Source organism: Solanum stenotomum, chromosome 4, assembly GCF_019186545.1.
Source record: "Solanum stenotomum isolate F172 chromosome 4, ASM1918654v1, whole genome shotgun sequence".
Lineage (NCBI taxonomy): Eukaryota > Viridiplantae > Streptophyta > Magnoliopsida > Solanales > Solanaceae > Solanum > Solanum stenotomum.
Window position 1 is genome coordinate 2,584,524 of NC_064285.1, and position 59,452 is coordinate 2,643,975.

The 59,452-nt window shown below is 33.6% G+C and overlaps 8 protein-coding genes and 1 pseudogene across 9 annotated transcripts; 4 read left to right on the plus strand and 5 right to left on the minus strand.

The window, feature by feature from the left end:
• Nucleotides 1–2,430: 2,430 nt before the first annotated feature.
• LOC125862525 (probable serine/threonine-protein kinase PBL21) lies at nucleotides 2,431–6,191 on the minus strand. The gene is made up of 6 exons (XM_049542620.1): nucleotides 5,891–6,191; nucleotides 5,436–5,471; nucleotides 5,004–5,191; nucleotides 4,595–4,784; nucleotides 3,418–3,806; nucleotides 2,431–2,742 (listed from the first exon to the last, which is right to left on the minus strand). Exons 1-6 carry the CDS (start codon nucleotides 5,997–5,999, stop codon nucleotides 2,431–2,433), a joined length of 1,224 nt encoding a protein of 407 aa, XP_049398577.1. The 5' UTR covers nucleotides 6,000–6,191.
• Nucleotides 6,192–8,507: 2,316 nt separating this feature from the next.
• LOC125862809 (glycosyltransferase family 92 protein RCOM_0530710-like) lies at nucleotides 8,508–10,325 on the minus strand. The gene has a single exon (XM_049542930.1). It carries the CDS (start codon nucleotides 10,323–10,325, stop codon nucleotides 8,508–8,510), a length of 1,818 nt encoding a protein of 605 aa, XP_049398887.1.
• Nucleotides 10,326–11,651: 1,326 nt separating this feature from the next.
• LOC125862811 (glycosyltransferase family 92 protein At1g27200-like) lies at nucleotides 11,652–12,800 on the minus strand. Its single transcript, XM_049542932.1, has 2 exons — nucleotides 12,386–12,800; nucleotides 11,652–12,163 (listed from the first exon to the last, which is right to left on the minus strand). Exons 1-2 carry the CDS (start codon nucleotides 12,798–12,800, stop codon nucleotides 11,652–11,654), a joined length of 927 nt encoding a protein of 308 aa, XP_049398889.1.
• A 3,584-nt stretch (nucleotides 12,801–16,384) lies between these two features.
• Nucleotides 16,385–21,358, plus strand: LOC125862520 (putative inactive disease susceptibility protein LOV1). Of its 2 annotated transcripts, none has more exons than XM_049542615.1 (3): nucleotides 16,385–16,451; nucleotides 18,043–21,056; nucleotides 21,285–21,358. In XM_049542615.1, the coding sequence occupies exons 2-3, from the start codon at nucleotides 18,099–18,101 to the stop codon at nucleotides 21,330–21,332; spliced, it is 3,006 nt and encodes a 1,001-aa protein (XP_049398572.1). In that variant the 5' UTR covers nucleotides 16,385–16,451; nucleotides 18,043–18,098; the 3' UTR covers nucleotides 21,333–21,358. The 2 variants fall into 2 exon arrangements, with proteins under 2 accessions (XP_049398572.1, XP_049398571.1); XM_049542614.1 differs by lacking the exon at nucleotides 16,385–16,451 and adding an exon at nucleotides 17,508–17,629.
• Nucleotides 21,359–28,129: 6,771 nt separating this feature from the next.
• On the plus strand, nucleotides 28,130–30,461 carry LOC125862812 (uncharacterized; annotated as a pseudogene).
• Nucleotides 30,462–31,238: 777 nt separating this feature from the next.
• LOC125862813 (glyceraldehyde-3-phosphate dehydrogenase B, chloroplastic-like) lies at nucleotides 31,239–31,882 on the minus strand. Its single transcript, XM_049542933.1, has 2 exons — nucleotides 31,470–31,882; nucleotides 31,239–31,341 (listed from the first exon to the last, which is right to left on the minus strand). Exons 1-2 carry the CDS (start codon nucleotides 31,880–31,882, stop codon nucleotides 31,239–31,241), a joined length of 516 nt encoding a protein of 171 aa, XP_049398890.1.
• Nucleotides 31,883–31,897: 15 nt separating this feature from the next.
• LOC125862814 (glyceraldehyde-3-phosphate dehydrogenase B, chloroplastic-like) lies at nucleotides 31,898–34,813 on the minus strand. Its single transcript, XM_049542934.1, has 6 exons — nucleotides 34,808–34,813; nucleotides 33,739–33,903; nucleotides 33,463–33,630; nucleotides 32,460–32,620; nucleotides 32,107–32,270; nucleotides 31,898–32,013 (listed from the first exon to the last, which is right to left on the minus strand). Exons 1-6 carry the CDS (start codon nucleotides 34,811–34,813, stop codon nucleotides 31,898–31,900), a joined length of 780 nt encoding a protein of 259 aa, XP_049398891.1.
• Nucleotides 34,814–44,989: 10,176 nt separating this feature from the next.
• LOC125862533 (probable disease resistance protein RF45) lies at nucleotides 44,990–48,644 on the plus strand. The gene is made up of 2 exons (XM_049542631.1): nucleotides 44,990–46,018; nucleotides 46,202–48,644. Exons 1-2 carry the CDS (start codon nucleotides 45,435–45,437, stop codon nucleotides 48,555–48,557), a joined length of 2,940 nt encoding a protein of 979 aa, XP_049398588.1. The 5' UTR covers nucleotides 44,990–45,434; the 3' UTR covers nucleotides 48,558–48,644.
• A 3,544-nt stretch (nucleotides 48,645–52,188) lies between these two features.
• Nucleotides 52,189–55,309, plus strand: LOC125862522 (uncharacterized). Its single transcript, XM_049542617.1, has 2 exons — nucleotides 52,189–52,296; nucleotides 53,018–55,309. Exons 1-2 carry the CDS (start codon nucleotides 52,284–52,286, stop codon nucleotides 55,090–55,092), a joined length of 2,088 nt encoding a protein of 695 aa, XP_049398574.1. The 5' UTR covers nucleotides 52,189–52,283; the 3' UTR covers nucleotides 55,093–55,309.
• The last annotated feature ends 4,143 nt before the right edge of the window (nucleotides 55,310–59,452 follow it).

Genomic DNA, 59,452 nt, shown 5'->3' on the forward strand with positions numbered 1-59,452 from the left:
TACCCCCGAATGAGCCCTGCAGAGCGCAATCCGGATTTAGTCGAAGCTCCAATGTGGGCTCCGGACACTGGATGAAAAACAAAAAAAAAATGCATTATTCCATGGTTAAACGAAAAGTTTAAAGTCAAAATGTTACTAAATATGAAAAGATGTCATTCTTTGTTAATTGATCAAAAAAAGAATATTACATAAATTGTGACGAATAGATCAGAATACTAAAGATAAAACGTGATTATTTTGTTTGCAAACAGACTAAGAAAAAGACACATAAATTGAACAAAATACAAACATAATTATTGAAAAAAAAAACACATAAAATGATTATTTTAAATTTTGTTCATATTATGTACTATCATTTTTATTATTATTTGTACAACTTTTAATTAAAAATAGGAGCAAAATTTATAATGTGACCTAAAAAGAGAACAGTTCCATAAATCAGACATTATTTTTGCACTAAGTCAACTGACTATGAACAAGATACTCACTAGCTAGTCACTTCATTCAATCTTCAAAGCAAAAAGCTACATATGCACAAATGCCAACCAGTTAAAAGTCATTACCATATGGTGAGTATTTCAATATTTTTTCAAACTTTTGGGCAGCACTTGTTTCCCACCTGGTGTTCAATATCATATTAGAGCTCGACTAAATTTGGATTTGAGCTGTAAAGTCCTTCATTGAGGAGTAAAGCGCTTCTTAACAAATGTGACTCTGTACCAGAAGAACTCGAACTTGAAACATCTAGTTAAGGATGAAAGAGTACTTATTACTCCAAGCAAAACTATTTGCCTACTTTTTCTAGTGATTGCTATTTGCCACTATAATTTGAAGATATGACTTTGGTGGGAAGACTAGTCCACTAGAGAAAACCACTAATCTCATCCATTTATATTGTCAAAATTGAAGTTGTTGACTTTGTGTCTTGAATTCTGGTGGATTTGAATCGCGGTCCGACCTTTAAAAGATCGTGATGGGACCTATATGAACAAATAAAAAAAGATAGCATGATTTGAGCGCGATCATAGAAGAGCTTCTAAGGGTTAACGCGATCATAATGTGATCAGAGCACGCTAGCTCTGATCACATTGACCTAAATTCGAATCATGTTATGTTCTCATCTATGTAAAGCAAATTATTGATCATGCAAGATTGGGAAAAACACTTGGGAGTAAAGGGATTATAATTAGGGATCTAACATATGTTGTATTCTTTGTTTTATGCTTTTGACCCGAGGACGTAGGCTTGACTGAATCTCGTTAAATTTTTATTTTATTTCTTCTTCTCTATTTATTTTGTATGTGTTTGTGTGCTAGTTAATCATATGCATTCCCCAATAGAAGTTGAAAATTCAGTAAATTTCAGAAACAAAACAGTTACTCCCTCCGTTTCAATTAGTTTAATTTATCCTACTTTCCTTTTTAGTCTGTTTAAAAAAAATGTCTTACTTTCCGTTTCTTGCAACTCTTTCTCATTCTAACTTTCTATCTGACATGTTTAAGACCAGAAGATAATCGAAGAATATATCATCAACAACAACAAGTGTTCACTATTGTTCATATTTTCTTATATGATCATGTCAACAATATGCATTAAATTACAAGAAGTAAGGGTATATATACAATCTCGACGTTGATATACATCCATTTTTTGATTTTTGGTTTTTCATATACACCAAAATACAGATACGTGAAACAATATCCAATGGTTCCTCAACTGTTTACGAATTACAAGTAGTCAATGTACAGGGGAAAGAGCAGTCTACCGCGTTCCTGCAAATTGATTGAAGTTCTTGATTCAGGGAAACGTCATCTGAAACGCCAAAAACATTTGAATGAATCATGTCCTGTTCTTACTGTGATAAGAAAATAAGGAATTCAGAAGGAACTTAGGACATATGAAGGTTAAGTGAGAAAAGAAATCGACATTTTTACACTATCAGGTCAGCTAAAACATAACTACTGACTAAAACAAGTTAAATTAGAGTGATTGTTTAAAGAACGACAGGTCAAAAACACATCTAAAGCATCCTGATCTTTTGAGTTTCATACCTGAACTATTAGGTGTGCGAGTTTCCTAAACTATCACCAAATGTTTATTGAAAGATACCTCAACTATCAGTTGTTCACTTTTTCTACCTAAACGACAATTATATTTCAAGTAGGAAGGGAACAACTGATAGTTGAGGTGTGTTTTGATAAATAGTTCAAATAGGAAAAGTGAACACCTAATAGTTTAGGTGGGAAACTCGCAAAAATGTGATACTTCAGATGTGTTTTTGACTATAAACTCTTGTGTTCAAGATGGTCTTCTAACCTCATAATCAAAAGCTGAAGTGACTGATATCCTCTGCTATAACGTCGAAACAATAAAATGCACCTCCATTTTTCATTATGATGTTCCACAATCCCCATCTCTATATATCTAGTTTTAAAATGTAATAGCCATGTTGTCATAGCTTCGATTTCGTGAACTGACATTAAACTCTTCTGTTGATGGAGGCGGTATGTGCTTGCCAGATTGTGAACCACCTCTATGTGTACCTGAGTGTTGTGCTTGAAGTAGAAGATAGTCAAGCGCGGTAACAATATCAGTAATGCTGGGGCGAAAACTGGCTTGTTCTTGAAGACACATTGCAGTAACAGCAACTGCATGGTGCAAACAACGAGAAGAGAATTGACCATCCAACATCGGGTCTACCAAATGAATGTATTTCCTCCGGTCCTTGAGGAAAGGATTAGACTGCAACCAAGTCGAAGAGTTTCTCAGATAAAAAGAAATTCTAGACATAGTACATAAACAGAAACCATGTCTTGTATTCAGGATATAAGTTGCACTACTCCATATTTTTTTTTGGATAAAAAACTATTACCAAGGGTCCAGGGAAAGGCCGGACCACAAGGATCTATATTTACGTAGACTTACCCTGCATTTATGCAAGAAGGTGTTTCCACAACTCTAACCTATGGCGTCCTAGTCACATGGAAGCAACTTTATCAGTTACGTTAAGGCTTCCCACTCCCCTTCATTATCTGTTCTTTACTAGCAGCAAATAATGGGCAAAATTTTGCAATAATATGACTAGTAATAGTTTCTTTTTCAGTATGTGTTCTTATAGAATTGGTCCAAAACACCAAGTGGACTTCAGTTTCATATTGGAACCAGGTAATGATCCAATTGACTGAAAGACTATGTTGCCCGACTCTTCAAAAATATCTATGGGTGTGTGTCAGATCCTCCAAAAGCAGTGCATTTTTGGAGCATCTTGTAAATTGAATAACTCTCTAAATCCGAGGTTGCATTAGAGGTTATCGGTTGTATAATATCAGAATCGAACAGAAATGGAGAATTGAGCTGGTCCGGAAACGAGACCAGTAGTTAGTATTCAGATTTAAGATAGTATAAGTTATAACTCACCCAAACAACAAGGTTCTGTTCTCCTTGTTTTTTAGAGGTGTCATAAGCTTTTCGTCCCGTTATTAGCTCCAATAGAACAACACCGAAGCTATAGATATCAGATTTCAGAGTCAACTTCCCTGTCATGGCATACTCGGGGGCACAATATCCGTAGGTGCCCATCACTCTTGTCGAAACATGAGTGTTGTCACCTACAGGTCCCAGCTTTGCGAGTCCAAAATCCGACAGCTTTGGATTGAAATCATTGTCCAATAATATATTTGAAGATTTCAAATCACGGTATATGACGGGTGGATTTGCTTTGTGTAGATACTCGAGTCCATGAGCTGCGCCTGCAGCTATCTTTAGCCTTGTCTTCCAACTCAGTGGCATCGTTCCTGGTTCTAAATCTTTCAACATCAACGGTAACAGAAAGTTAGTATACATCCCAACAAATTGAAAATAAGGATAACCATAGTGATAGTACAAAAGCGAGTTGATTTCTCAAACGGTCACTCCAGAAAGTCACATTTCTTCTTGATTCCAATTTCTTTCTACAAAAAAGTAACTTTCCGAAATAACAACTACACTATCAGTTGAGTAACCATCAGAGAAATCAACCTTACAAAAGCTTAAGGGTGGCTAGGAGGACATCAAACAATTACTCTCACTGTTTCAATATACGTGTTCTGATTCGTAGTACGAGGGTCAAACTAACTAATTTTCAATGTGAATCTGGACATATATCTTAAAATTCTTTCTTTTTTTAAACAAAACTTCCTCATTTTGAAACTACATAGAATGTACTATTAAGTCACAATAGTTAATAATTCAAAATATTCAAAAAGTATTTGAAAAAATCCTGGCATCCTCTAACTCTCCAAATAGTAATTACGACATATAAATTAAAACAAATGAAGTATGTGTTATCCTTAACAGCGCATAATAACAGAGAAACGCTAATGAGACATGAGCTTAACTTGTCTATGCAATTACTAAAGCCATTAAAGGCAACTCAGAAGTTAGAGAACAGTCTCTTGTTTTCACTTATATTGCTCGGACTCTACAAAAATATTGTCACAGAGGTGACAGATCATTCAAAAATGCACTACTTTCAAAGGATCGACACTAGGCAAGTTTGCATATCTAACTTCAATATACGAGCAAGAAGAGTTCGAGGAGATGTAACAAAAATTACCGAAAAGATGGTTTTCCAGGCTGCCTAGTGGCATGAACTCGTAAACCAACAACCTCTGTTCTCCGTGAGTGCAGTATCCGATCAGGTTGACAAGATTGTTATGATGCATTAAACTCAACATCAGTACCTCCACAACAAATTCTTGGTTACCTTGAAGGCCTTCGAGATTAAGTTGTTTGATCGCGACTATCTGCTCGTAACATCAAAACACAACTAATCATCAACTGTCACACACACTAAAAATTAAAAGACAAGTTCTGTTCCAACATTCTCCTGTTTTCAATCATTTAGGCTAGTCGCGGAGCTACATAGACCAAAGGGTAGTCAGTTGAACACCCTTCATTAGATAATTATAATACATAATATAATGAGAATCAAACCATCAAAATTTCGAAAACAAAAAACTTGCCTGGCCTGAATCTATACGGCCTTTATAGACGCTTCCAAAGCCGCCTTCTCCAATAAGATTCGTTTCCCTAAAACTCTGAGTTGCGATGGCTAGTTCCTTGAACGCGAAACTGCGAGCTACATTGTTGTTCTTATTGTTACTTTCCCCACTTCTTTTACTTTTCAAAAAGCCTTCCTTTCTCCCATTTCCTATACATGAATAACATCAAAAATTCCACAAAAATGAAAAAAAAATCTGTCTCTCCCAAATGCAATTTGAATCTTATACATCCTCAACTTATGTTGCTCAGACTCTTCAAAAATACTGTCACGTGTGTGTCTAGTCCTTCAAAAGATAAACAATTTTGGAGGATCCGACATAGATGCAACAACATTTCAAAGGGTCAAAGCATCATACTAGTTCTTAAACAATACGATTTAATAAAATCCTTACCACTTCCAGAATCACTAGAATTCCCCCTTGCGTGCACTGCAAAAAAACTCGAAACATTTACATATTGTAACAAATACATAAGCACATTGTATATATAACATCTAACACATCATAATTTCACAATTGATAGTAATTATAACTACATTGCATCATATATTACATTCTAAGATTGCTCGAATCCTTCAAAATGTCATTGCGGGTGTACCTAATTCCTTCAAAAGTTATTCCATTTTGGAGGATCTGACATACGTGCAACAACATTTTTTCAGGACACGAGCAACATAGTGCATAAAGCATCCCGCATTCACATAGGAAACAGGGGAAGGGCCACACTCCAAGAGGTGCAACGAACATGTGATAACACGGAGACAACTATACCGTTGTTCCAAGGCTATAAAACTTAATAACATTTAAAGGAAAAAATAATGTAAAATTAAATAAAATAAAAATAAAACCTGCAGAATTGTTGGATCTTGAGATCATGTCTTCATCATAATCTTCAATATTCTTAGGACGAGAGCTCATGCAAGAAAAGCAACTCATTTTATTATTTTTTTTCAACATTGAAATCTTTGGCCAATTATTTCCAAAACAAATGCAAAATTTTCAAGAAATTAGAATAATAACACCTCAAATTTCAGCTAGAAAATCATTTGTTGATTACATAATTACAAAAAATATAAAAATAAAAATAGCACAATAATGATATATATGGGAGGAATCAATAAAAAAAACAAATGCAAGATATAAATGGAGCTAAGGAGAGAGAGAGAGATAGTTTATTATTCCCTCTCCCTTTTGAAATGTGTAGAAAAAGATTGAAACTTTCACATTCATAGATCTTCAAATACCAAAAATAAAATAAAAAATATATAAGTAAAGGACAAATGTAAATAAATAAAAAGTACAGGTAATTATTTTTTGTAATTGTGACAAAAAATTCCAAAATTAGAAAAGTGGGGAGGGGGGCGGGGGGGGGGGGGGGGGGGGGGGGGGGGGGGGGTATTGAACCAAAAATGGGTCCTAATTTTTGGGGTCTAATAGTTATAATTAGTAATGTGACAAAAATTGACCCAAAAAATAAAATAAAATACCCGAGTTAGTTGAGCAGGTGATCTTCCGAATGAGGAGTCTCAGGTTTGAGAATCCTACCATATTTTATTGGTCGAGTTTGTCGCATGAGGTTTGTCCAGTGGCGTTGACTCATGTAGTGAAGGGTGGTTAGCTGAACATAATTCATGGAAAAATTATATTATGTATATAGAAAATTGTATGAAGTAGGTTAAAAATTAGTTTTCACATGTACTACGTATAATATTAAATCTTGAATACTTTTAACAAAATTTCTTACTTTGTCACTGAGCTTGTCTAATATGATTTACTTTTCATGTGTGATTTGCGGACTATTTTAGTGAGGCGAAATTACAGAAAGTGAGGAAAAAATTGAACCAAAAATGGGTCCTATATTTTATTTTATTTTTGGTCTGATATGACCATATGAACAAAAAAAAGAAATAATACGTTGAATGTCCCATGATTTCTAAGTTTAGCAAAATTGTTCCAGCTCCTCATTTAGCGGCAGCTCTTATTTCAAGGATTTTTTTTAAAAATAAAGTTTGGTTATACATTGAATTGTTTTTTAGAAACACAAAAAAATTGAAGATAAGTTTCAAATTTGAAAAGGTAATTTGATTAATTTTTTAAAAATACTTATAATGTATTTTCTTCAAAGTTAAATTGATTTTCAGACATAATTTTAACTTCTGAATATCATTTTTAACTTTTATTAAAATATTCAATAAAACTATACGCAAGGTACTATGAGTAACAATTCTTATTATATCAAAATATATATGATAGAAAAAATATATGTTAAAAAGTTGATAAAAATTCATACAAATATTTGATTTTCGAAAAGTAAAACATGACAAGTATTTTGCCATATTTACCTTGAAATATATTCCTCTTCATTATTTATTCTCATTAATTAGTTTGCATTCAATTCTTTATTTATTAATCATTGGCAATAATTAATTTTTAAAGAATTTAACAATAGTCTAGAGAGTGTAATTTTTATCGAATCAGAAAAAAAATGAGTAATAGATCGGAGAATTAGGTGTCAAATCTCTCCTGGATCTAGTAGGAGCAAAAGTAGGTAACTTAGATAAAGAATAGTTGATAGAGATGTTAGATCTGAAAAACACATGGTCAAATATCCTATCCTCTATTCCATTTGATGGTGATGTTAATTCAATATTACCTAAAAAATTAATGTCATTTTCTTATTTTCACTTTTAATCGTATAGTATGCTTTTCTAATCACATAAATTTCATTAATTGTGCATTTTTTTAAACTATAAACTATAGAAGTATTTTTGTAAGCCACCATGCAAACTACACCAGAATAATTCCAAAAGAAATAAGATTAGCTACTTGAGTTTGGGGAGGATTAATTAGCACAAAACAAGAACTAATAATGAAACCTCAGTTTTCATTTGTTTGTCTGATTTCAATTTGATACGAAGCTTAAGAGTAAAACAAAAACTTTTGAATCTTTTTGTCTTAAACTAAAAACATAATTAATGTATCAGAATATCTTTAAATCATATGGTTTTAATCATGTCACTTGAAAAGTTGAAATCAAAGAGTTGTCAGAAAAAGGAAAGAGTCATCATTCCTTTTTAAACAAAATAAAAATGAAAGTAAGACAAACAAATTAAAACGACAGAGTAATGAACATTGAATGAACCAAAACAAAGAGTTCAATGAGGAAATCTAACTAATTATTAATAAAACAACAATCAAATGCCTATACAAAAAAAAAAAGGTTTCCTCTAAGTTTCTTAGTGATCACAATTTAGGCTGTAAATTTGCAGCTGGTGCTCAATCAATGCTAGCAAAAAATCAATGTGCCATAATATACATGAGTAATATATAACTCTTAAAGAAAAAATTCGACCTATATGTTACTCGGATCCTTCAAAATGATCTTCAAAAGTATGTATTCTTGAAGGACCTGACACGAGTGTCATACCATCTTTTAAGGGTCTGAGCAACATAGACTCTAACTAGTCATCTTTGCCATTCCATACGGTAATCATGTAACGGAGTTGGAGACTTTAGTGCAAACCATCTCCGTGTTAAATCTTTTAAACCATTATCATATACCTCGCAAAACTTCAATGGCCAACCTTTAGGCTCAACCGGACTAAATCCTAGTCCTGGGGTTCGATCCTTTGAACGTGGGTTCAATTCTTTAGTCCAATCAATAACATAAGCCGATACCCTTCTCCTAAATTTAGCCTTAAATTCAGGCCAAGCTTGAAACTTGTAGTGATTCACCGCCATATCATGAACACTCATTTTCTTTCCCCTATACCTTTTATTCAATATGAAATGATGAATCATATTGAGCAAAGAGTGATGAACCGCATCCAAGAATACAATAGACTTGTGTCTGTTCTCGAACTTTCTTCTGCAGTTGTATCCTTGTGTCACTCCTGTTATAGGATGAGTGTTCATATTCGATGGTCCAAATTCATAACATGGGATACTAATTTCCCCGACTTGTCTCTTGTCGAGCAATGGATCTTGTATATTCTTAGGATTTGGTAACAAAGAATGCAATAGAGATTCAGATGGACGCGATAGATTAGCCCATAAAGGTGAATACACAAATTCGTCCACATCAATGTACATCATCCAAGAACAAGAATCCTTAGCATAAATTGTACTATGCGAAAAACCGGCTTCTTGAGTTTTAGGCCATACCCAAAAATAAGTTTTCACATCATAGCCATCATGAACAAGCTCGTCGACAACTTTTTCTAAATCATCATCACTAGCATTGTCATATAACACGAATTTTTCAACACCTATTTTTGAATGATACAATACCCATTCTTTTAAGAATTTACCAACATTGTACACCATGGTACATGCACAAAGACGAGCTTTCTCTGACTTCTTGTTAGTTGCCAGTTTTCGTGGTGCATTGTAATAAGACACAGAAGGTACAACCATTGGAACAGGAAGTAAAATTTCGAGAGAGATTGATACTCCCTCTCCTTCCATAACAGTTGGATCAGGGCGATTACATCGAAAAACTTCTTGTATTGAACTCGTTACGTTGGTTCTAATTACCTTATTACCCTCATACCCAAAAATACAGCTAAATTCATTGGGTTCTCTGTTAATTCCTTGACGATTATTCACCCCTTTAACAAACAAAACAATGTCCTCATCTGTTGTTAGAGAATCGTAAACGAGAAACGTCCACCTTAACAGCTCCGGCATTGTTGATATCATGGTAACATTTCGATTTTCCGTTGATTTCATCAATATGGGTGGTTTAAATGGCAATCTCCGGCGAGCTCTCTTTGGAAACTCGCACTTGAACATAGACCGAATCGGAAAATGGAGCTCCCCTGCCGGAAAAGCAGGGGAAATCTCCCCTGTTCCGTATAAACAAATGTAAGGATCGTGATGAGAAATTACATGAGTATAATCCGGAGAAACAATAACGAAAATTTCCCAATCAGGCATTAGAATCGATACAGATGAAATTTGACCATGTAACTGAGAAATTTGAAATGGAGTTATAGGTGAAGAGATATTTTCATGAATAACGAGGTTATCAGATTTTTTTGATGATATAGTAATGGCGATTTTCGGGGGTGGGGGTGGGGGTGGGGAGGAGATAGTAATGGTGGTGATTTTCGGTGGTGGTGGTGGTGATGGTGGAGGATCAGAAAGTCGGAGATAATTGTTATCAACGGAGGAGGAGGAGACGGAGGAGATAGAATCACGAAGGTAAAGGTGATACAGAGTAGCAAAGAAGAAAATCGAAGTGGTAATGAAAAAGAAAATCGTAAGGATTTTTCCGGCCATAATAACTCAAAAGATGAGAATTTGGAAGATGATAATACTGGAAGATCCAGTAGGAGCAAAAGTAGGTAAGTTAGGTAAAGAAAAGAGAATTTTGCTGATACAAACATAGATGAGGATAGAAGGGCGTAATAATAATAAGAGGCCTTAAATATATACACATACACATCATCATAATAGTGTAAAGTATTGTATTCTTAAAAGATATTAGAAGTTTAACTTTACATATTAATTGATATTAATAACATTTATAAAAGAAAGAAAATGCATTGTAGATAGTAAAATGTTATTCATTTGCTTACCTAGATTTAGTTTGGATGTTGTTGTAAGAATTTCATTTATTAGTACGAAGATTTGAATTATTTAATTCAGAGTTACAAAATATTTCTGATAAAAGTAGATAGATTTTTTCTTTCTTTTTCTATTTAAAATATGTTCCTTTCTTTTAATTCGTTATTAAATTTTTTTGGTGGCTCAAATTTTAGGGGCCTAAATCAAACATTTTACTAGCCTCACCCTAAGTCACACATGTTCGTAGAAAGCACATGTTCGAATATTATTTGATGTGTTACTAACCTTCCTTATTAGTCAATATATAAAAAAAATTAATGTCTTTTGTTTTTAATATCTAATAACGATTAAACTTAAAAATCAAATGTTTAGATTGTTATATATAGGAAGATGCATACGGGAGGGGGCTTGGCCTTACCACCGAATATAACACAAGGATAAAGTAATAATGAACCCTCTATTTAAATTTATTTGCTTGATTTTGATCTAACACAAAAAGTTAAAAAATAAAAAAGACTTTCGAATCATCTGATCTTAAACTAAAAACTTGTTGAAATGTACAAATATATTTTTTAATATTGTATTCTATACATCAATCAATTCTAACTCGTCATCTTTGCCATACCATACGGTAATGTATCCGATTTGGAGACTTTAGTTCGAACCATCTGCGTGTCAAATCTTTTAGACCATTATCATATACCTCGCAAAACGTCGATGGCCAATCTTTAGGCTCAATCGCACTAAATCCTAGTCCTGGGGTTTGATCGTTTGAACGTGGATTCAATTCTTTAGTCCAATCGACAACATAAGCTGATACCCTTCTCCTTAATTTAGCCTTAAATTCAGACCAAGCTTGGAACTTGTAATGATTCAATACCATATCACGAACATTCACTTTCTTTATCTTGTATCCTTGTTTCAGTATGAAATGATGAATAACATTGCGCAAAGAGTGATCAATAGCATCCAATAATACTATAGACTTGTGTCTGTTCTCTACCTTTCTTCTACAGTTATATCCTTGGGTCACTCCCATTATAGGATGAGACTTCTTATTTGATGGTCCAAATTCATAACACGAGATGGTAATTTTTGTCTCTTATCAAGTGACGAATCTTGTACATTCTTGAGATTTGGTAACAGAAAAGGTAATAGAGATTTCAATGGACGCGATAATTTAGACCATAGAGGTGAATACACAAATTCATCCACATCAATGTACATCATCCAAGAACAAGAATCCTTAGCATAAATTGCACTATGAGAAAAACCAGCTTCTTGAGTTTTAGGCCATATCCAAGAATAAGTTTTAACATCATATCCATCTCGAACAAGTTCATCGACAACATTGTTTAAATCATCATCGCTAGCATTGTAGTATAATACGAATTTTTCAACACCAATTTTCGAATGATGTAATACCCATTCTTTTAAGAACTTACCAACATTATACACCATGGTACATGCACAAATACGAGCTTTCTCTGACTTCTCGTTACTTTCCAATTTCCTTGGTCTAGTGTAATACGCTACAGAAGGTACAACCACTGGAACATGTAGTATAATTTCGAGACATGTAAAATTCACTAGGTTCTCTATTATTAATCCCTTGACGATTATTCAACCCTTTAACAAACAAAACGACGTCGTCGTCAATCGTTAGTGAATCATAAACGAGAAAAGTCCACCGTAATATCTCCGGCGATGTCACTGGCGCCGGAGTAATATACCTATTTTCCGACGATTTCATCAATTTAGGTTGTTTAAACGGCAATCTCCGGCGAGCTCTCTTCGGTAGCTCACACTTGAACAAAGACCGGACCGGAAATTGAAGCTCGCCGGCGAAACTTCCTCTGTTTCAAATTCACAAATATAAGGATCGTGAGGAGAAATTAGATGAGTATAATCGGGCGAGACAATAACGAATACTTCCCAATCCGGCATTAGAATCGATACAGATGAAATTGAATCGGGTAATAGTGAATTCATCGGAGATACAGGTGAAGAGATATTTTCATGAACTGCAAAATTTTCGATATTTTTCGAAGAGATAGTAATGGTGATTTTCGGTTCATCGTTAATGGCGGAGATAAAATTATAATGGTAAAGATGATACTGAGTAGCGAAGAAGAAAATTGAAGTGATAATGAAAATTGAAGTGATAATACGAACTTTTCGAGTCATATCAAACGTTACTCAGCTTTATTTTATAATTCAGAAGTAGTTAAACTATGAGTATGCGACGGAATGATAGGTTTAAAGTATGTGTCTAATTAGAATTTAAGTTGGAAATTGAAATGGAATTGGAATTATTGTTGGTTAATAATTTGTTTTATTATTTTCTAATCATTGTTTGAGACTAATTATGATTTTGATTGGACATTTGGTGAGAAATAATACTAGTATGTAATATGTTTATCAATTTCAATTTTAAAATGAGTAGTTAATTGTGTCATTCAACTAAATGATAGACATGAAGAATTTATTTTAATTTGTTATTAAAATAAACAAATAATCAGAGACAGAGTTATGATTTTAATTTTATGAATTCTGAATTTTAAAATAATGACTTCAAGTAGTACTAAATGAGTTCTAACTTTAATATTTGTTCATATTAAGTAAATTTCTTAAAATAAATCTATGATTTAAATAAAAGCCATCAAATTCAAAACTAATATTTGGTTATAAATTTCCAAATTGAACTTGAAGGTGGATTTAAAATTTGGAGAAGTACTCAGAACTTATTTTCCAACCATCTTCATAAATAGAAAATAAAAACTGAAGGTGGATTTAAAATTTGGAAAAGTACTCAAAACTTATTTTCCAGCCAACTTTATAAATAGAAAATAAAAAACTAACTTCTATTTTTTATAAAAGGATATAATTAAACGTAACTTTATCTTCATAAATTTTAAATAAATAAAATATATCTAAAATATATGAACAAACGCATACCAAGAATAATTCTTCAAAAAAGAATTATTAATCCTAGTTTTGTTTGTATTTATAGCAGCCTTTTACGAAGGATTTGGTCAAGTATGCTGTCTGCTAGAGGCGGACTTTATGGTGGCGTTGGAAAAAAAAATATAATCTTCAAAATTCAAAAATATATATTTTGGAAAATTATTAAAAAAATAATATTTGAAAATTAACCTCATGTTTAAACCTAAATACAATTAATAAATATTTTTTTTTTTTAGAGTGGAGTGAAAATACAATTCAAACACACATTGAAGCTTTGACTAAATTTGAATTCCGCACTGTAGGACCATTTGGAGGTGACACTCTCAACATAATTTTTTTCATATTCAGGGCTCGAATCCGATAGCTCTGATTAAGGGTAAAGCAGTGTCATAACTGCACAAAAATATTAGTGAAACAAAAACTATAAAGATAAAAGTCAAAATAGATATCCTACTAAGAGAAGGAAAATCATTTTTTTTTTTATTTTTGAGAAAAATAACTTTCGTTGTTATATTTATTATTTTTATAGCTAAATGCCAAAATATCATGGAATAAAAACATTTTTCTTAAAAGTCATTTTCCTTCTTAGAACACAAACTTTTCTACGTCTCTTTTCTTGGAAAGTTGGTTGGTGGAAACTTCTTAATTTGTGGTTATTAAATTTGTTATTTTAGAAAATTAAGATATGAATTCATTTTAATAATTTTAATCTATCGTGTTTTCATATTTTATCATTCATCAATTTTTTATATTCAGGTCAATTTATGCACACTTTGATCACATTTTTAAATGTGCGCTAAATACAATATTATGTTATTAATATTATATTTTATGCATAGAAGGAAAACTAAAATCAAACATTGTATAGCTTATCACATGACTTTTAAGGAAAAAAGAAAAATTATGCGGTTAAACAAACTTATATATTATTTAATTAGTCATCATAGCTATAGTTTATAATAATTATTACGAGCGACTTACATTAACCATTAATTACGTGGGCTGACTTCGAGTTTGTATAATTAGTTATGTTTATATAATTTACCATATTTGTATAATTCGCAACTAACAATTCTTCATTTGATTTGTATTTGTATACGATGGTTTGTATTTGTATATGAAGATGATTTCCTTTAGTTTTTCAGTTTTATTACCATATACCTTCAATCTTTTTTTGTATAACTTTTTAAAGTTTATATAAACGTGTAATTTTCGAATTTTGTATAATATAACTTATATAATGTAATTTTTATAATATAATTTGTACAAATGTTTAAAGTTCATATGTTTGTGTTTGTATCAATTCGTTATTTGAGTTTTATCATATTTGTATAATTCCAAACTTTGTATTACTCAATTATACAAACACACGTGAATTATACAAATGTACCGCGAATTATATAAATTATTGTCTTCTCTCGTTCGCCTCTTTCCTCCCTCTCCCAATCTCGCTCGTCAGATATACAAATACATATGTATATCAGTTACATTTATACAATTATTTTGACAGATATACATATACAATTCGTCTCTCTCCACTTTCTGCCTCTCTCCTCCATCTCCCAATATCGCTCGTCAGATATACAAATACATATGTATATCAGTTACATATATACAATTATTTTGACAGATAATACATATACAATTCGCATCTTTGTCCTCTCTCCTCCCTCTCTCAATCTCGCTCGTCACTTTTCTCTCTATAACATGTAACTACGAATTATATTAAGCAAGCTATAACTATAAAACATAATTAATTTATTTTCGAGTGGATATATGCGAAAGTTACCCTTTACAAAAGTCATTGCTTTCTGGATCTCTTTCAATGAATCTAAAGGGCAGGTTCTTTTTTCGATAAAGCTGTCTTTCAAGTAAATCCAAAAAAAAATATTAAAGTTAAGCTTTTAACTACATTCATAAATTTTAGAAGAAATTAAAAAGATTTAATATTGTCCTCTATTATACTTTAGATTAAAGGCATCTTTGACCAAGTCAATCCAAATATCACTTTTTGAATAAGTATTACTGTCATTTCTTAGTAAGTACTAATTTAGGAGTGTGTTTAATATTCAAATTTGTCCTAATGTGAACTGGGGACCAAATATAAGTTAGGATTTTATCGAGCTTTTGAAAAGTTAAAAGTGCTTATTTAAAAAAAAATTAAAACCTTAGTATATATATATATTCAAAAATATATCAGAATAAAACATGATAAATAAAAAGTGTTATAGTTAAAATTTAAACTCAAACTCATAAATCTTGTGTATTTACACAACTACTTCATTGCAAGAGCGAAATCAGCCTTAAAGTTACAAATTCGACTCAAATCATGAATTTATATTTTAAAAATTATTTTAATATGTATAAATAATCAATCCATAATTTAACTAAAAAGTAAAATGATAATACACAAGTGATAAACTAATTAATTGTCATCTAGCTTGATGTGTCCAATACAGAGGAAATTAAATATTTTTAATTTTTTCATGTTCAACTGGATAAAAAAAATTGAAAAATTATTTTTCACCCCTACCCTACAACCTCCATCCCCACCCATGCCTCTTGTAATATTAATCTAAATTATATACAAATATTATTTAAAAAAATACTTTTTATTACTTAAAAGAACATTTTTTTAAAAAACTCAATTATTTGCATGGAATTCCAATAAAACTTGTACGGAACACTTGCACCTAATCTGCTTGACTTTTGACTTCATTTTCATGGCGAAATTACTATTACAATTTCCCATAACCTTCGTAACAAGTTCATTATTCATCGAATTTCGAATAATGTGCTACTACTAGTCTTTGTGGTTTACTTTTCATTAAGCAATTCTCAAAGAGTGTTTTTTCCAGAGCTCTTTTTCAGGTAATTTTTTTTTCTCAATAAATTATAATGTTGGTTTGTTCATAAAATTAATACTATATTGTTAGAGGTAAATTCAGAATTTAAGTTTTATGAGTTTAATTTTTAAAGGATTTTTAGTATTCAACACATTGGATTTTTAAAAGCTATCGGTTTGTATCTACTATTGAATTTATAGTACTGTGCTCATATAAAACTTTGGCTCTTTGACTGAAAATTATACTGTTTATATATGGTTAAAATTATTGTAGACGTTGATTTACACTGTTTATGGGTATTGATTCCATAATTATAGCCAATTTGTTGCTGATATGGTGAAGGGCTTAGGGTATTGACTTGTTGTCCATTCTAGTAGTCGTAGTATTACTCTTGTTTCTTCTTCTTTGATTTCTGTTTATAATATATTGTTTCGTGTAATTTGATTATAGTATTATTTTGTTGTAGTATTGTTCTGCTACTATATGTTGTTTTATTACTGTTTGTTTTCTTTATTTCCATTACTTTTTTTTTCTAGACTAATTTTGTCTTGAGCCGAGGATCTATCTGAAATAACCATTTTACCTAGAGGTCAGATCAGCGTATACTCTATCCTTTTCAGATCCCACTTTCTGGGACTATATTGGGTATGTTGTTGTTGTCGTGTGGTGAAGGGATTAGTATTGAATTCTGAGTTTCATGATGTAAATGTGACTTAATCTGTAGATGGGTTTGGTTAATGTTTTAGAGTTGCTTAGATCTCTGTCTTGGATAATTGGCATTTAGAGCAGCACGATGCGTAAAACATCCCATGTTTACAAAGGGTCCCCGGAAGGGCCACATACCAAGGGGTGTGATGTAGACCTATATGTTGCTTGGACTCTTCAAAAATATCGACGGGTTCGTGTTTGGATCCTCCAAAAGTAGTGAATTTTTTAAGGATCTGACATGGGTGCAACAACATTTTTGGAGAGTCCAAGGAACATATGTAGATGTAGACAACCTACCCTAATGCAAGCATTAGTGGCTGCTTCCATGGCTCGTACCCACGACTTATAGGCCACACGGAGACAACTCTGTTGGGATTTAAAGTTATGGATTTAGTTTCTGCTATGAGTTCAAATATGCAACTGGAAATGAACTACTAGTAGCCAAAAGAGATTTGAACTAGATTATCGTTAGCCCGTCTATAACTCCCAGCCTTGGTAAAGCGAAATTTGCTCATTGTGTCGAATATTTACACTTAGTTTTGGTGAATTCCATCCCCTTGATCTGACTTAACACATTTAACCTTCAATTAATACAATGTACTATTAAATTGTTTGATATTTGTAGGTACTAGGTAGTATTTTTTAACATTTCATCCTTGATTTGTTTATATCTGAGTGTGAGTTCAACATGACAATCCTTGTTACAATAACACGAGAAGAAGAAGAACGAAAAAAGTGTCTATTTTAGCTCACTGCTTTAATTAAACTAGTCTTAAGTGAATATCAGGTCCCTTGTCTTATAACAATTTTGACTGTTTTGCTTGAGCCGAGGGTTAGGTCTGTGTACACTCTACCTTTGCCGGTTGTTGTTGTGGTTTTTAAAAAAATTTCACCGGATCAACTTGTAGGTTTGGATCTTCGTAATATTCGCTGTTGCTCTTGCCTATTGCATCCTTGTGGACAAATGGAGCTGGCGGCAGAAGCTTTTGTGGTGATAGAGAAACTCAAGGATACACTCTCTGGCGAGATAACGAACAAAAGGGTGATAGAGAAAGCTTTAGAAGAAATGCAAGGCGTCATTGCTGACACAAACAAGGAGCAAAGAAATAGCGAAGAATTCAAGGAGTGGGCTGAAGGGTGTCTGCTTAGTCTGTACTGTGTTGAGGACACTGTTGAGTCTTTTGCCCTTGGCATCGCCCGTCAGAACAAGAAATGGAGCTTCCTTATGAATCACTCTCAGGTTCTGAAGAACTTCATGGCTTGCAAGCTGACAAAGAAGATGGAGAGAATCCCTTCAGACATAAAACAGGTGATCAATAAAAACCACAAAGGTACTGGTGAACAGAACGCGTGTAGCAGTGGGACAACCACCTATATGGGTAATCAGAATGGTGGGGAAGCTGAAGATGGAGATATTGAAGATCACAACGGTGAGGATTCTGCAAAAGTCAGACTAATAAGTCCAAATGCACAATGTAGTTATCCTACGATCCCAGAGAGAGAGGAACTAGTACTGGGGGTAAATAGAAAACCTCTGAGGTGCATCAGTGATGTGCTTTTGAGGTTAGACCATGAAAAACAAGCAAAACTCATGTCTACAAATATACCTCTGCAGTGCATCAGGGACAAGGCTTGGTGGGTAGACCATGTAACACCAGACAGACTCATGTACATAAATTCTTTTGATGACGAAGAACTGGAGATGTTTGGCATTGCACAAGAAGTGTATGACTTAGTGGAAAGACTAACCACGAGAGCTGATGATGGAAGGGCCCTGATCGTTCAAATTGATGGTAAGATGGGTTCAGGCAAGACTACTTTGGCTTGTGCCGTATACAGAAATAGGAAAATCAGAGATCATTTTGAGAATGGATGCGCATGGGTCACCATTTCAGAAGAGTTCAATAAATCAGATGTATTGCAGAACTTGCTAAAACAGGTGGGGGATTCCAAGGACTCTGTGGATCTAACTACCAATGAGCTGGAAACTAGACTTTTGGAATGCTTAAATGGAAAAAAGTACTTGATTGTGTTGGATGATGTACAGAATGATCAGATGTGGGAAGGGCTGAGATCTGTTTTCTTAGACAGTCGAAATGGAAGTACTCTACTTCTCATCACCACCAGTGTTAGTCCGATGTGGTATGTATCTCTTTCAAATTGTATCCATAAGGTGAAAAAGCTAAGTGAAACGTATAGCTGGAAGTTGTTCATGAAGAAAGCTGGTTGGGATATTTGGGAGAAAGGAAAGGAACATCAAGATTTGAAGCAGCGAGTTCTTGATGTCTGCTGTGGTCTCCCCCTGAATATTGTCCTTCTTGGCAGCATGTTGTTGTTGACCAAGGGAGATACCAATCGCTTTGATTTTCTTCAAAAGATACTGCGCAGAAACTGGGAAACGAAGGACATTGTATCCCTTTGCTATACGAATCTGCCTGACCATTTGAAGCTGTGTGTACTCTACCTGGTGCTATTCCCTAAAAAGTACGCATACGACATTCCGGTAAGGAGGCTATTTCGTTTGTGGCTTTCAGAGGGTTTTGTAAACCCCAAACCAGATAAATTCCCAGAGGATGTGGTACAAGAAAACTTTGATGATCTAGTCAAACGGAGCTTGATTCAGATATCCAAATTTAGGTCTGATGGCAGTCCCAGGAGATGTCGGTTACTAGGCGTTCTCCATGACTATCTGTTGCCTAAGGCCCAGAACATCAGGTTTTTCGATGTTCACCGCAGTACATGTAGCACAGAAGATTCATTTCCCTTGAATGTTAGAAGGCTTGTTGAGCATGCAAACAGTAAGAATATTTATAGTGGTGCTTCCCAGTTTGAACATCTTCGCTCTTACTTAGCATTCAATTTCCAGAGGAAAGACACCCCAGCCAAGGAAGTAGGCATCCTTCTTAGCCGCGTAATTACTAAGGGTTTTGGATTGCTGAGGGTGCTTGACCTGGAAGGAGTGTATAAGCCAAGTTTACCTGAGAATCTTGGTGATTTACTTCACTTGAGATACTTAGGATTAAGATGGACTTTCTTGGATGCTCTTCCCTTGTCCGTTGGTGACTTGCCATATCTTGAGACATTAGATGTGAAGCACACTAACATAAATAACTTACCCACCTCCATGTGGAAATCAAAGAAATTGCGGCATCTCAATCTCAGTCACATCCGTCTTGACATGCCAAAGCATTCAGATACCGATTCTTTGCCTACACTCCTTACACTGTGGGGACTGTCCGTAGATGATGATAGCCCAGTGAAGAATGGACTGGATCGGTTGTGTAATCTTAGAGAGGCAGGCATTACTTTCTGTTTGAGCAATTGTGACCACCTTCTCAATTGGATTTCAAAGTTAACTTCTCTTCAATCTTTGAGGTTACGATCCATAAATGATGTAGGACATCCATCACATTTTGGTAAGAACCCATTGTATCTGTCAAGTTTGAGCAATCTTTCCCACCTAAACTTGTTAGGTAAATTACCAAATCTGCCTAAAAACTTACCTCAAGGGCTTAAAGTAGTCACATTGTCTCTTTCAAAGCTGACAGAGGATCCTATGCCGATTCTTGGGAAGCTTGAACATCTTAATGTCCTCAGGCTTCTATCAGATTCCTATATGGGGAAGGAATTGGTGTGCCCTCAGGGAGGATTCAAAGAGCTTCTGGTTCTAAAGATTTGGAAACTGAAGAACTTGGAAAAGTGGAATGTGGAGGGAGCGGCAATGGAGAAGCTCAAAGAGATAAATATCCGATGCTGTAATAAACTGATGAGCATTCCCGAAAGACTGAGGAAAAAACGAAGTCTCAGGGAATTGATCATAACCAACATGCCAGAGGAGTTCAAAGAGGATGTCCATCATCAGTTCATGAGTCGTTGGGATTTGATTCTCACTTTCAAAGATTATGATTTTACCCCCTTGCCGGTAAGTTTCTCCCTTCAACTCTCTAAAATAATATATTAATTACAAAATAATAAAAATAATAATAAAATAATGAAAAAGTTAAATAGAGAGTGTGAATAGTTTACGAGACAAATAACTAGTTTACGAGCACCATTCCTTCCATAATATACAAGGTTTGAATATTTATGCTTCTTGCTCGAGATTTTGTTGATCAATGGACTTACTAAAACACATTTTTCTTCGTGGCAGTGGGAGCATGCTGATCATACTTCTGATGAAAGTCACACCAACGAGTAGCTTGCTAAGATTCTGAACAGTCAATCAATGCTGCGTTACATTCATCATTGGTTATCAGATTCAAACTTTTGATGCTAACCAGTAGTTAGTTACTGGGTAAGCAATGCTTCAATAATTTGCACTTCAGCTTCACCTGATGCATTAGTTATGTATTTTAAGTCTACTCAGTGAGGCCCTTATTATCCTCTGTAACAATTTTAAATTTTTCAATGATTACGTGTGATTCTCCTGTAATTTCTAATATAAATAGAACTTTCTCGTGCTTGATATCCATGAAACAACAACAACATACCCAGTGAAATCTCACAAAGTAGGGTCTGGGAAGGGTAGAGTGTACACAAACCTTACCATTGCCTCGTGGAGGTAGAGAGATTGTTTCATAAAGATCCTCGGCTCATATCCATGAAACATTGTATTCATTTGCTTAAATGTATGTCTTTAGAGAGAAAGCAGTAATTTGCTTCTCCTACTAATATTGATTAGTTTACTCGTTGTGCAATGCCTCTTGGAAAGAGATTGTACAACAACAACATATATACCCAGTGTAGTCCCTCAAAGGAGGTCTGGGGAGAGTAGAGTGTATGTAGACCTTACCCTATCTCAGAAGGTAGAGATGTTGTTTCGATAGACCCTCGTCTCAAGAAATTTTCACCTATACATGGAAAAAATAATAATTTCACCAGTTAATACTTGAAAAAATATGTAAATGGTGTGTTACTCAACCAATTCAACATAGCATTTTATTGCTTCACTTAGGTTAGTAATACAAGGGGCCGTTTGGTTACTATATAAGTTGCATTTTATTCATGTATAAATAGTTGCATTAGTTTTTACTATGTTTGGTAGAAGTTTTGTATTAGGTAGAAAAGTCAATATAACTTATATCATGTTTGGTTGGTAGGATTCCAAATATTGTATAAAAGTTATTCATGTATTAATTTTATGCAGTGTTTGGTTGTGTTTTTTGTAGTCCTACATAATTAATACCAACATAACTTATGAGGGAATCTATGAATAAGCTATGCAGGGTAGAAGGTGGAATAAGTTATGCAGGTATTAGCTATACATGTATTAAAATAGTAAATTACACATTTACCCCTATTGATTTATTTTCACTCTTTTTTATTGAAAACTTTACCTAACTATACTTTTTTTTTTAATTCACGAACAACCATTTTTTTTCATGTTTTCATTTGAAATCCAAATGTAATATTTTATTAATATTACAAATTGAATTGTATATATTTTGCTGACACATATGTTAATCATATATTAAGGTTATATATTATTAAATATATTCCACTTATTGAATTAATATGTATTATTATTTTGTTTAGGATGTGAATTTATACATAATTTATATATTTGATATATTAAAAATGTATAAACAGTATATACAACATATTAATAGAATATTCACATTATATAAAATAGGATATTATAATGTACTTAAGATATATTAATCATATTTTATTTTTATCATATATTATTATAAGTGGGAAGCTCCTAACTTAAAAGTTGAATTACCATTCTGCCTTTATTTTATCTCTAAACTAAATAAAATATTAATATATAATTAATTTAATATTAAATAATAATTTTATTTTAATTCATGCCTCTAGACACAATGGTTCAAATTCTTTGGGAAACAGTTACAATGAAGAGGAAAGACCAAAAGTTCCATTTTCCTTAATAAATGTGTATATCAATTCTTCTTTATCAAAAAACAATTTAAATTTTGGCTTGGGACTTGTGTCAGTGACTATTTCTTATTACCGTTTGTTGTTAATAGAGAAAAGATATACAAGAAGTAGCAAAGACACTAAAGGTTATTTCTTTCATATTGAATCTTTATGTTTTTTCTTTTTTATTACTTTATTTGTTTAATCTTGAATTTTTTTATTGTATTTTAATATATTTTCTTCAAGTTTTTGATCTTGTTTTCATCAAATTGTGCTAATAATCTGTAATACAATTTGTCTGTATTGTTTAATTTTGTGTGGTTTTTTTAGTGCTATGTGCTTTTGATTCTTCTTTCTTAATGTTTAGTGATTTTGATGTATTCTTTGAGTATCATCTTTTTTGTTAGTTTTATGGTATTTAATTTGCTTAGCCTCAGTGTGCTTTCTATCTAGACTAGAAAAGGTTTTTGCGATTATTATTTTATTTTTGTGTGGTCTTGTTAATATGTTGTACCCTTGAATGTTTTTTTGATGTCTATTTTTTGATGAGTTTTGTAGTAATTTTGAAATCTCGAGGTATTACTCAATTTTATACATTATGTGATACTTCTCTATTTTTTACCTTGGGATTTCAATTTTTGTTGGAAAAAAATAATTTCAGTACTTATCGCTTTTTTATCTCCTCTGACAGACTTTTTCATCCTTTAAGAAATGTATTTATTACTGTCAACACATATTATAGGATCGTAGAGACGTTGACTTTCAGAAAGTCATCGTAGTAATGTCACTTTTATGGTAACAATTAAAATAATAAGGTTTAATCTCACTTTTATGGTAACAATTAAAATGAAAAAACGAAAAGTCATGCAAATATGTAATACAAGTGACCAGTGAATAACTATATGGTTCCCATATCTATATTTGATAATAGGGTAAAATTACTTGGTGTTTCAATTGATTCACAAAATTTGGAGTATACATATCACCCTTCATTGTTTTAAGTTTACGAGTATATTTCTTTTAAATAAAATCTACTTTATGTCTCATTTATATATTTGTAACATCCGACAATTTGAAGTGGCTTTGAAGGAGCTTGAAATTTGGAAATAGTCATTTTTGGAAAAATTTAAAAATCTGGAAATTTGGCTAAGTGTGGAAATCAGTGAGTTTTGGCCAACTTTGAGCAGTCGTAACTCCTAGATCAGGATGAGTTAGGAGTAGTTCCAGTTATGGTTGCAAATCTCGTGGAATGACCTTTTCAACGCCACTGAGTTTACTCGATTCCGAGTTCGTATGAGGGAGTTATGCCCTTTAGAAGTTGGGCAGTTGGAAGGGAAATCCGTCCGGAAAATTAAGGGCATTTTGGTCTTTTCACAAATCATTTCTTTTGAGCTCATAATGTTGTATTAGGCTGATCTTTGGACCATTTTTCCCCATTTTGAAAGAGAAAGAGTTAGGGTTCTTGAGATTGAAGAAGAGAAAAAGGAGAAGAAGAAGAAGAGAAGAAAGAGGAGATCAACAAGATCGTCGGGGGTGATCCCTATCAAGGTATGTGAGTTTTCGTGTGGGTTGATCCTTTTCCTCACACACTAAGTTTATTCGATGATTTGAGAAAAGATTGGAATTTGTTGTTGAAGTGTCGAAGTTATTAGTTGTTGTTGATGTTGTTGGTGGTGTTGTTGAAGTTATTGTTCGTTGTGAGACATGATTGGGTTGTGAATTTAAGTTGAAACCTATTGTATGATTGAGGGAATTATGATTCTAAGAGTTATGACCCTTTTGAAGTTGATTCACAATCAATTCTCAGCAAGTTTTGGCTGTCGATCCCGATCTACGGACCGTAGATCGATTGACGGTCCGTACTGGTCAACCGTCAATTGGGACAGAAGTTGGGTTTTTGGGGCATCGATCTACGGGCACGACCTACGGTCCGTAACCTGACCTACGGACCGTAGGTCAACACTTAGTCTTTTTTTTTTAAATGAATTCTGGGGAAGTTTCTGACGCGATCTACGGACCTGCAGGACGGACCGTAAGTCCATCTACGGTCCGTCGATGGCGTCCGTAAGTGCCATCTGTGTCACCAGAAATCTGAAGTCTCAGCCAAGTTTCCCCCATTTCTTTTCTCACTCTCTCATGCATATTCCAAAGTATTATACCTCTGTTTTATAGTTGTTTTCGACACTGCATAGTACGTCTAAGCGTTCAAGAATCCCTCCATAACATGTGATCGAACACCTTGAATTCATAATTCCGATTCAAGGAAAGATAGTTCCAAGTCAAGTGAAGTTAGAAGTCAAGTAAAAGAGTATAGAGTTTCAAGTTAAGTCAAGAGTTTAAAGTTGAGTTCATTTCTCAAAGTTATTAGGGAACTATGTATTCCCAAAGAAGTTTTAAAGAAATGTCTTTACATCTAAACAAGATTGGAAACTGAGATTTCAAAAGAGCCTTCGGGCTAGTTTTTGAGTAATTATCTCATATCAGCAGGAATAAATATGTTTTAAAAACATAAGAGCCAGTACATTTTGGGAGTAGTATCGAGCACCGAATTGGGGGAGCGTTCAAAGAACCCACAGCCCCCATAGAACCATGTTAGCCACCATGGGTAGAAAATTATCATACTTTTTAAATGAACCCTTTTCAGATTAGACTAGTGGATCCATTAGGCAGTTCAGGTCTTATACATTTGGCCGGGTATAAGATGCTTTGGCAGCGTGAGGTCGATCGCTGTATCATCACTATAGCTCTTATGTGATGGTTGTCGGTTAGAGAAGCTCCCACAGCAGTTATTATATTTTCATATGCAGAGATTATTGTATTTTTATATACATCAGTTCATTGTATTTCTATATACATTTCAGGCTTATTGTATCTTTGTATACACACAGAGTTTGTAGCATGTTTTAAACAATCTTTCTTTATATCGCACTTGTTTTAAATTGCCTTATATTGAAAGAAGTCAGTCAGGTTGAGTTGAGTTGAGCCAGGTAAGCTATTCAGTTTCTTCCAGATTTCCTTCTAGCCTTTGTTGCTTAGTTTTCCAGCTTGCATACTCGTACATTCCATGTACTGATGCCAGTTGGCCTGCATCGTTTGATGATGCAGATTCAGGTACCCCGGATCAGCATCCTGCACGTCGTTGATCCAGCTGAGCACTCCAGAGTCAGTGGTGAGCCTCCTTGCATTCCGGAGGACTCGATTATTTTGGTGTTCTTTGTTTTATCAGGATGTTGCGGGGTCTGTCCCAACATCCATCTCAGTATTTTAGAGGCTTCATAGACAGACAGGCAGTCGGTTAGTTTTGAGTCTCTCATCTATATATATATGTAAATATTCTATTTTGAGATTTGAGTTGCCTTTATGGCCATATTTTTATAAGTTAAGTTGTTTTGTAATATTGCATTGCATTGAGTTATTCTGTTGAGGTTTCCGCTGAGTTAAGAAAGTCAGGCCAAGGGTTCGCTTGGGGCCAGAAATGGTCTCCGGGTGCCGGTCCCGCCCAAGGTGTAGGCTCGGGGCGTGACAATATTTTATACTTGTGTCATTTTTAAAAACTCAATATTAATTGATAGGGTACACGTGCAACGCACGTGAGCGAAGACTAGTATTTTTATAAACATAAAAAAATAACAAAATGAAAAAATAGCGGTCCCAATTAAGTATAGAGGGAATTTTTTTTCTTTACTTTTTATTCAAAAAGTGGGAGAATTTTTTTATATATATATTAATAATCTCTCTAAAATAATATTTTCCTCCGGTCTCGACTTGGGCCAATGGAAAAAGTCACAAATTTCGATAAGATAATAAGATATTATATTTTCAGAAGACCTCTATATAAATATATGGTCCCATTAATATCATAAATTAATAATTCTTTAAAAGTACAAATATGTCTAAGACAATTTAGTAAAATATGATTCTATTGTGTTCTGGTTTTTCTTATGATTTAAATCTAGTTGAAGCTCATCTCTAACTTTTCTTATTGCATCCAAGAGCTCCGGTGTTGTCTTTTCGAACTGCACCATAAAATTGTGAAGAGTTCTAGATGCGATAAGTGTTCCCTTACGCGTAACTGGTTCCAAAGGTATAGTATCATCTTCAACTTCATCATTAACATTGCTTTTTCCGATGGTATCCACAATTTCTTCTAAGCTCTGGACCTCTAAACATGCATCACTTTCATCCGAATAATCCAACAGGTTATTGACATCCATTTTATTGTGGTAACCGAGATCATTAACTATGACCTCAAGTTCATGAATGACGTTTTCACAAGTAGGTTCATTTAAATTCTCTGAGATTGCATCCCGCGAATGAATTTTACAATGTCGAAAACAATTTGTTATTGTCTCTTGCTGAACATTTATTGTCCAAACAGGGATTGCAAAATTTATAGCATCCAAAACATTTGATCTTTGTTGGATCTGTTTGTCTCACTTCATAGACTTTTAATATCCTATGATAAAATTTGTTCGATAATACATTTTGAAAGCTCTTATTATCACAACACCACAAGGTTGAAATTACTAAGATACAATGATTTTGATGTATTCGTTGTACTTTATGTATAATATTTTTTTTATGTGAAATCAATAACTATGATACATAAATTAGTAAGATACAATGATTTTGATATAATTAAAATTATCCTTCATCAAATCTCAAACCATTCTTTAAATTAATAAATATTAATTTATCGATTAAATAATATCTCTATAAAATAACAAATCTTCATGGTCCTACCTATATTAATTTATAGAGGTTTTACTGTATATGTATATAAAAAAATTACAATAAATTCAATATTTAATAGTTAATAATTTATGTATTGTGATCTCTACATAACTAAATAATACTTGCATAACTAATACATGCATATTTAAACCCTGCATAACTAATACCTGCATAACTAAAACCTGCATAACTAAACCCTGCATAACTAAACCCTGCATAACTAAACCCTGCATAATTAATACATGCATAACTAAATTTTGCATAACTAATACTTACATAACTAAACCCTGCATAGCTAATACCTGTATAACTCTAATCAGTAACCAAACGGCCCTAAATGTATTAGTTAGTATCTTAAATATTACAAGAAGATACTTCAAAATGCAAGGTAAATATTCATGGTCAAGAATTATTATTTTTTAAATGCAATGAGCTATTAATCAATATCATGTAAAAAGGAATGTCAACCCATAAATAATTTGAACTTTATAGGTTATGGATTCTAGGACAACGAACTCAACTGCTCGTTTTGGTTTCTAAATTCAATTTTTGTACATATTTAATAAATTTCTTCGGGCATATACATGATTTCACCCAAGCTAATGGATTCTACCGAACCCATATCCTGAACCCAATTTTTATCTTTGTTTTCGCAGCTGCAAGTGTAATATTTGTTAATGCTGAGAGGAGAAGGCTAATTGAAGTGATTCCGGATAGCGTGAAGAAAGCATGGAAAGATTGGGGACTAGAAGTGCTGATTCTAGGAAGCCTCATCTTTCAGATTGTGCTTATTCTTTTTGGCAAACACAGGCAGCGTGTCGCGAAATTATGGATCAGAATGACTCTATGGACATCTTACTTACTAGCAGATTGGATTGCTATTGTTGCATTAGGTATCATCTCTCAGAATACGTTGGATAAATGTAAACAAACAAGTGTTGATGACAACTTAAAGGATGAATTGATGTCGTTCTGGGCGCCATTTATGCTGCTGCATCTTGGCGGTCCTGATACTATCACGGCTTATTCATTGGAGGATAACGAGCTGTGGCTAAGGCATTTAGTCGGTCTGATAATCCAGAGTGGACTAACATTCTATATCTTGCTTGTGTCCTTGCCAGGCTCTTCTTGGCTTCCATTTCTAAGCTTATTCATCTTCATATCTGGTCTTATCAAGTTCTCTGAGCGGACATGTGCTCTCCATTCAGCAAAAATCGAGAATCTCAGGGACTCAATGCTGACATCCCCTGATCCTGGACCAAATTATGCTAAATTCATGGAGGAATATACTTTGAAGAAAGCTGAGGGCTTCTACGTGATGGCAGATGAGGTTAAAGAAATCTCACTTCCAATCGATCATTCTTACCATGCTGGTAAAGATAAATTGCTGCTGATATCTGAAGCTTGCGATCAGTTCCAAACTTTTAAACGTCTATTTGTGGATCTCATCCTTAGCTTCCAGGACAAAGACAACAGTCGATTGTACTTCAAGAAACATCCTCCAAAAGAAGCTTTTGATGTGATTGAGGCAGAGTTAGGATTTGCATATGATACCTTCTGTACCAAAGCACCCGTTATTTTTACTCGTCTAGGCTGCATTCTTCGTGTGGTTACTTTTTCTTGCATTTTTTTTAGCTTGATTTCATTTTCTTTATGTAAGGAAAGATCGAAATACCACAAACTTGACTTGATTCTCACTTACCTGCTGCTGGTGGTGGCCTTACTCCTGGAAATATATGCATTGATCGTTTTGCTGAACTCAGACTGGACAATGAATTGGCTGAGCAAAGGGAAACAGGACGGAAAGTTTTACCAGTCGTTCCTCTTCAACAAGCTGCGTCTGCGAAGATCAAATAAAATGAGGTGGTCCAATTGCACACCCCAATACAATTTGTTGAGCTACTGTGTTGAGTTCAAGCCTCCCCGGTGCTACAGGTTCCAAAAACTCTTTCAAATCAATGAGCTCTTGGAAAAACACATGTACAAGAAGTAAGAACTAGTCTCCCCGGAGTTAAAAGAGCTGATCTTTAACCATTTCCAAAAGTTTGCCGGAGAAAGTAATAACGAGCCTGATCATCCAGTCTTATGCACAAGTAGAGGCACTACAGCACTTACCGAAAATGACTGTTCTTCCCTAGTTTGGTCTACCGAGGTAGAATTTGATCAAAGCTTCCTTATTTGGCACATTGCTACTGATCTATGCTATTACACTGATGATGGAAGTACTCCTTGTTCCATCAAATCCAAGCAAATTAGCAAGCAGTTATCAGATTATATGTTGTATCTTTTAGTAGTATGCCCCTTTATGCTGCCAATAGGACTTGGGATGATCAGATTTAGAGACACATGTGCTGAAGCCAAAGAGTTTTTTACAGAGAGGAAAGTCGGAAAAGACTTAACTATAGCTTGTGGCAAGTTGCTAAAAGTGAATACTGAAGTTGAACCTGCAAAAGTGAAAGGGGATAGGAGCAAGACCGTGTTGTTTGACGCGTGCATACTTGCCAAATCATTGAAAGAAAAGGGCAATCAGAGAAAATGGGAAATCATCAGTGAAGTATGGGTGGAAATGCTTGCTTATGCTGCTACACATTGCAAAGGGAACCATCACGCTCAACAGCTACGTAAAGGAGGAGAGCTTCTTACTGATGTCTGGCTTCTTATGGCATATCTTGGCATCACAGAGCAATTCCAGATAGGCCAAGCTCATTGTTAAGTAATTAGCTCGGATTCTCGTGCTGATCAAGATTTAGTTAGGTAAATAAATGTGTGTTCTCTCAAATCGTTTAAGCTTTTAGCATGATATTATAGTAGAGACAGGCTCAGAAAACAAAGTTAACTTTTAGCATGTACCTGTACTTGTTATAATTCACGATCCGTAAGGGTGATCCAGTTGAACACTCTACACTGGAAAATTATAAATTATTTTGTTTCGAGGGAATAACATCCACAACGTAGTTATTAAAGAGTCTTAATCTCTCCATAGTTTATTGATTTATTGTCATTCAAGGTTTGCAGTTGTTAGCTTTCGCATGACACCATGTTATTTTGATCTCAACATTGCAAGTTGCAACCTAACATAAATAAATAACTATATTTTCTCTCTAGCAGTTTATAACTTTTTACATAAAGTGATCATATAATTAGGTGCTTATCCATGTAAAAGAATCAAAAGTAACTGTAAGGGTGTGTTCAGTATGAGGAAAAAATGCAGATGTTTGCAAGAAACTTCATGAGCATGCATAGAACACACAAGTTTTTCTATGGTCATGGTGTCCAAATACTTCGACTCTTCAATAGAGACGATAGCATAACTAAATATTGAATCAATGGATCATAGAAGTTTTATTTCCGCATTCATCATTCAAGTTTTCACCATATTTCCACCTCTATGTTACCCCGGGTTTCATGACCGATGCATTGAAGCAAAATATCCTAATCGAATGTCATTAGTTAAGTTAACGGGGTGAAATTAAGCAGAGATCTTGAAATATTAGGAGTTAGTAAGTAAGAAAAACAGAATTCCTTGTTGAAATTCTGCAGCTGAACCAGACCATTTGCTTGCTACCAGATGTGCTAAGTCGACCACACGTTGGCTGAAATTTTACCAAGTATGATCACAAGTTAATCAACGGTATATGTGTGCTTATGCATGTGTATTTTTAATGTAAATGAGTTTTCAGGTTGGTTGTATAAGTATGCGAAATGATTGTGTTCAGTTTACCTGTATCCCCACTCGTTGTCATACCTAGCGACAATCTTGACCTTGTCGTCTCCCATAACCATGGTTAAAGAGGAGTCGATGGTGGTGGAAACATCACTGCATCGGAAGTCAACTGACACAAGAGGCTCATCACAAACAGCCAATATGCCATTCAACGGACCGTCAGCTGCCTTTCTGATAGCTGCATTGACATCTTCAGCTGAAATTCCTTTCTTTTCAACATTGATAACAAGGTCAACAACAGAAACATTAGGTGTTGGCACTCGGAGAGCAATTCCATTGAGCTTTCCCTTGAGCTGAGGTAGCACTAGTGACACAGCCTTTGCTGCACCAGTGCTGGTCGGGACTATGTTCAATGCTGCAGCTCTTGCTCTCCTCAAGTCACGGTGTGATGCATCCAGAAGCCTCTGCATACAACATAATTAAATCTATTCAGTGTCATTGTAAGGTGCACGTTTCAAAAATTCCCCTTTTGTATCATATATCATGATTACCTGATCTCCGGTGTAAGAGTGAGTTGTTGTCATAGTTCCCTTAACAATACCTTCAAAGTGAATGGAAATAGTCAAACAACATACTCAGTGTAATCCTACAAGTGAGGTTTTGGAGTGTGGCGTGTACACAGCCTTACCCCTACCTTGTGAAGGCAGAGAGTCTGTTTCCGATGATATAAATAGTCGAACATTTAAAACCACATAAATTTGAACAATGTTTTCAACAGTATTAATTTGCTGCTTACCAAATTCTTCATCCAGGAATTTTGCAAAAGGGGCCAAGCAGTTGGTGGTGCAAGAGGCATTGCTGCATTGACAAAGGTAGAACATTAATTCGATGTCTTCTTGAACATTAAATATACTCCCTCCGTCCAAATTTATATGACACTCTTTCATTTTTAGTCAGTCTCCAAAAGAATGATCCTTTTTTCAAAAGTCTCGCTTTATTTCTTAAACTATGTGTCCAGCCAAACACGTTCACATAAATTGCACTGACCTTACGATATTGGCAACCTCGTGAGAGTAGTCTTGTTCATTCACTCCAACAACATAGATAGGAATGTCAGCACCTTTTGCTGGAGCAGTAATGATAACTTTCTTGGCACCAGCTTGGATGTGCTTCCCAGCACCCGGACCATCAACAAACACACTGGTTCCCTGTGAGTTTTCAAACAACATTATTAGGTAACTTAATAGGCATCTTTTCTCAGGATTCATCATGTTGAAGTGCTGGAATTGTTATTGATCAATCTCAACAAGTTTAATCTTGGTTGATTTTATCTCGTTAAGCAAATAATGAGTAACTTTTGGAGGATCAGGCACTCATCTGACAACATTTTTGAAGGGTCTGAGCAACATATGTATGCATCAGTCAAATGTTATGATGGGATGAATTATGACATTCGCTACATTAATTATGTATATTAGTATGAAATCGAGAGCTATTACATGTGTTAATGATTCCTAAACTAGCAGAAAATCCGACTGGTTGAGTAATCGTACAAGTTTAGCTTAACACATCAGTAATAGGAATGGTTAATAATTCTGCTATAACCCAGTGTGTCTGATTAGATATTACAACAAGACAACAAAAACTTGTGAATGTAGAGAAATTGTTTCTTCTGATAGACTCTCGGCTCAGATTTTTTTTTTTTTTTTTGATGACAAGGGAAACCCGCAGCCGCTACCCTTTGGGTGCGCACAGGGTAAAACCCCCGCTCCTATGCAATAGCTCGCAAACCACATAGGAGAGGTAACCCGCACTAGGCAAGCCCGGTGCGACGAGCTCGACCCAGAAGGCAAACCCCTTGCTTTCGCTGGCAAGGGGTTTCGAACTTGAGACCTCCAACATGGAAGTCCCAAGCCCAAACCACTGGGCCACCCCGAAGGGTACTCTCGGCTCAGATATTACAAGTACTAAAAGTAGAATCTACCAATAACCGAGGGATCAAAAATGCTATTAATGTGTCGTTTATCAGAATTTGGTACAAGTAGTTTACCTCAATAACAATGTCAATACCAAGTTCAGCCCATGGAAGCTTAAGAGGATCCCTGATAGAGACAACCTTAATGTTCTTTCCATCAACACTAATGGTTTCATTATCCACTATTTTCACATCAGCCTTGAATGTTCCCAACATGGAATCATACTTAAGCAAGTGAGATGCCTGCATTAACAGAATATTTGCAATACATTTAGCATTGGACCGCAAAAAATTTGATAGTAAAACCAACAATTGCTATAAATGTGCTGATTTTTTGCAGGTAAAGCTCACATTCTTGACACCACCACTGTCATTGACGACAACGACATCTAGTGGTGAGTCCTTGCGTCCATGCCAACAACGGAGGAAGTTCCTGCCAATTCGTCCGAAACCATTGATGGCAACCTTCAATTTGGCAACAGTTTCTCCTTTCACAGGTCCTGCTGATCCTGTGGTCTAATTTGGGATAAAAGTAAATGAGTTTCAGGACAAAAGGTACAAAACACTACTATTTTTCCGTTAAATTTTCCTGTGATAGATGGTCAGAACTTCTTTTAGGCCCTAAATGGGAAAAGGTACAAGTACCCCCTAGACTATGACCGAAATCTCAAAGATACACCTTAACTAAACTAAGGTCCTATTACCCCTGAACCCATTAATTTGTAATTTTGTGCACCTTTTTGGCTTACTATTGAACGTCCGTACCTAAGGGTTTGGCCTAGTGGTCAATGAAGTGGGTTGAGAACCATGAGGTCCAGGTACAAATCCCGGCAGAGACAAAAACCACTAGGTGATTTCTTCTCATCTATCCTAACCTTGGTGAATAGAGTTACATGCTACTTGTTGCTTGTGGGAAGTGAAAAGTATCCCGTGGACTTAAGCGTAAGCTGGACCGGACACCAAGGTTACTTCAAATCCTAGCAGCGGAATTCACACAAATTAACAATTAACTCTATCATCACCCTTTTCTCCAACTAAAATACTACTTAGGAGAACCAATTGAAGCGGATAGCGGTACCTAGTTATACAGAAGTAGCAAAGCACCAAATCTCAGCAATCAGGATTCAGGACCATTGCCCATTCACCTTGATTCTTTATAGGTGAAGATTGAGGAAGGAAGACTCAAAAGCAACAGATAGCTACACCGAAGGGGTCGTTTGGTGTGATGGATAAGATGAATTAATTCTGGGATAACTGTTTGGTTGCAAAGGTAGGGATAACTTATTCCAGAATTAACAATTAGTCCTGGGATAAGTTATCCCTCACTAGGGTGGTATAGTAATCGCAGGATATCATGGGATATGGTGTGTAAATTAACAAAAATACCCCCCTTAAACTCTCTTTTATACACCACTTTTACATTCATACATATTAAGTTAATTTTTAACAACATTTATAATAACATTCACAACCTTAATTGTTCGTTGTTTTTATGATAAATATATTTTTCTCTTAAAAATTTACATTTTATAAATACAATTTTTATTTATGAATATATTATAAGTTGAATTTATTTGCGTAATTATTATGTTTATTTATATTTTGATTTCTCTTAAAATGTTCGCTCCACTACTAAATTACATATTTTTCATTAAATAATCACTTAAAAATTATATTTTATCTATAATTAAAATGTAGATAACTTTAATAATAAATTTTCTTTTACTTTAATAAATTTGAAATGAAAGTTTTATTTTTAAGCTAAATAAGATGAAAGTTTTATTTTTAAACTAAATAAGATGAAAGAAACAAAACTACAACACTCTTTTTCCTATTTAATGGCAAGAGCCAGGTTTGCTTCAGTCACAATTGGATTTATAGTTTTACAGAACAACGATCAGACCAAACTAAATAATTGAAGGACCAGGAAGGTTCTTTTGAGTTGTGATTTGGTCTAATTAAGATGAAAATATCATCTACCTGAAAGACAAGTGAGTGTGACAACCAAACAAAAAGAAGTGTGATATATCATCAATGTATAAGTTGCATACGAGTAGAGCACGTAAGAACAAAAGAAGCAATACCCATATTCTGCTTGCACGGTTAATGATTTTCTAGTTGAGGATGATTTTCCTCCATGCCTTGGACTGAAGGTCAATTTGGTGGTGCCACCGACACTTTTATCTGCCGACTTCAAACTAGATCCTAGCACATTGATAAAGTTACTGGACTTATACCACATCACTCATGTAGGTTTGGATGAAAGAGGGAGCCATCAATGCAACATATGATCATGTACTACTAAAACCAATCATATTAGTCATGAGAATTTTTAGCTTCATGCAGTTCCACAAATAATTCGAACAAAAAAACACACAATTCATTTTGTATCCAACAATTTTCATTTAGATGTTATGCTTAAATAATTGAATAAGAAGCACGGAAGGTCGTTGAATCTTATCATGCCCCTTATTTTAATGTATGTATTGAAACAAACATATGCACCATTTTGCTTAAACATGTTTGGAAAATTTAAGAATGTTTGGAAAACTATTGAATCTTGTGGGCTTAAATTAGAGATGTTAACATACCAAAACTACCCTTTGGATCTTGTATCTTAAACATGTCATTCCTATAAGAAGGTCAGTAAGAATAAAATAAGAATGTTGAAACTAAGGGAGTGCATTCTAAGGATAGCGTTTCTCTATTTCTTAAACTTTGTATCCAGCCAAACACCACCATATAATATGAAGGACACAAATATTTCTTTCATGATAGTGAAAACTTGTGCACCTTGACTAATTCCACCTAATACATGCTATCTCCCACCAAGTCAGGTACCTAGAGTTGTACCTAACAACTCTGACTACAAGCCTATCAAAAGAAATCACCTAGTTTTTAAAGCAAATTGGTGTTCCTTAAAACTGGATGTTCCATATATGTCACACTTATCACATACAAGTCTCTGATCAGAGCAAAAAAACAACCTAACGGAGGTATAACAACAAAGATCCTTTATCCCAACTAGCCAATAGCTATTGAGGCCATTTTGCTTTGTTCTTAGCTAAGTTCTTTCGAGACACAAATTATTCTATGCAGCAGTTAGTTTACTACTTTAACAATTAATATCAGTAAACAACAACAAAAACATACACAACGTAATCCCACAAGTGGGGTTTGGGAAGGGTGGTGTGTACACAGACATTGATACTCCCTCTCCTTCCAAAACAGTTGGATCAGGGCGATTACATCGAAAAACTTCTTGTATTGAACTCGTTACATTAGTTCTAATTACCTTATTGCCCTCGTACCCAAAAATACAGTTAAATTCATTAGGTTCTCTGTTAATTCCTTGACGATTATTCACCCCCTTTAACAAACAAAACAATGTCCTCATCTGTTGTTAGAGAAACGTCCACCTTAACAGCTCGGGCATTGTTGATATCATGCAAACATTTCGATTTTCGGTTGATTTCATCAATATGGGTGGTTTAAATGGTAATCTCCGGGGAGCTCTCTTTGGAAACTCGCACTTGAACATAGACCGAACAGGAAAATGGAGTTTCCCTGCAGGAATAGAAGGGAAATCTCCCCTGTTCCGTATACACAAATGTAAGGATCGTGATGAGAAATTACATGAGTATAATCCGGAGAAACAATAACGAAAATTTCCCAATCAGGCATTAGAATCGATACAGATGAAATTTGACCACGTAACGGAGAAATTTGAAATGGAGTTATAGGTGAAGAGATATTTTCATGATTGACGAGGTTATCAGATTTTTTTGTTGAAATAGTAATGGCGATTAGTGGGGGTGGGGAGGAGATAGTAATGGTGGAGGATCAGAAAGTCGGAGATAATTGTTATCAACGGAGGAGATAGAATCACGAAGGTAAAGGTGATACAGAGTAGCAAAGAAGAAAATCAAAGTGGTAATGAGAAAGAAAATCGTAAGGATTTTTCCGGCCATAATAACTCAAAAGATGAGAATTTGGAAGATGATAATACGGGAGGATCCTGTAGGAGCTAAAGTAGGTAAGTTAGGTGAAGAAAAGAAAATTTTGCTGATACAAACGATAGAAGGGCGTAATAATAATAATAAGAGGCCTTAAATATATACAAATACGCATAATCTTAATAGTGTACAGTATTGTATTCTTAAAAGTTATTAAAAGTTTAACTTTACATATTAATTGATCTTAACATTCATATAAGAAAGAATGCATTGTAGATAGTAAAATGTTATTCATTTGCTTACCTAGATTTAGTTTGGATGTTGTAAGAACTTCATTTATTAGTACGAAGATTTGAATTGTTTAATTCAGAGTTACAAAATATTTCTAATAAAAAGTAGATAGATTCGTTTTCTTTCTTTTTTTATTTAAAATATGTGCCTTTCTTTTAATTCGTTATTAAATTTTTTTGGTGGCTCAAATTTTAGGGGCCTAAATCAAACGTTTTACTAGCCTCACCCTAAGTCACACCTGTTCGTAGAAAGCACATGGTCGAATATCTTGATGTGTTACTAACATTCCTTATTACTCAAATGTAAAAAAAAATGTCATTTTTAATATCTAATAACGATTAAAATAAATAAGGTTAGATACTTGCATTTGGGAGGATTAATTAGCACAAAACAAGAACTTATAATGAACCATTTGTTTTAATTTGTTTGCTTGATTTTGATCTAACACAAAATTTAAGAAAATAAAAAGATTTTCGAATCATGTGATCTTAAACTAAAAGCTTGTTGAATGTACAAATATATTTTTTAATAATGTATTCTATACATAAAGAATCCAACTAAAAAAACATCGCTACAATTAATGGTATAATAATAAAAGAAATTAAAGAGAAAAATAAACAAAAAAATCATCAATCAATTCTAACTCGTCATCTTTGTCATACCATACGATAATGTATCCGATTTGGAGACTTTAGTCCGAACCATCTCCGTGTCAAATCTTTTAAACCATTATCATATACCTCGCAAAATTTCGATGGCCAATCTTTAGGTTCAACCGTACTAAATCCTAGTCCCGGGGTTCGATCATTTGAACGTGGATTCAATTCTTTAGTCCAATCAACAACATAAGCCGATACCCTTCTCCTAAATTTAGCCTTGAATTCAGACCAAGCTTGAAACTTGTAGTGATTCAATACCATAGCACGAACATTCACTTTCTTTATCTTGTACCCTTGTTTCAGTATGAAATGATGAATAACATTGCGGAAAGAGTGATCAATAGCATCTAATAATACTATAGACTTGTGTATGTTCTCTACCTTTCTTCTGCAGTTGTATCCCTGTGTCACTCCCGTTATAGGGTGAGACTTCTTGTTTGATGGTCCAAATTCATAACACGAGATGGTAATTTCCCCGACTTGTCTGTTATCAAGTGACGAATCTTGTACATTCTTGGGATTTGGTAACATAGAAGGTAATAGAGATTTTGATGGACGCGATAATTTAGACCATAGAGGTGAATACACAAATTCATCCACATCAATGTACATCATCCAAGAACAAGAATCCTTAGCATAAATTGCACTATGAGAAGAACCAGCTTCTTGAGTTTTAGGCCATACCCAAGAATAAGTTTTAACATCATAGCCATCTCGAACAAGTTCATCGACAACATTGTTTAAATCATCATCACTAGCATTGTCGTATAATACGAATTTTTCAACACCAATTTTCGAATGATGTAATACCCATTCTTTTAAGAACTTACCAACATTATACACCATGGTACATGCACAAATACGAGCTTTCTCTGACTTCGCGTTACTTTTCAATTTCCTTGGTCTAGTGTAATACGCTACAGAAGGTACAACCACCGGAACATGTAGTATAATTTCGAGAGAGACGGATATCCTCTCTCCCTCAAACACAGTTGGATCAGGACGATTACATCGAAAAACTTCTTGTGTCGAACTCGTTACGTTGGTTCTAATTACCTTATTACCCCCATACCCAAAAATACAGTTAAATTCACTACATTCTCTATTAATCCCTTGACGATTATTCAATCCTTTAACAAACAAAACGACGTCGTCGTCCGTCGTCAGTGAATCATAAACGAGAAAAGTCCACCGTAACATCTCCGACGATGTCGCCGGCGCCGGCGTAATATTCCTATTTTCTGACGATTTCATCAATTTAGGTTGTTTAAACGGAAATCTCCGGCGAGCTCTCTTCGGAACCCCACACTTGAACAAAGACCGGACCGAAAATTGAAGCTCACCGGCGAGAATCGCCGGTGAAATCTCCCCTGTTTCGAATACGCAAATATAAGGATCGTGAGGAGAAATTAGATGAGTATAATCGGGCGAGACAGTAACGAATGCTTCCCAATCTGGCATTAGAATCGATAACAGATGAAATTGAATCGGGTAATAGTGAATTCACCGGAGATACAGGTGAAGAGATATTTTCATGAACTGCAAATTTTCGATATTTTTCGAACAGATAGTAATGGTGATTTTCGGTTCATCGTTAATGGCGGAGATAAAATCATATGGGTAAAGATGATACTGAGTAGCGAAGAAGAAAATTGAAGTGATAATGAAAAGTGAAGTGATCATACGAACTTTTCGAGTCATATCGAAACCTTACTCAACTTTATTTTATAATTCAGAAGTAGTTAAACTATGAGTATGCGACGGAATGATAGGTTTAAAGTATGTGTCTAATTAGAATTTAAGTTGGAAATTGAAATCCTTAAGTGAAATGGAATTGGAATTATTGTTGGTTAATAATTTGTTTTATTATTTTCTAATCATTGTTTGAGACTAATTATGATTTTGATTCGACATTTGGTGAGAAATAATACTAGTATGTAATATGTTTATCAATTTCAATTTTAAAATGAGTAGTTAATTGTGTCATTCAACTAAATGATAGACATGAAGAATTTATTTTAATTTGTTATTAAAATAAACAAATAATCAGAGACAGAGTTATGATTTTAATTTTATGAATTCTGAATTTTAAAATAATGACTTCAAGTAGTACTTAATGAGTTCTAACTTTAATATTTGTTCATATTAAGTAAATTTCTTAAAATAAATCTATGATTTTAATAAAAGCCATCAAATTCAAAACTAATATTTGGTTATAAATTTCCAAATTGAACTTGAAGGTGGATTTAAAATTTGGAGAAGTACTCAGAACTTATTTTCCAACCATCTTCATAAATAGAAAATAAAAACTGAAGGTGGATTTAAAATTTGGAAAAGTACTCAAAACTTATTTTCCAGCCAACTTCATAAATAGAAAATAAAAAACTAACTTCTATTTTTTATAAAAGGATATAATTAAACGTAACTTTATCTTCATAAATTTTAAATAAATAAAATATATCTAAAATATATGAACAAACGCATACCAAGAATAATTCTTCAAAAAAGAATTATTAATCCTAGTTTTGTTTGTATTTATAGCAGCCTTTTACGAAGGATTTGGTCAAGTATGCTGTCTGCTAGAGGCGGACTTTATGGTGGCGTTGGAAAAAAAAATATAATCTTCAAAATTCAAAAATATATATTTTGGAAAATTATTAAAAAAATAATATTTGAAAATTAACCTCATGTTTAAACCTAAATACAATTAATAAATATTTTTTTTTTTTAGAGTGGAGTGAAAATACAATTCAAACACACATTGAAGCTTTGACTAAATTTGAATTCCGCACTGTAGGACCATTTGGAGGTGACACTCTCAACATAATTTTTTTCATATTCAGGGCTCGAATCCGATAGCTCTGATTAAGGGTAAAGCAGTGTCATAACTGCACAAAAATATTAGTGAAACAAAAACTATAAAGATAAAAGTCAAAATAGATATCCTACTAAGAGAAGGAAAATCATTTTTTTTTTTATTTTTGAGAAAAATAACTTTCGTTGTTATATTTATTATTTTTATAGCTAAATGCCAAAATATCATGGAATAAAAACATTTTTCTTAAAAGTCATTTTCCTTCTTAGAACACAAACTTTTCTACGTCTCTTTTCTTGGAAAGTTGGTTGGTGGAAACTTCTTAATTTGTGGTTATTAAATTTGTTATTTTAGAAAATTAAGATATGAATTCATTTTAATAATTTTAATCTATCGTGTTTTCATATTTTATCATTCATCAATTTTTTATATTCAGGTCAATTTATGCACACTTTGATCACATTTTTAAATGTGCGCTAAATACAATATTATGTTATTAATATTATATTTTATGCATAGAAGGAAAACTAAAATCAAACATTGTATAGCTTATCACATGACTTTTAAGGAAAAAAGAAAAATTATGCGGTTAAACAAACTTATATATTATTTAATTAGTCATCATAGCTATAGTTTATAATAATTATTACGAGCGACTTACATTAACCATTAATTACGTGGGCTGACTTCGAGTTTGTATAATTAGTTATGTTTATATAATTTACCATATTTGTATAATTCGCAACTAACAATTCTTCATTTGATTTGTATTTGTATACGATGGTTTGTATTTGTATATGAAGATGATTTCCTTTAGTTTTTCAGTTTTATTACCATATACCTTCAATCTTTTTTTGTATAACTTTTTAAAGTTTATATAAACGTGTAATTTTCGAATTTTGTATAATATAACTTATATAATGTAATTTTTATAATATAATTTGTACAAATGTTTAAAGTTCATATGTTTGTGTTTGTATCAATTCGTTATTTGAGTTTTATCATATTTGTATAATTCCAAACTTTGTATTACTCAATTATACAAACACACGTGAATTATACAAATGTACCGCGAATTATATAAATTATTGTCTTCTCTCGTTCGCCTCTTTCCTCCCTCTCCCAATCTCGCTCGTCAGATATACAAATACATATGTATATCAGTTACATTTATACAATTATTTTGACAGATATACATATACAATTCGTCTCTCTCCACTTTCTGCCTCTCTCCTCCATCTCCCAATATCGCTCGTCAGATATACAAATACATATGTATATCAGTTACATATATACAATTATTTTGACAGATAATACATATACAATTCGCATCTTTGTCCTCTCTCCTCCCTCTCTCAATCTCGCTCGTCACTTTTCTCTCTATAACATGTAACTACGAATTATATTAAGCAAGCTATAACTATAAAACATAATTAATTTATTTTCGAGTGGATATATGCGAAAGTTACCCTTTACAAAAGTCATTGCTTTCTGGATCTCTTTCAATGAATCTAAAGGGCAGGTTCTTTTTTCGATAAAGCTGTCTTTCAAGTAAATCCAAAAAAAAATATTAAAGTTAAGCTTTTAACTACATTCATAAATTTTAGAAGAAATTAAAAAGATTTAATATTGTCCTCTATTATACTTTAGATTAAAGGCATCTTTGACCAAGTCAATCCAAATATCACTTTTTGAATAAGTATTACTGTCATTTCTTAGTAAGTACTAATTTAGGAGTGTGTTTAATATTCAAATTTGTCCTAATGTGAACTGGGGACCAAATATAAGTTAGGATTTTATTGAGCTTTTGAAAAGTTAAAAGTGCTTATTTTAAAAAAAATGAAGACCTTAGTATATATATATTCAAAAATATATCAGAACAAAACATGATAAATAAAAGGTGTTATAGTTAAAATTTAAACTCAAACTCATAAATCTTGTGTATTTACACAACTACTTCATTGCAAGGGCGAAATCATCCTTAAAGTTACAAATTCGACTCAAATCATGAATTTATATTTAAAAAATTATTTTAATATGTATAAATAATCAATCCATAATTTAACTAAAAAGTAAAATGGTAATACACAAGTGATAAACTAATTAATTGTCATCTAGGTTGATGTGTTCGATACAGAGGAAATTAAATATTTTTAATTTTTTCATGTTCAACTGGATAAAAAAAATTGAAAAATTATTTTTCACTCCTACCCCACAACCTCCATCCCCACCCATGCCTCTTGTAATATTAATCTAAATTATATACAAATATTATTTAAAAAAAAATACTTTTTATTACTTAAAAGAACATTTTTAAAAAAAACTCAATTATTTGCATGGAATTCCAATAAAACTTGTACGGAACACTTGCACCTAATCTGCTTGACTTTTGACTTCATTTTCGTGGCGAAATTACTATTACAATTTCCCATAATCTTCGTAACGAGTTCATTATTAATCGAATTTCGAATAATGTATTATTACTAGTCTTTGGAAAATTATTGCTACTATTCTTTTGAATCGTGTGTCACTGGCCCTCGAAAATTTCTCGATTATAAAAAAAAAAGATTGGTAGTCTTTGTGGTCCACTTTTCATTAGACAATTCTCAAAGAGTGTTTTCTTGCAGAGCTCTTTTTCAGGTATTTTTTTTTCTCAAAAAATTATAATGTTGATTTGTTCATAAATTTTTTTCTTATTTTGCTACTATATTGTTAGAGGTAAATTTAGAATTTAAGTTTTATGAGTTTAATTTTTAAAGAATTTTTAGTATTCAACTCATTGGAATTTTAAAAGTTATGGGTTCGGATCTACTATTTGTTACAATTTTTTTTTAATTTTTACACGTAAATTTATAGTACTGTGCTCATATAAAACTTTGGCTCTTTGACGAAAATGATACTGTTTATATATGGTTAAAATTATTGTAGATTGTTGATTTACATTGTTTATGGGTACTGATTCCATAATTATAGCCAATTTTTTGCTGATATGGTGAAGGGCTTAGGGTATTGACTTGTTGTCCATTCTAGTAGTCATAGTATTACTCTTGTTTCTTCTTCTTTGATTTCTGTTTATAAATATATTGTTTCGTGTAATTTGATTATAGTATTATTTTGTTGTAGTATTGTTTTGCTACTATATGTTGTTTTATTACTGTCTGTTTTCTTTATTTCCATTACTTTTTTTTCTAGACTAATTTTGTCTTGAGCCGAGGATCTATCGGAAATAACCATTTTACCTAGAGGTCAGATCAGCGTATACTCTATCCTTTTCAGATCCCACTTTCTGGGACTATATTGGGTATGTTGTTGTTGTTGTGTGGTGAAGGGATTAGTATTGAATTCTGAGTTTCATGATGTAAATGTGACTTAATCTGTAGATGGGTTTGGTTAATGTTTTAGAGTTGCTTAGATCTATGTCTTGGATAATTGGCATTTAGAGCAGCACAATGCGTAAAACATACCATGTTTACAAAGGGTCCCCGGAAGGGCCACATACTAAGGGGTGTGATGTAGACCTATATTTGCTTGGACTCTTCAAAATATCGACGGATTCGTGTTGGATCCTCCAAAAGTGGTGCATTTTTGAAGGATCTGACACGGGTGCAACAACATTTTTGGAGAATCCAAGGAACATATGTAGATGTAGACAACCTACCCTAATGCAAGCATTAGTGGCTGCTTCCATGGCTCGTACCTCCGCCTTATAGGCCACACGGAGACAACTTTATTGGGATTTAAAGTTATGGATTTAGTTGCTGCTATGAGTTCAAATATGCAACTGGACATGAACTAGTAGTAGCCAAAAGAGATTTGAACTAGATTATCGTTATCCCGTGTATAACTCCCAGCCTTGGTAAAGGGAAATTTGCTCATATTGTGTCGAATATTTACACTTATTTTTGGTGAATTCCATCCTCTTGATCCGACTAAACACATTTAACCTTCAATTAATACAATGCACTATTAAATTGTTTGATATTTGTAGGTACTAGGTAGTATTTTTTAACATTTCATCCTTAATTTGTTTATATCTGAGTGTGAGTTCAACACGACAATCGTGGTTACAATAACACGAGAAGAAGAAGAACGGAAAAAATGTCTATTTTAGCTCACTGCTTTAATTAAACTAGTCTTAAGTGAATTTCAGGTCCCTTGTCTTATAACAATTTTGACTGTTTTTCTTGAGCCGAGGGTTAGGTCTGTGTACACTCTACCTTCGCCAGTTGTTGTTGTGGTTTTTAAAAAAATTTCACCGGATCAACTTGTAGGTTTGGATCTTCTAATATTCGCTGTTGCTCTTGCCAATTGCATCCTTGTGGACAAATGGAGCTGGCGGCAGTAGCTTCTGTGGTGATAGAGAAACTCAAGGATATGCTGTCTGAAGAGATAACGGACAAAACGGTGATAGAGGAAGCCTTAAAAAAAATGCAAGGTGTCATTGCTGAAACAAGCGAGGAGCAAAGAAATAGTAAAGAATTCCAGGAGTGGGCTGAAAAGTGTCTGCATAGTCTGTACCATGTTGAGGACACTGTTGAGTCTTTTGCCCTTGGCATCGCCCGTCAGAACAAGAAATGGAGCTTCCTTATGAATCACTCTGTGGCTCTCAAGAACTTCATGGCTTGCCAAAAGCTGAGAAGGAAGATGAAGAGAATCCCTTCAGACATTAAACGGGTGATCAATAAAAATCACAAAGGTACTGGTGAACAGAACGCGTGTAGCAATGGGACAACTACCTATATGGGTGATCAGAATGGTGGGGAAGCTGAAGATGGAGATATTGAAGATCACAACGATGAGGATTCTGCAAAAGTCAGACCAACAAGTCCAGTGGCACGATGTAGTTATCTTGCGATCCCAGAGAGTGATGAAGAGGAACTAGTACGGGAGGTAGATGCAAAACCTCAGAGGTGCACCAGCGACATGTCTTTGACGTTCGACCATGAAAAACAAGCAAAGCTCATGTCTACAAAAAAACCTCTGAGGTGCAGCAGTGAAAGGTCTTTGTTGTTAGACCGTGAGTCACAAGCCAGACTCATGTATACAAATTCTTATGATGACGAAGAACTGGAGATGTTTGGCATACCTCAGAGGTGTATCAGCGACATGTCTTTGACGTTAGACCGTGAAAAACAAGCAAAACTCATGTCTACAAATATACCTCTGAGGTGCATCAGCAACAAGTCTTTGTGGTTAGACCGTGAAACACAAGCCAGACTCATGTACACAAATTCTTATGATGACGAAGAACTGGAGATGTTTGGCATTAGACAAGAAGTGTATGACTTAGTGAAAAGACTAACCATGACAGCTGATGATGGAAGGGCCCCGATCTTTCAAATTGCTGGTGAGATGGGTTCAGGCAAGACTACTTTGGCTCGTGCTGTATACAGAAGTAGGAAAATCAAAAATCATTTTGAGTCTCGATGTGCATGGGTCACCATTTCAAAAGAGTTTAATAAATCAGATGTATTGCAGAACTTGCTAAAACAGGTGGGGGATTCCAAGGACTCTGTGGATCTAACTACCAATGAGCTGGAAACTAGACTTTTGGAGTGCTTAAATGGAAAAAACTACTTGATTGTGTTGGATGACGTACAGAGTGAGCAGATGTGGGAAGGGCTGAGATCTGTTTTCTTAGACAGTCGAAATGGAACTACACTACTTCTCATCACCACCAGTGTTAGTCCGATGTGGTATGTATCCCCTCCGAATTGTATCCATAAGGTGAAAAAGCTGAGTGATAAATATAGCTGGAACTTGTTCATGAAGAAAGCTGGTTGGGATACTTGGGAAGAAGGAAAGGAACATCAAGATTTGAAGCAGCGAGTTCTTAAGGTCTGCTGTGGTCTCCCCTTGAATACTGTCCTTCTTGGCAGCATGTTGTCGACCGAGGGAGATACCAATCGCTTTGATTATCTTCAAAAGATACTGCGCAGAAACTGGAAAACGAAGGACATTGTATCCGTTAGCTATACGAATCTGCCTGACCATTTGAAACTGTGTGTACTCTACCTGGTGCTATTCCCTAAAGAGTACGACATTCCGGTAAGGAGGCTGTTTCGTTTGTGGCTTTCAGAGGGTTTTGTAAACCACAAACCAGGTAAATTCCCGGAGGATGTGGTACAAGAAAACTTTGATTATCTAGTCAAGCGGAGCTTGATTCAGATATCCAAATTTAGGTCTGATGGCAGTCCCAGAAGATGTCGGTTACTAGGCGTTCTCCATGATTATCTGTTGCCTAAGGCCCAGAACATCAGGCTTTTCCATGTTCACTGCAGTACATGTAGCACAGAAGATTCATTTCCCTTGAATGTTAGAAGGCTTGTTGAGCATGCAAGCAGTAAGAATATTTATAGTGATGCTTCCCGGTTTAAACATCTTCGCTCTTACTTATCATTCAATTTCCAGAGGAAAGACACCCCAGCCAAGGAAGTAGGCATCCTTCTAAGCCGTGTAATTACTAAGGGTTTCGGATTGCTGAGGGTGCTTGATCTGGAAGGAGTGTATAAGCCAAGTTTACCTGAGAATCTTGGTGATTTATTTCACTTGAGATACTTAGGATTAAGATGGACTTTCTTGGATGCTCTTCCCTCGTCCGTTGGTGACTTGCCATATCTTGAGACATTAGATGTGAAGCACACTAACATAAATAACTTACCCACCTCCATCTGGAAATCAAAGAAATTGCGGCATCTCAATCTCAGTCACATCCGTCTTGACATGCCAAAGCATTCAGATACCGATTCTTTGCCTACACTCCTTACACTGTGGGGATTGTCCGTAGATGATGATAGCCTAGTGAAGAATGGACTGGATCGGTTGTGTAATCTTAGAGAGGCAGGCATTACTTTCTGTTTGAGCAATTGTGAACACCTTCTCAATTGGATTTCAAATTTAACTTCTCTTCAATCTTTGAGGTTACGATCCATAAATGATGTAGGATTTGGTAACAAGTCGTTGTATCTGTCAAGTCTGAATAATCTTTCCCACCTAAACTTGTTAGGTGTATTACCAAATCTGCCTGAAAAGTTACCTCAAGGGCTTAAAGTAGTCACATTATCTCTTTCAAAGCTGACAGAGGATCCTATGCCGATTCTTGGGAAGCTTGAACATCTTAATGTCCTCAGGCTTCTAGCTGATTCCTATATGGGGAAGGAAATGGTGTGCCTTCAGGGAGGATTCAAAGAGCTTCGGGTTCTAAAGCTTTGGAAACTTAAGAGCTTGGAAAAGTGGAATGTGGAGGAAGCGGCAATGGCGAAGCTCAAAGAGATAAATATCCGATGCTGTAATAAACTGATGAGCATTCCCGAAAGACTGAGGAAAAAACCAAGTCTCAGGGAATTGATCATAACCAACATGCCAGAAGAGTTCAAACAGAATGTCAATAAGTTCATGAGGCGTCGAGATTTGATTCTCACTTTCAAAGATTATGATTTTACCCCCTGACCGGTAAGTTTCTCCCTTAAACTCTCTATGTTATTGTCGAGACAAATAACTAGTTTACGAGCACCATTCCTTCCATAATATACAAGGTTTGAATATTTATGCTTCTTGCTCGAGATTTTGTTGATCAATGGACTTACAAAAACACATTTTTCTTCGTGGCAGTATATAGGAGCATACTGATCATACTTCTGATGAAAGTCACACCAACGAGTAGCTTGGTAAGATTCTGAACAGTGTATCTCCAAGGCTTCTTCAATCAGAGCTGCGTTACCATTCATCATCAGTTATCAGATTGAAACTTTTGATGCTAACCAGTAGTTAGCTACTGGGTAAGCAATGCTTCAATAATTTGCACTTCAGTTTCATCTGATGCATTAGTTATGTATTTTAAGTCTACTCAGTGAGGCCCTTATTATCCTCCGTAACAATTTTAAATTTTGCAATGATTACGTGTGATTCTCCTGTAATTTCTAATATAAACAGAACTTTCTCGTGCTTGATATCCATGAAACAACAACATACCCAGTGAAATCCCACAAAGTGGGGTCTGGGAAGGGTAGAGTGTACACAAACCTTACCATTGCCTCGTGGAGGTAGAGAGATTGTTTCCAAAAGATCCTATGCTCATATCCATGAAACATTGTATTCATTTGCTTAAATGTATGTCTTTAGAGAGAAAGCAGTAATTTGCTTCTCCTACTAATATTGATTAGTTTACTCGTTGTGCAATACCTCTTCGAAAGAGATTGTACAACAATAACATACCCAGTGTAGTCCCACAAAGTGGGGTCTGGGGAGGGTAGAACGTATGTAGACCTTACCCTATCTCAGAAGGTAGAGATGTTGTTTCGATAGACCCTCGTCTCAAAAAATTCACCTATACATGGAAAAAATAATAATTTCACCAGTTAATACTTGAAATAATATGTAAATGATGTGTTAGTCAACCAATTCAACATACCATTTTATTGCTTCACTTAGGTTAGTAATATAAGGGGCGGTTTGGTTACTATATAAGTTGCATTTTATTCATGTATAAATAGTTGCATTAGTTTTTACTACGTTTGGTAGAAGTTTTGTATTAGGTGGAAAAGTCAATATAACTTATATCATGTTTGGTTGGTAGGATTCCAAATATTGTATAAAAGTTATTCATATATTAATTTTATGCAGTGTTTGGTTGTGTTCTTTGTAGTCCTACATAATTAATACCAACATAACTTATGAGGGAATCTATGTATAAGTTATGCAGGGTAGAAGGTGGAATAAGTTATGCAGGTATTAGCTATACATGTATTAAAATAGTAAATTACACATTCACCCTTATTGATTTATTTTTACTCTTTTTTATTGAAAACTTTACCTAACTATACTTTTTTTTTTTTTAATTCACAAACAACCATTTTTTTTCCTGTTTTCATTTGAAATCCAAATGTAATATTTTATTAATATTACAAATTGAATTGTATATATTTTGCTGACACATATGTTAATCATATATTAAGGTTATATATTATTAAATATATTCCACTTATTGAATTAATAAGTATTATTATTTTGTTTAGGATGTGAATTTATACATAATTTATATAGTTGATATATTAAAAATGTATAAACAATATGTACAACATATTAATAGAATATTTACATTATATAAAATAGGATATTATAATGTACTTAAGATATATTAATCATATTTTATTTTTATATTTTTATAAACATAAAAAAATAACAAAATAATAAAATAGCAGTCCCAATTAAGCATAGAGGGAAGTTTTTTCTCTTTACTTTTTATTCAAAAAGTGGGAGAATATATATATATATATATATATTAATAATCTCTCTAAAATAATATTTTCCTCCGGTCTCGACTTGGGCCAATGGAAAAAGTCACCAATTTCGATAAGATAATAAGATATTATATTTTCAGAAGACCTCTATATAAATACATGGTCCCATTAATATCATAAATTAATAATTTTTTAAAAGTACAAATATGTCTAAGACAATTTAGTAAAATATGATTCTATTGTATTCTGATTTTTCTTATGATTTAAATCTAGTTGAAGCTCATCTCCAACTTTTCTTATTGCATCCAAGAGCTCCGGTGTTGTCTTTTCGAACTACACCATAAAATTGTGAAGAGTTCTAGATGCGATAAGTGTTCCCTTACGCGTAACTGGTTCCAAAGGTATAGTATCATCTTCAACTTCATCATTAACATTGCTTTTTCCGATGGTATCCACAATTTCTTCTAAGCTCTGGACCTCTAAACATGCATCACTTTCACCCGAATAATCCAACAGGTTATTGACATCCATTTTATTTTGGTAACCGAGATCATTAATTATGACCTCAAGTTCATGAATGACGTTTTCACAAGTAGGTTCATTCAAATTCTCTGAGATTGCATTCCGCGAATGAATTTTACAATGTCGAAAACAATTTGTTATTGTCTCTTACTGAACATTTATTGTCCAAACAGGGATTGCAAAATTTATAGCATCCAAAACATTGATCTTTGTTGGATCTGTTTGTCCCACTTCATAGCCTTCTAATATCCTACGATAAAATTTGTTCGATAATACATTTTGAAAGCTCTTATTATCACAACATCACAAGGTTGAAATTACTAAGATACAATGATTTTGATGTATTCGTTGTACTTTATGTATAATATTTTTGTTATGTGAAACCATTAACTATGATACATAAATTAGTAAGATACAATGATTTTGATATAATTAAAATTATCCTTCATCAAATCTCAAATCATTCTTTAAATTAATAAATATTAATTTATCGATTAAATAATATCTCTATATAACAATAAATCTTCATGGTCCTACCTATATTAATTTATAGAGGTTTTACTGTATATATATAAAAAAATTACAATAAATTCAATATTTAATAGTTAATAATTTATGTATTGTGATCTCTACATAACTAAATAATACCTACATAACTAATACATGCATAACTAAACCTTGCATAACTAATACCTGCATAACTAAAACCTACATAACTAAACCCTGCATAACTAATACTTGCATAACTAAACTCTGCATAATTAAACCCTGCATAACTAAATTTTGCATAACTAATACCTACATAACTAAACCCTGCATAGCTAATACCTGTATAACTCTAATCAGTAACCAAACGGCCCTAAATGTATTAGTTAGTATCTTAAATATTACAAGAAGATACTTCAAAATGCAAGGTAAATATTCATGGTCAAGAATTATTATTTTTTAAATGCAATGAGCTATTAATCAATATCATGTAAAAAGGAATGTCAAACCATAAATAATTTGAACTTTATAGGTTATGGATTCTAGGACAACGAACTCAACTGCTCGTTTAGGTTTCTAAATTCAATTTTTGTACATATTTAATAAATTTCTTCGGGCATATACATGATTTCACCCAAGCTAATGGGTTCTACCGAACCCATATCCTGAAGACTACCTCCGTCCCTTTGTGAGTCCGAGTCAACTTTATTTAATAGTCAAGTCTTGTTATGTTCCTAGTTTGTGCCCCCCCCCCNCCCCCCCCCCCCCCACACACACACACACACTAAGTTGACTCAATAAGTCTTCTAATGGTACTTCCAAGTTGTTTCCTTTTTCTTTCTTTTCCAAATACCTGTGATTTTAAGTAGTAGTAACATTTTCATCCATTGCTGTAACTAGCTGCCGGGAAGCAATTTATCGATAAGCCATGCTTTTACTAGGTACTGTTTATTTCTGCTTATTGCTCTTGCTTCATCTAATTTTGCTTCAAAGTCAGTGTTGGAAATATGAACTTAAAGTTTTAAGTGTCTGCTACTCAATCTAGGTGTGTTGTTAGAGTCATTCGAGAATGTTTAGTAATTATGGTTCGTGAAATTGAACGTTTAATGGTTAATATTGTTGCTTTATATATATATGGGAGGATAGTGTGTTGTTTTGTAAGAGTGGAGTTTTTCTAATGATATAGGTTTGCTTTATATTTATTTCCCTTTTCCATACTCATTGTGCCTTATATTATGAAGAGCCCACCTTATATTTGTTAGAGCGGATTAGAGTCTCATATTGATTGGGGAATGAACTGATTGTTTGTTTATATGGACTTGGGCAATTCTCCCCTCATGAGCTAGCTTTTGTGGTTGAGTTAGGCTCGGGTGTCATATCTTTACATGATATATTAGAGCCAGATCTATTTCCTTCCGATTGGGCTCATGTTCCACGGTCTAGTCGGGTCTGGGCGTGAAGGGGTTTGGGGGGGGGGGGNGGGGGGGGGTGTTAAAGTGGGTTAGAGTCCCATGTAGATTGGGAAATGGGCTGATGGTTTGTTTATATGGATTTGGGAAATGTTCCCCTCGTGAGCTAGCTTTTGGGGTTGAGTTAGGCTCGGGTGCCATATTCTTACAATATTCCGACTTAGTTTTCTAATATTTATCTTTGTTTTGGCAGCTGCAAGTGTAATATTTGTTAATGCTGAGAGGAGAAGGCTAATTGAAATTATTCCGGACAGCTTGAAGAAAGCATGGAAAGATTGGGAAGTAGAAGTGCTGATTCTAGGAAGCCTCATCTTTCAGATTGTGCTTATTCTTTTTGGCAAACGCAGGCAGTGTGTGGCGAAATTATGGATCAGAATGACTCTATGGACATCTTACTTACTAGCAGATTGGATTGCTATTGTTGCATTAGGTATCATCTCTCAGAATACGTTGGATAAATGCAAACAAACAAGTGTTGATGACAACTTAAAGGATGAATTGATGTCGTTCTGGGCGCCATTTATGCTACTGCATCTTGGCGGTCCTGATACTATCACGGCTTATTCATTGGAGGATAACGAGCTGTGGTTAAGGCATTTAGTCGGTCTGATAATCCAGAGTGGACTAACATTCTATATCTTGCTTGTGTCCTTGCCAGGCTCTTCTTGGCTTCCATTTCTAAGCTTATTCATCTTCATATCTGGTCTTATCAAGTTCTCTGAGCGGACATGTGCTCTCCGTTCAGCAAAAATCGAGAATCTCAGGGACTCAATGCTGACATCCCCTGATCCTGGACCAAATTATGCTAAATTCATGGAGGAATATACTTTGAAGAAAGCTGAGGGCTTCTACGTGATGGCGGATGAGGTTAAAGAAATCTCACTTCCAATTGATCATTCTTACCATACTGGTAGAGATAAATTGCTGCTGATATCTGAAGCTTTCGATCAGTTCCAGACTTTTAAACGTCTATTTGTGGATCTCATCCTTAGCTTCCAGGACAGAGACAACAGTCAATTTTACTTCAAGCAACTTCCTCCAAAAGAAGCTTTTGATGTGATTGAGGCAGAGTTAGGATTTGCATATGATACCTTCTATACGAAAGCACCCGTTATTTTTACTCCTCTAGGCTGCATTCTTCGTGTGGTTACTTTTTCTTGCACTTGTTTTAGCTTGATTTCATTTTCTTTATGTAAGGAAAGATCGAAATACCACATACTTGACTTGATTCTCACTTACCTGCTGCTGGTGGTGGCCTTTCTCCTGGAAATATATGCATTGATCGTTTTGCTGAACTCAGACTGGACAAAGAATTGGCTGAGCAAAGGGAAACAGGACGGAAAGTTTTACCAGTCGTTCCTCCTCAACAAGCTGTGTCTGCAAAGATCAAATAAAATGAGGTGGTCCAATTGCACAGCCCAATACAATTTGTTGAGCTACTGTGTTGAGTTCAAGCCCCCCCGGTGCTACAGGTTCCAAAAACTCTTTCAAATCAATGAGCTCTTGGAAAAACACATGTACAAGAAGTATGAACTAGTCTCCCCGGAGTTAAAAGAGCTGATCTTTAACCATTTCCAAAAGTTTGCTGGAGAAAATAATAACGAGCCTGATCATCCAGTCTTATGCACAAGTAGAGGCACTACAGCACTTACCAAAAATGACTGTTCTTCCCTAGTTTGGTCTACCGAGGTAGAATTTGATCAAAGCTTCCTTATTTGGCACATTGCTACTGATCTATGCTATTACACTGACGATGGAAAAACTCCTCGTTCCAACAAATCCAAGCAAAGCAAGCAGTTATCAGATTATATGTTGTATCTTTTAGTAGTATGCCCCTTTATGCTGCCAATAGGACTTGGGATGATCAGATTTAGAGACACATGTGCTGAAGCCAAAGAGTTTTTTACAGAGAGGAAACTCGGAAAAGACTTAACTATAGCTAGTCGCAAGTTGCTAACAGTGAATACTGAAGTTAGACCTGCAAAAGTGAAAGGGGATAGGAGCAAGAGCGTGTTGTTTGACGCGTGCATACTTGCCAAATCATTGCAAGAAAAGGGTAATCAGGGAAAATGGGAAATCATCAGTGAAGTATGGGTGGAAATGCTTGCTTATGCTGCTACACATTGCAGAGGGAACCATCACGCTCAACAACTACGTAAAGGAGGAGAGCTTCTTACTCATGTCTGGCTTCTCATGGCACATCTTGGCATCACAGAGCAATTCCAGATAAACAGAGGTCATGCTAGGGCCAAGCTCATTGTCAAGTAATAAACTCGGATTCTTGTGCTGATCAAGACTTAGTTAGGTAAATAAATGTGTGTTCTCTCTAATCGTTTAAGTTTTTTAGCATGATATTATAGTACAGACAGGCTCAGAAAACAAAGTTAACTTTTAGCATGTACCTGTACTTGTTGTAACTAGTTTCTGGTAACGTACATCGCACCTTTGTTCTTTATTATTATGATAATAAATTTTTTATCTATAATAGTTTTGAGTTATAAAATGGAAATATTGATGGAGTCAGGAGTGATTTTTTATTTTTTTTTGAGAATTGGTAACATGTTAGGAGTGAAAATTGTTAATCACTAACTAATAATCTCGTTTACAGCTTATATGTTATATTCAAATTCAATTTCTATTATATGTATTTCTCTTTAAGATTGTTATTCCTTTTTCATATTTAGAAGGGATAAGGGTCTGAAAAATACCCCAACTTTGGTCGAATTTATTGTTGCGATACTAAACTTTCATGAGGACCTATTACCTCCCTAGACTATTTAATACCGTATTTTAAACATATATATTTGTCCACGTGGACATAAAAAATAATGCAAAATTATAAATAGTAATGTATCCACGTGGGCACATATATACCTTTAAAATACACTATTAAATAGTTCAGGGGGTAAAAAATACACTATTAAATAGTCTAGAGAGGTAATAAGTCCTCATGAAAGTTTAGTATCGCAACAACAAATTCGACCAAAGTTGGGATATTTTTCAGACTCTTATCCCTATTTAGAAAGATAAATTTAATGTTGTTCATATTTGATTTTTAAGTACTCATTCCTATTAAATTAAATTACCTCATTTGTTAGAATATGTCTTCTTCAGAGATTTTCTCGATTTCTTTTGCTCGATGTTGCTGAGGGAGAAGCATTAGTTATCCTTTTTAACTCGAAATCTAGGAGACTAAAGCAAAATATAATTTCAATAATTCATCGTCAAACTAAAGCTATCAAGGAGGCTCTACTTTGTAAAATACACATGCATTAAATTATTAACATCTAATTAAAAATACAATAATCCAATGTTGATCAAATTTATTAAAAATTACTCATGCAAAAAATTACAAAATTGTTGGAGAGACATGCCGCATACCTCATTTGTATTGGAGCAATTTCTATTAAAAATTCTATTCAACGGTCCGGAAAAGCATCACCTCTGGTTTGAAATTAAAAAACTACATAATAAGTTCATAAAAACAAAATTTTAGCAGTATATTTTCATGTGAGAGATCAAACACTTAAACATCAATTTAAGAATATAATTTGAGTGATAGCAAAAAATGAAAAAACTAAATGTAAAGAAATGCTTGAAAGAACATATGATAAGAGTTTTATGCTCTCTAAACCAAATTCAAATGTACAATATTGTCATTAGAAGACAACGTATAAGAGACTTAATAGGTATAGTGATTTCTTGAAGAGTTAAAAAGTCATTCAATTTTAATGGCGATTTCTTGAAGAGTTAAAAGTCATTCAACTTTAATGATGATTTATTGAAGAGTTAAAAAGTCATTTAACTTTAATGGCTTCACACTTATAGAATAATAATTAATTAATTAATTAATTATAATAATAATAATATGATAATGATAATAAAAATGTTGAAGGGCATTTTCGTAATCCAACTTTAGACTAAGCACCTTCCACTTATAATATAACTAGTTTTCGAACACGTGCAACCGTGCTAATTAGTATAAATGCTTCTAAAATATAAGTGTACGATGTGTAAAATACAAGCTCGAATCAATGAACGGTGCATCATATTCAACGGATATTATGATCATTGCAAGACACATCATACAAAAATATTGTTATCAAGTGAATTGTTTTGAAAACTAATACTATAACGATTTCAATTATACAATTCTTATAATATATCAAGTATTCAACTTGTTAAAAGTTCTTATTTTAATATGTTAACACATAATTTAAATGTCGACATTATAGTTACAAAGTATTTAATGCCTTAAAGTTTCCGCCTTCTTTTTAAGGAATAATACCCTCCACTTTTTTACAGATGCATACATATTGAGAACTTGTCGTCGAAGGAGAGTGGTGTTTTGTAATAGTTGTAGAGAAATTCAATCAACATATGCTTCCTTAGGATGGCTAGTAGATCATTATCAATTTCATAATCTACACCTACAAAATAAAAGTATTTATTTGTTATAAAATACTCATTGTTTATATATTTAATTGACAACTATAAATAATAATTACATATATATATACCCCTTCGTCTTCTTTGGCTCACTTAAAATTATTAATTATGTCATCTGTAAATTTCGACAAAAGAATTTTTTGTCAAGTTATATACATATAATTGAATTATGAAATACAACACAATCATTTATAAGATATTAACAGTATGGTAGAAAAAAGAAAAAAATATAAACCAAAAATTATATGGTGCAAAAAATAAATGCATATAAAAAAAAAAGATAACTTTAAATTTGTATATATATAAACTTATAGACCAACCTAAAACACAAATGAATTGCATATAAGAAAACTTGAAATCATCATATATTACTAAAATAAAACCAATGGAGCTACCATAAGAATAAAGATAAAAGAGATCATACAAGAAATAGGATAAATGAGAGGATTTAAGCTTTTAAATAACAAAACAAAATGAAAGAAGAAGAGGCATACATGTTGAACTTGTTTCATCCACTGGTGAGGATTACACATATACTTGATATCCATTTATATAAGATATTTAATGACTAAAACTTAGTATAAAATTATTATTGATGGTGTTGGATTAATGAAGGAAAATAGAGGGCCAAAACTGTTTTAATGCTATAAGTTATGTGTACAATTTTTAAAAGGTTGTAAATGATATTATTAGTAGTTAATATAACATTAAATAAGACAACCAAAAACATTGTGAGTGTATCTTTAAGTTTTGAAGAGGTGGTAAAAGAAAGGAAATTATTAACATTATTTAGCTTAACTTTAAATAAGACAACATCGTGTGGAATTTTTATTAGGAATTTGAAGAGGCTGGAAAAGATATTATTAGCATTTACATAATAAGGTATTTATTTAACATATTTCAATATACATTGCAAGGCAATATGTATAATGAATTTACATTTCTACACAAAATAGTAACAAGAAATTCCAGAAAGAGAAACAATCATAATAAAGAATTAGAATTGAAATAATCCTTTCTAATTTGAAAAAAATCTATAAATGATAAAAATCTTACAAACAAACAATAAAAGATGGAAAAAGAAGGAACTTTACCATAGGTGTACGTATAAATGCTAGTGGAAGAATTCAAGATAACAAATTTGTATTTGGTAGTGATATATATTGATTTGGCTACAACTCTACATATTCTTTAATTTAAGATTAAAAGGGTTTATTTCAAAAAAAATTAGAAGATTCTACACGCAAATTTACGATCAAACTTAAACTGTTTGACTCTCGAAAATTAGGACAAAGAAAGTAATTTTTTTGACCTTTGATGTAATATCATGAAACTTGAGAAGTTATCAAAGATTTTATATGATTTTTAAAAATATGATAAGTTGTTAATTATGGTAATTTATAGTACTTTGTTACGTAATGTTAAAATTAATATATATTACTTTGTTTCAATTTATGTGACATATGTAGGATTTCATTATTGTAATTTATAGAACCTTTTTAACATAATTTTCAAATAATATATGTTACTTCGCATGTCCCAATTTATGTGACATTGATAGATTTTTTGGAGTCAAGTAATTTTTTTGTATTTATTTTAATTTTTTTTTAAATTGTTAATTATTGTGATTTATAATACTTTTTACGTCAATTTCAAATAATATACAGTAAGACCTCTACAAATTAATACTCGATAAATTAATAATCTCTCTAAAGTAATATTTTCCTCCGGTCCCAACTTGGGCCAATGGAAAAAATCACCAATTTCGATAAGATAGTAATATATTTCCTGAAGACCTTATATAAAAATATGGTCCCATTAATATCATAAATTAATTTATTGATTAAATAATATATTTATAAAATAATAAAATTACATGGTCCCACACTCCCACTTATATTAATTTATAGAGGTTTTACTATATGTTTATCATCTAACCCATTTTATGTGGTACCAATAAAATGTCAAGAGTCCGTCATAATTTTTTTTATATAACTTTTAAATATTTACGTCAATTTCAAATAATATATGTTTATCATCTAACCCATTTTATGTGGTACCAATAGAATGTCAAGATTCAATCGAATTTTTTTTATATAACTTTTAAATATTTATGTTATTAATTATTGTGATTTATAGTATTATTTATATAATTTTTAAATCTATAACCAACAAAAAA

Excerpts from the sequence above, each read along its gene's own strand:
- LOC125862525 (XM_049542620.1), bottom strand. The coding sequence starts at position 5,999 with ATGTTGAAAAAAAATAATAAAATGAGTTGCTTTTCTTGCATGAGCTCT. Across the intron at positions 5,472-5,890 it reads AAGATCCAACAATTCTGCAG|TGCACGCAAGGGGGAATTCT; the intron begins GTTTTATTTTTA and ends GTTTTTTTGCAG. Across the intron at positions 2,743-3,417 it reads AACAGAACCTTGTTGTTTGG|TCTAATCCTTTCCTCAAGGA; the intron begins GTGAGTTATAAC and ends ACTTGGTTGCAG.
- LOC125862809 (XM_049542930.1), bottom strand. The coding sequence starts at position 10,325 with ATGGCCGGAAAAATCCTTACGATTTTCTTTTTCATTACCACTTCGATT.
- LOC125862811 (XM_049542932.1), bottom strand. The coding sequence starts at position 12,800 with ATGACTCGAAAAGTTCGTATTATCACTTCAATTTTCATTATCACTTCA. Across the intron at positions 12,164-12,385 it reads AGAGCTCGCCGGAGATTGCC|TGGTTGTACCTTCTGTAGCG; the intron begins GTTTAAACAACC and ends TACATGTTCCAG.
- LOC125862520 (XM_049542615.1), top strand. The coding sequence starts at position 18,099 with ATGGAGCTGGCGGCAGAAGCTTTTGTGGTGATAGAGAAACTCAAGGAT. Across the intron at positions 21,057-21,284 it reads ATGATTTTACCCCCTTGCCG|TGGGAGCATGCTGATCATAC; the intron begins GTAAGTTTCTCC and ends TCTTCGTGGCAG.
- LOC125862813 (XM_049542933.1), bottom strand. The coding sequence starts at position 31,882 with ATGCAGAGGCTTCTGGATGCATCACACCGTGACTTGAGGAGAGCAAGA. Across the intron at positions 31,342-31,469 it reads GACAACGAGTGGGGATACAG|CCAACGTGTGGTCGACTTAG; the intron begins GTAAACTGAACA and ends GTAAAATTTCAG.
- LOC125862814 (XM_049542934.1), bottom strand. Across the intron at positions 32,621-33,462 it reads GTATTGACATTGTTATTGAG|GGAACCAGTGTGTTTGTTGA; the intron begins GTAAACTACTTG and ends GAAAACTCACAG. Across the intron at positions 32,014-32,106 it reads AGACTCTCTGCCTTCACAAG|GTATTGTTAAGGGAACTATG; the intron begins GTAGGGGTAAGG and ends TTCACTTTGAAG.
- LOC125862533 (XM_049542631.1), top strand. The coding sequence starts at position 45,435 with ATGGAGCTGGCGGCAGTAGCTTCTGTGGTGATAGAGAAACTCAAGGAT. Across the intron at positions 46,019-46,201 it reads GTAGATGCAAAACCTCAGAG|GTGTATCAGCGACATGTCTT; the intron begins GTGCACCAGCGA and ends CATACCTCAGAG.